The sequence below is a fragment of the Thamnophis elegans genome, chromosome 12, assembly GCF_009769535.1.
Source record: "Thamnophis elegans isolate rThaEle1 chromosome 12, rThaEle1.pri, whole genome shotgun sequence".
Taxonomy (NCBI): Eukaryota; Metazoa; Chordata; class Lepidosauria; order Squamata; family Colubridae; genus Thamnophis; species Thamnophis elegans.
Genome location: NC_045552.1, coordinates 44648327 through 44720415, shown reverse-complemented (window position 1 = coordinate 44720415; position 72089 = coordinate 44648327). Strand labels below are relative to the sequence as shown.

The following is a 72089-nucleotide window of genomic DNA, read 5'->3' as shown; positions in this document are numbered from 1 at the left end:
ATATATAGAACCAAGACCACCTATAAATTGTTGAGCACTCCCTGCTATTGCAAATGAAGACACCTCGCATGTTTCCTTAGCCACAATCTCTTTACTCTTAGCAGCTCTGCTGGGATCTTGGACAGACTCAATGCCTGTAGCCCTGTTCCTTATCATATATTCTTGCCATTCTGTTTTCCTTCTCTGTTTCCCATTGATGCTAAGTTTCCTTGCTTTCCTGCCAATGGCTCCGCTTATCAACATCCAGCACCTGGTCTCACTTCTTTTTTTTTTCTAGACTTACCATATTTGGGCTGAGAAAATCCACTGGATGCCAATAAAGATACAGAAAACTATGCTGCCCGCTAGTGGGTATTCAGATTTCTGCACCCTAAGTATGATTTCTCTACCTTTATTTATCAAGTGCCTGTTCTGACCTAGGCTTCCCAAGAGCATGAAGCAAACTCCTGGACAAAAAAACACTTTTATTAATTGACTGTGAATTCTGCTCATTTACATCCAGCAAAGTCTTTCAAGGGAGGATTTACAGTCACAGACCTTATCTGGCTTGGAGAACTGCCAGGCCAAGATCTGCAAAACTTGACAAAGTGTCTTGGGGAGTGAGGAACCAATTAAGTGAACTAATTATCTCCTGCAAACTCCACTCCCCTTTCCCTCCTCTTTTACTTCCTCTGGGAGGGGCCATTCATCGTCCAACTGTGGCCTTACTCACAAGTTGACCCCTGTTCCTTAGGTATTCCCTTCATCTGTCAGCTCTGCGCATGCGCACACTGGGAACAGGCTCCAGCTGTTTGTCTGCCTCACAGATGTCTGACTCCGAAGGCAGCTGATAACTGGCATATGGCTCTGGCCTCCTCTCTGCCTCCAACACAGAGCCCTCATCAGAGCCTTCCCCAGACTCCAGAACTGGCCCATGTTCCTCCCCAACCTCCTCACTATCCGAATCTGCTGCCAGCTCTGCTGGCTGCTGGCGGGCCAAAACATTGCTCATCTCCCTCACAGAGGGACTCCGGGTTGCATACCAATAAAATATTAAAAACAATATTTAAAATGTAAAAGAGGTGAGCAGTGTTAAAAATTAATTAAAAAGCAGTGGGGGGGGAGGGCTTTCAGAGTGTTAATCAACCCCATGGCTGTGTACTCCTCGGTATCTACTCCTCGGTATAAAACAAGGGTGCAGAGGCATGTTTTCATGTAACAGTGTTTCATGCACCTTCAGTGCTTAGTCATGCTAGCCACGTGACCACGGAGACGTCTTCGGACAGCGCTGGCTCTTTGGCTTTGAAACGGAGATGAGCACCGGCCCCTAGAGTTGGGAACGACTAACACATACATGGAAATCTTTACCTTTACCCTTTTAATGGTTTTTATTCATAGAAATAGGTTTTTGAAATAGTGACTTACTATTGAAATAGAAATGCATCTCCAATGCTGGATGAGATAATGACCAGGTGTACTAACAGCTTAGTTCGCTGCTGTCCTGGTTCTAACTTTGGTGAGAACATTGAGTAATGTTAAGGTATCTGCTTTCTCTCTTTTTCCTCCCCCTCCCTTTGCTTCCTTCTATCTTTAAACTGGCCTAGTTTTCTTGTTACTTCAAATAGAACAGCGTCTTCTGTTAAGTAAGAGGCATGACCATACAACCAAAGGCTGAGGATTTCATTCCTCTTTGATCAGCGAAGAAAAACAAGTAAGGTGGAAATCTAAAAGAAAGGTCTATGCTTCATGAAAGAAGTTCGATTCTCAGCATCATGCCATTGGGCAATGTAAGTGCTGTGGTGGTGCGGTGGTTAGGATGCAGTACTGCAGGCTACTTCTGCTAACTGCCAGCTGGCTGCCTGCAATTTGGCAGTTCAGTCCTCACCAGGCTCAAGGTTGACTCAGCCTTCCATCAGTGGTGGGTTTCAATTTATTTTAGCACCGGTTCGCACGGATGTGCGTGATGCTTCTGCGCATGTGCAGAATGTCTGGGTGGGTGGGTGGAGCCTACCACCGTCACTATCGGTTCGCCTGATCCAGGGCGAACCAGCAGAAGCCCACCTCTGCCTTCCATCCTTCCAAGGTTGGTAAAATGTGTCAGATTGTTTGGGGGCAAGAGGCTGACTCTGTAAACCGCTTAGAGAGAGCTGTAAAGCACTGTAAAGCGGTATATAAGTCTAAGTGCTATTGCTGTTTTCCTTCCTTCCTTCCTTCCTTCCTTCCTTCCCAGTGATTACAATGTAGTATTGCAGGCTAACTCTGCCCACTTGAAGCAGTTCGATCCTGATTGGCTCAAGGTTGACACAGACTTCCATCTTTACCACATTAATAAGGATCAGATTTGGGGAGAATCACAATACATCCTGAGCAGCTTTAGATTTTCTCTAAAATAAAGTCTCCTCTTGAGTAAGGATTGATTTTTTTCGGGATGCTAGGGACATATCCATGTAGATTTTTCAACAGTATTAGGAAAGCTTGCCGTTTTTCAACTTCCCAGTCTGATCCATGGTCCTGAAATTTCCAGATGGCCTCTCATTCATGTAACCAACTTCGTTGTATTTATTTTGAACAATGACAATAAAGGCTATGTACCAATGAAGTCTTTTCGTGCTGAGATTTTAAAAAACAATTCAAAGAGACACACCACCCACCATCATGTGGACATTTTCGTAGCTCACAAATAGGTAACAGATGTATATGTTAGGCCTTAAAGTCATCTTGGGCATTGGATCTTCAGGCCTGCCACATTTATTGATGTGGGGAACTAGGAGGGGGGATTGTATTGAGCTGGGGAGATGTATAGAGATAATAACATTCCGTTCTCCGAGAGTCAAGGACATCTTGCCCTGCACCTGGAGGGGTGTGACTGGGGGGCATCTCCAGTTGGGATGGTGCCTGATTGGATCATGTGATGGACATGTGGGTGCTGGGCAGGGACTTTCATTTGGGTGGGGAAATCTGGAAGCTTTCAGATTCAGGTTTTCCCAGATGTGCCAATATGACATTTCTAATAAAGCGGAACTTTGAGGAAACTCAAGCCTCGGAGTCTTCTTTTGTTGGGTGTGTTACTTGGAACCCTGAAAAGACACTTAATCATTCCCCTGGCTCAGCTGATAAGGGAGGAGAGCTTGTGGCTTAGAGGTTAATATAACTGCCTAATATGTAAAAAGAGCCCAAGTCTGAATCCCAGCAAGGGTATGGCTAGCTGATGAGAGCTAAATAGCTTGAAATAGATCTATACTAGTCTCCCTTCATTTATTTATCAGCAAAAATGCAACATCCACACACACACACACAAAGAATGTTACACTCACAAGCACACACACTCTTCTGTTTGTGTGAGTGTGTAACATTGCACACACAGGAGTGCCTTTGGCTTTATAAATGAAAAGTATCATAATTTATAAAACCAAATATTCTCTCTCTCTCTCTCTCTCTCTGTGTGTGTGTGTGTGTGTGTGTGTGTGTGTGTGTAATGGTATACACACAGGAGTGCCTTTGGCTTTATAAATGAAAAGTAACATAATTTGTACAACCAAAGGTATTGCTTTTGAATATTTGATGTGCTAAAATCGTACTGAAGTCAGAAAATCAGCCCTTATTTATAGCAATAGCAATAGCAGTAGACTTATATACCGCTTCATAGGCCTTTCAGGCCTCTCTAAGCGGTTTACAGAGAGTCAGCATATTGCCCCCAACAATCTGGGTCCTCATTTTACCCACCTCGGAAGGATGGAAGGCTGAGTCAACCCTGAGCCGGTGAGATTTGAACCGCTGACCTGCTGATCTAGCAGTAGCCTGCAGTGCTGCATTTAACCACTGCGCCACCTTGGCTCTTTATTTAAATCAAATCCCTATATTTTACTGTATCTATGACGTTTGCTGTATATTCTCATGAGCGCTAACCCTGAAGGTTGAAATTCAAAATAATGGGGTTTATTGCCAGAGGATTTCAACTTTAGGTGCAAATGTTCCTCATTTCTGATTAAAGCCCACGGGAATATTACAGAGCAATCTAAATATAAAAAAAGCTGAATCCACATTCTCTACCTTCTACCACAAATATTTGCAGGTGTGTTGTCCCCCCCCCCCCCCAGAAAAGGCACTTTCCCTGGTTGTGGATTGTGTTGCTTTGGTGCAGCAAAATATGTCACATTATACTTCAGATGGTCTCCAATTTTCCATCAGCTGTTTTAGATGTAGACTACAATGGATTATGTCTAGTGACAAGGACATGTGTCCTCGCAACCAAAAATACCCACATCCTTTTCCGCTATAGCTTACAAGGCCCTAATAAATGCAGTGTTTATTTATATTTTGTTTCTATTTAAAGGTCAGTTCTGCTTTGCTTTCCCTCATAAACAGACTGGAACTAATTAACCAAGTATGAAAAAGCCGCCCACCCTAAAACAATGAAAATAACAACCATTAAGAGGCCAGAATAAATATCAACATCAAATATCAATTTAAAATCGGGAGTCCCAGGCCTGTGTGTGAACAACCTTAAAGGTAAAGGTTCCCCTTGCACATATGTGCTAGTTGTTCCCGACTCTAGGGGGGCGGTACTCATCTCCGTTTCAAAGCCGAAGAGCCAGCGCTATCCGAAGACATCTCCATGGTCATGTGGCCGGAATGACTAAATGCCGAAGGCGCACAGAATACTGTTACCTTCCCACCAAAGGTGGTTCCTATTTTTTTACTTGCATTTTTGCATGCTTTTGAACTGCTAGGTTGGCAGAAGCTGGGACAAGTAATGGGAGCTCACTCCGTTACGCGGCGCTAGGGATTCGAACTGCTGAACTGCCGACTTTTCTGATCAACAAGCCACTGAGCCACCGCATCCCGAAAAAAACCCTTAAGAGGCAGAAATTGTTACCTCCTTGTAAGCTTTAATGTGACAGAACGGAAAATGCTTAAATATATGACTGGAGTAATCCCCTTAACGGCATTTAATGTTAATTAAATGAAATGAAGTGTAGTGTTGGCTGTTGTCCCATCTTCTTTTTATTTGAGGCAGAGACTTTGACATGTTCTCCATGACCAAGAGAGGATGTTTAGCTTAGGGGAAAAGGCACATCCTTGACCTGAAAGCCAAATGAACAAATATCCATCATCCAAGGAACAGAAACTCAGTTTTAAAAGTATCGAGCATAAATCTAGCATAAGGTCTAGCATAACAAACGCTCTGTCTTACACCTTAGCAACAAAAATCAGAACACCAAATACAAGCTGGGCGGATACGACCTCGTAGACAACCCTCACTCTGCCAAGGACCTAGGAGTATTCATCTCAAACGATCTAAGCCCCAGAGCTCACTGCACCAGCATTGCCAAAAAAAGGCATTAAGAGTTGTTAACCTAATCTTGCGAAGCTTCTTCTCCGGTAACATTGTACTGAAAACCAGGGCATACAAAACCTTTGCTAGACCAATCCTCAAATATAGTTCGTCTGCCTGGAATCCACATTGTATATCAGACATTAATACAATCAAGTGGGTTCAGAGGTATTTCACGAGAAGAGTCCTCCACTCCTCTACTCACAATAGAATCCCTTAAGCCACCAGGCTCAAAATGTTGGGCTTGGACAACCTGGAACTACGCCGCCTGTGGTATGATCTAATCACAGTACACAAAATTGTCTGCTACAACATCCTACCTGTCAACAACTATTTCAGCTTCAACCGCAATAATACACGGGCAAACCATAGATATAAACTCAAGGTTAACCGCTTCAAACTTGATTGCGGAATATACGACTTCAGCAACAGAGTGGTCAACGCCTGGAATGCTCTACCCAACTCCATTGTTACATCTTCAAACCTTCACAGCTTCAACCTTAAACTGTCTCCCGTGGACCTTACCCCATTCCTAAGAGGTCTGTAAATGGGGCGTGCATAGGTGCACCAGCGTGCCTACTGTCCCTGTCCTACTGTCCTGATTTATTTGTACTCATTTCATGTGCTCATGTCCATGTTTATACTTAGACCTGTTGCCTTGTACATGTTTGACAAATGAAATAAAATAAATAATGAATGAATGAAGCCATCAGAGAAGGGGTATATTCTTTCTTAATGCACAGCTTCCTTCATCTCCAATATAAATACAGGATGTTGCTTCATTCAATATTAACCGTGTCATATTTTTTTTCCGGAAATGCTCTCTGTAAATGATGGAGAGTGTGCTTTTAATCAACATTTCATGAAACACGCCATTTTTATTTATGCTTATTTTTTGTTACTTGGAAACCCAGCAGGGAATATTGGGGGGAAAAAATGTTTGTGGGATTAAAGACTGAAGGCTCTTATTTTCACCGAAACTCTTGTGGGGACCTGGATCACAAAACTCACTAAATGTACCATTGTTTATTTGACTTTAGAAAGCTTTATGGAATGATCATTTTAAATGAGGCATATAGTTATGCGCAGTAGGATAAAATATGCAGTATAAGTAGTCTCTCAACTTGGACTGGGTCCCATTCAAAGTTATGACAGATCTACTCTGCAGCTATTTATGACCCAGTCCTGAAGTTCTAATGGTCGGCTCCCACATCCATGGTCACATGACTCAGGGGTGAAATCCACTTACTTTTGCTACCGGTTCAATAGCAATGTGAGCACCTCCCACACATGCGCAGAGCATCAAAAAGGTAAGGTAAGCAAACAACGAGGGGGGGGGGAATCCGCTGTGCCGCACAATTTATATTAGCCATAAATCACGTGGGACAGCAGATTGTCGGAAAAACCAGTTCGCCCAAACCAGTTTCATTTATTTTACTAACAGTCTGGGAGAACCAGTAGCATTTTTACTACCGGTTCAAGCGAACTGGTTCGAACCAGTAGTATTTCACCCCCGACATGATTGGATTTTGGTTGCTTAGCAACACAGTCACATTTACAGCAGTTTGCAGCATCCCATGTTCAGGTGACTGCAATTTACAAGAGATTTGTCCAAAACTGGCACTTACTATATTTTTCAGACTATAAGATGCACCAGAGTATAAGATACATGATTTTGAAGGGGTAAATTTTTTAAAAAAAGTTTTTGCCCTCTGCAGGGCTCCCAAACCCTCTGCAAGCCTCATTTTTTGTAAAAAAAAAAAAAAAGAGAGAGAGAGAGAAAGAGAGAGAGAGAGAGAGAGAGAGGGAGAGAGAGAGAGAGGCATGCAGAAGCTTTGGGAGGCTTGCAGAGTGCTCCTGGGGGATGGGGGGGTAAAAACAGCCCGAATTCTGCTCATTTTTGCCCCCCCCAGCCGCCAGGAGCACTTTGCAAGCCTCCCAAACCCTCTGCATGTCCATTTTTGCAAAGGGGGCGGGATTTCAGGAGGCCAAAAATGCCGTATTCAGTGTATAAGATGCACCCAGATTTTCACCCTCTTTTTGGGGGGGAAAGGTGCGTCTTATACTCTGAAAAATACAGTACATCCAGTTTTCAGCAAAACCGTGCAATAGCGAACCAGTGGTTTGTTGAACCACCAGTTTGCTTTACAACTGCCATAAAACAAGTCATAAAATGGAGTCCATCATGTGACTGACCCAATTTACAACCATTACGACTTACGACCATTAATAACCATACTCCATTACAGTCATAGGTTAAGAAGTATCAGTAATATATCAAGATACAGATTAAAATATGGTACATTTGCACGCTTCAAGAGGTAGATATTTAAAGCAGTGAAAAAGCAGATGCATTTCCCAAATACCAAGACGCGATACCATGTTTAAAAAGAATGAATTTATCTTTGCTGTAAATGTTATTGCTGCAGGATCAAATTGCATTTTTAAATTATTTTATATGGTGTGGCTTTTAGTGTTACAGATAATTATGATAGTATAATAGCCATTACCAGCATTCTTGGGAATATTTTTCTTTTGTAACTTCAAGGTTGATGCAATCAGAGTTGATGGCCGGAGCAGAGGCAGAGGGACAGCAAAGGTTTAAATCAATACACTTCACTAGTCTTCATTAATTCTAAAGCCCAGACAATTATACTAATGCAGGCAGCAAGAAAGCAAATTCATCAGTTACTAGGAAGCTTGGCTGATGAAATGCATTAGATATCGAAGGAGGATGTTTTCTGCTCCTTACCCTGTTCATTTTGCTTTTTCTGGTCAGCTTCTTCCCAAACATATTGTATTTTTAACATAGGATAATTGTATGTTTATATACTTACAATTCAAAAAGTTTATGCCATGTATATAGAATAACAGAGTTGGAAGGAACCTTGGAGGTCTTCTAGCCAACCCCCTGCTTAGGCAGGAAACCCTACACCACTTCAGACAAATGGTTATCCAACATCTTCTTAAAAATATCCAGTGCTGGAGCATTCACAACTTCTGGAGGCAAGTTGTTCCATTGATTAATTGTTCTAACTGTCAGGAAATTTCTCCTTAGTTCTAAGTTGCTTCTCTCCTTGATTAGTTTCCACCCATTGCTTCTTGTCCTACCCTCAGGTGCTTTGGAGAATAGCTTGACTCCCTCTTCTTTGTGGCAGCCACTGAGATATTGGAACACTGCTATCATGTCTCCCCTAGTCCTTCTTTTCATTAAACTAGATATACCCAGTTCCTGCAACCATTCTTCATATGTTTTAGCCTTCAGTCCCCTAATCCTTTGTTGCTCTTCTCGGCACTCTTTCTAAAGTCTCAACATGTGTTTTACATCATGGCAACCAAAACTGGATGCCTAGTGTGGCCTTACCAAGGCCTTATAAAGTGGTATTAACACTTCACATGATCTTGATTCTATCCCTCTGTTTATGTAGCCTAGAATTGTGTTGGCTTTTTTGGCAGCTGCAGCACATGGCTGGCTCATGTCTTTGTATACACAGAGGACACAGTTTGCATCACAGAATGATGTCCAAGTTGCTCTCAAAGCTGCACAAAGGATTTTGGAAGGTGGGGTTCTTGATGCTCTCTGAATGGTGATTTTCTTGCAGATGTTTCCTTATGAAACTAGGTGACATCATAAGTCCTAGGACAAATGAGCCAGCACTGGTGATGTTACCTAGTTTGATAATAAAACATCTGCAAGAAAAGCACCATGCTCAGAGAGCACCAAGGACCCCACAGTTCAACTCTGAGCCTACCTTCTGTTGGTTTTGAAAATGATGAGTGCTTCACATGTACTAACACCATCTCCTTGAAGTGTGACAGCAGTTACACATCAGCTTGAAAGGTGGCCTTGGTGTTTGCGATGGCCATATCGATTCATCCACTTCTCACCTTCTAAGGATGATCTTGCCAATTTTCTTCACTCTTCCTTCATATTATGCATTTTGCAATTCAATTCTCTTAACAATCCTGTTAAGAGGCTCAGTAGCTAAGATGCTGAGATTGTCAATCAGAAAGGTTGGCAGTTTGGTGGTTCAAAACCCCAGCCAAGAAACGGAGTGAGCTCCTATTACTTGTCCCAGCTTCTGCCAACCTAGCAGTTCGAAAGCATGTAAAGAATGCAAGTAGAAAAATAGGAACTAGCATTCCGTGCACCTTCGGCATTTAGTCATGCCGGCCACATGACCACGGAGACCTCTTCGGACAGTGCTGGCTCTTCAGCTTTGAAACGAAGATGAGCACCGCCCCCTAGAGTCAGGAACGACTAGCACATATGTGCGAGGGGAACCTTTATCTTTAAATCAATTCTCATTTATTTCCTTTTTGTAACCAAATCAACACACATGATGTCTTAAAAGAGATGTTTTTGTTCATTCCACATTCATTCAGCATGTATTTGCTCTTGCATAAGACATGTACCTAGTAGGGACCATATATCTTGGGAAAAAATAAAAAAAAATTCTTGTTAATAATAAAGGAGAAACCTCAAAAGGGTCAAACCTGAAAGGTTCATAAGGATTAAAAATGGTCGGTGTTTTACAAGGTTGATGTTTATGGCTTTAGTTTGCAAATGAAAATTCAAGAGCAAAACCAAGAAAATAATTAAAATAAATAAATCTCAAGGACAGCAAGATTGATGTCAACCTCACAGGGCAAAGCAGATAGGAATCACAACTAGGTGAGCTAATTCTAAAGGTAAAGTTCCCCTCGTACATATATGCTAGTCATTCCCGACTCTAGGGGGCACTGCTCATCTCCAAAGAGTCAGTGTTGTCTGAAAACATCTCTGTGGTTATGTGGCCGGCGTGACTAAATGCCGAAGGCGCACGGAACACTGTTACCTTCCCACCAAAGGTGGATCCTATTTTTCTACTTGCATTTTTACATGCTTTCGAACTGCTAGGTTCATATCTGTATGAGTATTCATATACTCTTCTTTTAGGATCAAGAACAGACACTAGCCATTTGCAGCAGGAGCAGACGATTTTGTCTGGTCAAAAAAAAAATTCTGATTGTCCAACTTTTTGAAGTGGAGAAGTTGTCTAATAATTGCATCCTAATTGGAGATCAAGAAAGGCAACTGCAATTGTATCATTTTTGGCAAAGTTCAAAATTCTTCCCCTTAGCCCAAGATGTCATCTCATTTTAAGGCAAACCAAAATATACCCAAAGGAAAAGGAGACACCGAACAACGTACTGATTATAAAATATGTGGCTGCACATGGGGCATGAACCTGGAAAAGTGCAGCCAAACAGCTCCTTTACATAAAAAAAGATAAAAATGTCTCAGCATGAATCGAGTCTGCTGAACACATTTTTAAAAAGAGGAAAAAAATGACATGGTTATTACCAGAGGAAAACAATGCGATAACGCATTGTCAAAAGCTCCTCTTTATGGCTATTGCAAAGATACTAATGGCACTTCAGAGAAGAACACCAATATTGTATTGCAATGAGCTTCGAACAATGGAAAGAGCAGATTCTGATAATGAGCAATCTTCTTTTGGCAAACTCTTTTTCTCTGTTTTATTAAGCAGCCCTAAGACTCCTGGTTTAAAAGATGTGAGTATTTTCCTCCAGCCAAGCAATTATCAATTACCTCCATAAATATTCTCAAGAAATCGCCCATAGACTGTCTTCACCTAACAATATATTTAATAAATTAAACATATGCATTGATTTTCCCCCCCTTCCTGTCGGCTAGATTTTTTTTCCAATGGGTCTATATTAGGATAGGTGTTCTAACCTAGGCTCTCCAAGAGCATGAAGCAAACTCCTTGTTCCGACAAAAACGCCTTTTATTAATTTACTGTGAATTCTGCTCATTCACATCCAGCAAAGTCTTTCAAAGGAGGATTTACAGTCACAGACCTTCTCTGGCTGGGAGAGCTGAAACTTGACAAGGAGTCTTGGAGAGTCACGAGCCAATTAAGCAAATTAATTGTCTCCTGAAAACTCCATTCCCCTTTCGCTCCTCTTTTATTTCCTCTGGGAGGGGCCATTCACCGTCCACCTGTGGCCTTATTCCCAAGTTGACCACTGTTCTTTAGCTGTTCTCTTTGTCTGGCAACTCTGTGCATGCACACACTGGGAACAGGTTCCAGCTGTTCATCTGCCTCACTGATGTCTGACTCTAAAAGCAGCTGATAACTGGCATACGGCCCTGGCCCCCTCTCTGCCTCTGACACAGAGGCCTCATCAGAGCCTTCCCCAGACTCCAGGATTGGCCCATGTCCCTCCCCAACATCCTCACTGTCTGAATCTGCTGCCAGCTCTATTGGCTGCTGGCGGGCCACAACAATAGGCTACATTTTAATAGAGCTGAAAATCACTCACCAAGAGAAGCATATTGGAAGACTCTGGTTTACCCCTGTTATCTGTTGAAGTAGAACAAATCCAACCCCTTAAAGGGTTACATCTTGCTCCTGTGTGAAAACAGCCGCTTGTCACCATTTCTACACACCTGTAGACCACACCAGGAATTCTGCATCCAGTTTTGGCCACCACGTTGTAAAAAGGATGTTGAGACTTTGGAAAGAGTGCGGAGAAGAGCAAAAAAAGAGGCTAAAACCTATGAAGAACGGTTGCAGGAGTTGGGTATGGCTAGTGGAAAAGGGACAAGGAATGACATGAGAGCAGTGTTCCAATATTTGAGGGGCTGCCACAAATGGCCAACCTATTCTCCAAAGCACCTCCAAAGGGAAGACAAGAAAAAATGGATGGAAACTAATCAAGGCAAGAACCTACCTAGAACTAAAGAGAAATTTCCTGATAATGAGAACATTAAACCAGTGGGACAGCTTGCCTTCAGAAGTTGTGGGTGCTCCATCACTGGAGGCTTTTAAAAAGAGACAGGACAGCGACTTGTCTGGAATGGTGGATGGTGCAATGAAAAGTGAATCTACCTTTTAAGCTGAGGTTGAAGAACTTTAGCCAAGAGTTTTCCAAATTCAGGAAAAGTTGTCCCATAAATCCTTTTGTATCACAGAGTGCTTAAGCAAGGGTTTGGATTAGAAGCACTTCAAGGTCCTTTCCAACTCTGTTATTCTAGGATCGAGCTTCCTTGCCACTTGACTTTTAGATCTAATTCCACTCTGTGATACAAAAGGATTTATGGGACAACTTTTCCTGAATTTGGAAAACTCTTGGCTAAAGTTCTTCAACCTCAGCTTAAAAGGTAGAGATTCACTTTTTCATTGCACTATCCAACTCTACAGCTCTCAACAACTTCTGATACTACAGTATTTCAATCTGGGTAAAAGGCGTTCTCATTACACCTCATTTCAAATGCCAAACCATTTCCCCTAAAATTGTAACCAAACTCCTACCTACAGTATCTATGTACAGTAGATTCTCAGTCATCCAGGTCATGGTTGCCCCAAAGCTGCTTTTTCAAAAGGCAACTGGACTTTGTTTTTTTCCTTGAAGACATTTTGCTTCTCATCCAAAAAGTTTCTTCAGTTCTGTTCAGCTCCGAACTGAAGAAGCTTCTTGGATGATAAGTGAAATGTCTTCACAAGGGGGGAAAAAAAACAAAGTCCAGTTGCCTGAAAAGCAGCTTTCGAACAAGCTCCTACAGGAAATCTAAAGCTATTTTCTATAGGAAAATGGATCAGATATTGGATATATTAGCCTGTAAAGAAATGGATATACTCCAAAATCTAAACTACCTATTGAATCAGAACAATATAATCATAGAGTAGGAACCGTAATGGTCGACATTGAAGGAAATCAACAAATTCTTTATTCCTTCGTGAGGAAGCATTTAGAAATGTTCTCAACATGTTAAATTGTTAAACAAAACAAAACCTTCTCCCTCCCACATTATTTACTGCATAATCTTCATCAAAGGTTCTCTCAGTAATTGGGCTATGCAAAATTGATTTTATGTAAGAGAAGATTTGCATATATATATATATATATATATATATTTAAAAAGGTTTCGCTGAAATTCTGGTATGCAGAGAAATCCACTGAATCAAATGAGACGTATGCAAATTCCCTCTGCCTTCCTTCCCATCTTTGCAAAAGTAAGCCTTGCCAATTTTAGTAACAAGCAATAGATTTTAAAAGTATTTAACACAGAATGTTTAAAAAAAGGAAAAAGAAAAGCAATCAGGAAGATCAAACGCTACAGCAGGAAAATGAAAGTTATATTGTTTTAAATACTTGATAATGCCCACTTTACCAGTAGATGGCATGCTATTTTATACAGATCTCGTTTGTTTCCACTCAGAAAAGCTATTTAGGAAATAAGACCTTTCAAACTGTATTGTTTGTGAAGTGTTATACTATTCGGTTCCTAAAGATATTTGTAGTTATAGGTTAATAATTTCAAAGTAGTGAGAAAACTGGTCAACTGACATTCAACAGTGCTACAGCTAGCATTGCAGTTACTCGCAATACTGTAAATAAAAAATAACAATACTATACTGAGATTATTGTCTCTAATCACAATGCAAGCACCTTGTCTTCTGGACTCTTTATACCTTAGGAATTCATTACCAACATGTCCCAGTGGTTAAGCTTGAATTCTGGGCTATTGACAGCTGCTCAAAAATTATTAAACAGTAAGATTATTGCTTAACAAAAAAATATGCAATTATGTACTTAAAAATAATGATAGTTTTGACAGTAAAAGCATCAAGTCACTTCCACACACAAACATAAATCCCTAAATATGCTGATTAAAAACACTCTTTTCAATTACTCTCCAAAGCTGATAATTTACAGGTTTGAGTGATCCCGTTATTCAACCTAGTATACTTTGTTTAATGGACTCTATCACCATAATCAGTATGTTTAAATAATGCCTGTTAACCCTCTGAACTTTTAAAGAGTGGAACATGATGGATTTATGCAATTTGTGATGTGACTCCATTCTTTGTTTTTCAGATTTCTTGATCATAAGGAAGCCCTGTCTGATATCTTTTAAGAAGAGATTGGAGAACCATTTGTCTGGAATGCTATGGGGTTTCCTGATTGAGCAAGGGCTAGAAGAACTACAAGGTCCCTTCCAACTCTGTTATTTTGTTATCCTTTGCCACTTCTCAAAGTTCCTGCTTTGGAGTTCCTCATCTTGAATCGCATTCTGGACCACCAACCCTTTTTCGCTCCTATGAGATCCTTATTTCTATTCTTCTATCATCCCACTTTCTATCCTAGGATGATGGCTGTTAAGACAAATGTCTCCTCAAACATATGTGCTCCACAAAACTTTTGACCCTTCGTTGTTTTCCAACACATTTGAAGCTCTCTCAAGATCATGTTGCTTCAGTTTACTTTTGCCTCCACTTCCTTGTGAAATCTTTGTCGTCTCTTTGTTGTTTCCTTGTTTCTAAACATTTTCATTCTTTGCTAAACTAGCCAGAGTTTCTGAAAGTTGGGTGTCGTGTAAAATCAATCAATCAATCTGTGATTATTTTTGGCAACTTGTCCTCTTTTATGTTCTGCAAAACAATTTATATGCTCTCATTTTTGGAGTTAGAATTCCAGGAATTTCGAAAGGCACCAGACTAGGGAAAAACATTCTTGCCGTATTGCTGGAGGTTTTCCTAGTTTTCAAGCTTCTCTACTGGTTATGTCAGTCCTTTCAATAAAATGTTTCCCATTTCTCAGAGATGTTTATTATTAATCTCAACGTATTTCAAATGGTTATGATGGTTCCATTTTACAGTGGTATAATCTGCAATGCATATGTATGGCTATCCATGCAAGCGTTTGACGATAAGCATAACTCAGATTTTAACTATTTTCTTGCTTAATAAATTCTCCCTGGATATTACATTTGCATATTATATTCCCAACAAGGGAACGTGCATAGTTGAATTCACTTTTGTTTTAGTGAAATCCGGAAGAAAGAAACAGCTGCCCTTTTACTTTTGATCTTGCTGGAGAAAAAGTTGACCCCGTTTCCTAAAGATTGCATTCTTGCACTAGATTATAATTTTAAATGACCTAATTTTGTTAGGCAAAGAACTTGCATGCTTTTAAAGCTACAGAAAATTTTACTGACAAGTCAAAAATAATAATTAAAACCTTCCTGAATTATCTTAAAATATTACACGTTGCAATACACTTGGTGGGGAAAATGTTATCAGCAATCTACAACTCTCACCGTCTTGACTCAACTTCAAATTTGTGAGAATTGGAGATGCATGGGAAATATATTGGGGTTTAGCTTCATGCATTGAATGAAGTAATTTCTTTTGGTTATGGTGCTGATTACTTTTCACCTTCTCTTAAACCAAAAGCTTTTATTTTAAAAATATTTTTCCCCCAGATGAACTTGCTTTATGGGTCAGAATTGCGGTAATGACAAAGAAAAAGAAATGCTTTCTCAGTTCTATGCTATTTGTTTTCCGAAAATGAATGCTCTTAAGATTCCTAATTTTTGCTTCTGAATGCACATTCAGGGAACAATACCTCCTGCATTTTCCTTTTTCTCCCTCTTGATTTTTGGCCAACTTGATAGTTTGCACACTGAATTTCCTGAGCAACTGAGTACATTTTAGATATGACTGTTCTTTAATTTGATTTATTTAGGTATGTTTTACAGCATTTCCGGTCTTGCTAGCATTCTGAGGACTTTAAATGCTTTTATGGATAGAAATAAATACTTCAAAAAAGAATAATAATAAATAAACAGAAGACATAGTTATGCCATAGGGACAATTCCAATTCATTTCACACAAAAATATATGTGCATAAACACAAAACAATTTTCTTAGCAATAACTAAAATTATATTTAAAATACGTTCCATCTCAAACATTTGTAATTACTGTGTAATTTATTGGAGAAAATTCCTCATACATTTCAAGAGTAGTCCAAGCTCTTTGCTGTATTTTAGATTCATGTAAATATACGTAGATTTGATTTCATCTCAAGGCAAGAACCTTTTATAAAAGTTGGGATAAAAGTGCTTAAATACTGTACAATGCTGATTAGGAATCACCACTTTTAACACCATCACGCAGTTGGTATTTAACTGAATTTATTAGTTGACCAATTACAATGGAGCTGATCCTCCAGATCTTATTATGAGGACAAATTAAGAGCATCCGAATCATGAGGAAAGCTATGAAATAAAATATGTCATATAGCTTGTTCAGTCACCCAGGAACCAAGATTGACTTGACGGTCCAGAATTGTTATTCTGATTATTATACCTTTTTCAAGAGGCAACTGGTGGGGAATGGAAGAATGTCTGCAAGAAATCCTTCCATTCCTCACCATGCAGTCAGTGCTGAAGAAGCTTCTTGGAGAAATGTCTTCAAAGAAAAACCAGAAAGTCCAGTTGCCTCTTGGAAAAAAAAGCACCTTTGGGACCCGTTTTTAACGCTGCAGCCATTCACCTTGAATGGCAAACAAAAGATGGGACTTGGAGGGAGTCTCACTCACAGATAAACTTGCATAACCAAGCTCTCTTATGTCTTCTCCCGCACCCACTCCCCAACACCCCGTTTCTAAATCCTGCACGAGTCCAGCTCCTGCATATGCAACGGAAGAATGAAGCAGTGGATGCAGATTAGCAGAGCTGGAAGGGACCTTGTAGGTCATCTAGTCCAACTCCCCTTCCCCCATACACACTCAGGCAGGAGACCCTACACCGTTTCTGACAAATGGCTATCCAATCTCTTCTTAGAAGACTCCAGTGATGAAGCTCCCACAACTTCTGAAGGCAACTTCTGTCCCATGGGTTGATTGTTCTCACTGTCAGAAAGTTCCTCCTTATTTCTAGGTTGAATCTTTCCTCGATCAGTTTCCATCCATTATGCCTTGTCTGGCCCTTGGGTGCCTTGGAAAATAGCTTGATCCCCTCCTCTGTGGCAGCTCCTCAAATATTATCAAAGACACTCTCCTGTCCCCCCTGGTCCTTCTCTTCACTAGACTAGCCATGCCCAGTTGCTGCAACCGTTCAGTGTATGTTTTAGCCTCCAGTCCCCTAATCATTCTGGTTGCTCTTCTCTGCACTTTTTGTAAAATCTCAACATCTTTTTTATTGTGTGGGGACCAAAACTTTGGTTTTGATGCTTTGGAAAATATTTGGAAAGCAAATGCAATTCAGGAGCGCTCAATTCAGGCTTTTTCTTCTTCTGTGGGACGGTTAGCCGGGAAAGCCCCCCCCCCGGCTAATTTTAGCAGCCCAACGAAGGGGAAACCCACTCACCCCAATCCAATCCGCACCCTCCCCAGCTCCCAAGTCGTTGCATGGCCGTTTGGGCTTTTTTCTTTGCAAAGAGGTTCCATCCCGGTCCTTCCAACAGGCACAGGTGGAAAGCCCCTCCCTCCCTTGCACACACCCCTGGAGACCCACCCCCCCTTCCCTCTCCCCCTTTGCAAATCCCAGGAAAAGCCTGGCATAGTCGAGCCCCGCGCCGCCGTTCCCGGAACGCGCCACTCCTCCGTGCCGCCCTCCGACCAAGCTGGCTGACTTGGCTGGCTGTTGCCGGCCGAGCATCGACCCCCTCCGCAGAAGCCGCCGCCGCCGCTGTTCCTTCGAAGCGGGCGCGCGGGACACCCCCCCCCCCAATCTGCCTTCCCGCCGCGCGCGCACGCGCCACCCTTCCAAGCCGGGGCTGTTCCTCGCAAGAGCCTCTCTCCCCCCCGAGGCTGAGAGGCGGGGGCAGCGACTGTCCCGGCCGGCGCTGATCTCGAGCGGCGATTGGCCGCTGTCTACGCTGACGTCACGATCATGATGAGAATTAATGATCGGAGGCGCTGATTTCATTGTGTGACGCCGGGACCGACCCAGCCGAAACCGGCTGAATTCGGAGCCCTGGGGCCCCCCGTGGCCGCCCCGCCCGCCCCACAGAGCACGGTGGGTCCGGTAGAAGGGGGTTGGGCTGACGAACGGGGAGGGGGGAGGGGCGGGGAGGGGAGGGCGCGCGGCCCCGTAGGGGGGGAGGGGCGACTGTGGGGGAGGGGGCGGCCTTCCCGCCAGGCCTTCCTGAGGGTGGGTGGCTTCGAGAACGGCCCTTCCTCGCTTTATGGCTTGGCCGGCAAGAGGCCGACGGAGAAAGGGGGGAAAAATAAAAAGGAGAAAGAATTGGCGAGTTTCGGGGCTTCAGTCCGGAGCTCGCGGATCAGAACTCGGGACGCGCATGCGTGCCGCTCGCCTCGCTCGATCTGCGGCAAGAGACGGCTGGAGCGCGAGGGAAGGCTGCGCCTGCGCAGAAGAGCGCCCTGTCGCCGGACTGCCCTCGCTTTACGTAGCTTCGCCTCTCTTTTTTTGTACGTAAAGTCGATTTGGGCAGGAGTTGGGGGAGAGATGGCAGCCGGCGAGGTCCAAAATACCTTTACTGTCGGTCCGGCGCTTGCTTTTCATGTAGACAGCCGGTTCTTTTACTTAAAAAAAAAGTAGTTTGCAAACGTATCTTATGGAATCTGTCAAAAGAATGAGTTGGAGTAGGAGAGAAGCAACGAAGTAGTTTTTTGAGTCATCTGCCTGGAGTTTGCTTAAAATAATACCGAAATAGGCTTTGTCTATTTTTAAAAGTTATTTCTGTCTCTGCATCAGTGCTTCTCATACTATAAAATGCCATAAGAAAAAATATATATAACAGTTTATTGACTCAGTTGTGTGAACCCAATCAAAAGGTTTTCCATATAAGTGTTGTACATAGGAAGTCAGACAGCTGATTTCATTCAACCAAACATTGTTTTTTAAGCTAGGGATTAGTGCAGTTTTTTCCAACCTTGGAGACCCCAAATTCTGTAGACCTCAACTCCCAAATTCCTCAACCAGCAATTTGACTGGGGGATTCTGAGAGTTGAAATCCACAACATCTTAAAGCATGCTGGCCGAGAAATTTCTGGGAGTAGTTGCCAAGGTTGAGAAAGACTGGATTAAAATATTATGCCGGTGGCAATTAATATGTGTCAGAAGGTTACATCTAGAATTAAGGGATTAAGCAACACCTCTTGTAAGGACAAACATTATTCCATCCATGCTAGTCTTCTGCAACCATAGTAACTGATTAGTGCTTTGAACATGGGAGCATTGCAGGGTTCTGGTATTTCAGAAAACAGTTCTGTTTAGTTCAATTTAATTTAAATGTAAAGATGAGTTTGCATTTCCCTCTAGGGGAATGCATGAAATAGGCCCTATTTATTTATTCATGATTCCTATTCTATTCTATTCCTTATTCCATTCCTTATTCCATTTCATATTCTATTCTATTCTCTATTCTCTATTCCATTCCATATTCTATTCTATTCCTTATTCCATTTCATATTTCATTTCATATTCTATTCTCCTATTCTATTCTATTTAATTTGACTTTGAAACAAAATCTGTATTGTATTAGTCAGCTCAGCATAGTAAGAAAATTATAAGTTTTCCTATAGTTAACATATTGCATATGTCTAAAGTAAAGACACGGCAGAACAAAGGAAGCTTAAAAAAAATCAAGCATAAAAGTTGGCAGCAGTTAGGCAAACAGGTGTCTGTGGGAATAAAATAAAATGGTTGAGTTAATGTCCTGCCTCAACTGCAAAAGCATGAATGGTTGTGTGAGCTTTGTGGAATATACCAAGACAAGGTGTCACATTGAGACAAGCCTTGTGGCCAGTCTGTGAGAACAGTGGAACAGCAATTATGCTTTTGGGGAAAGGAGCAGGTTCTTCTACATATATGCACGAGTCTTTTGTGGTTTCATTCATCAAAAAACTGTTTGAATAGTGACCAGAAACATGCCAAAGGTTCAATGTAAGGTCCTTCAGTTGGGGTAAAGATACTTTTATGATGATGAACTCTTGGTGCCATATTTAATGACCGTCAACTGGATTGGGATGGGTGGCTATCGAAATATGAATGAATGACTAAATGAACGAATCGATAAACAAAAATAAATAAATGATTTAGCTGATACTGGTATTCTGTAGATTTGTGCTTTGAATTACAGCGTTGCTTAATAATTTCAGGGAGTGAGATGTGGCTTCAGAGCAGTACCCACCCATGATCTACAATATGGAGGTAATAGTGAGGGGTTCCTTATGTGGTTATATATATAAAGTGCTTTGAAGTCATGACACGAAGTTATGTAATTTGTCTAGTCTAATTTTAAGCTGGAGTCAAGCTGAGAGTGCTTTGGTCAATCCCGGAGCTGGCAGCTGTAAGGGAGAATGCATTCCTGTGGGTTCCAATCAATCTCTCAGCCACATTTCTTTTATTATTATCAAGCCTTATACCCTTCCTGGCCTCCTGACATGAGAGATGCCCATTTGCAGGGTCTCTAATCCATGTTTAGAAACTGATATCTGAAACTGGGGATGGGGGGGGGGGGCTGTTCTGTAATGGTTAGGTTTCAAATCTATCCCTGTGTATGTTTGCCCAATTTCTTTTTCATATTGCCCAACGTTTACTTAAAATACCGCAAGATACAATAAAACCTCTGGTCACGAAAGCTTCTGACAGTGACCAAATCAGGTTCCGACCCAAAAAATTCACATTGTTTTTCTGTGGCTGATTTTCCCCTTCCGCGCCATTTTTTTTTGTTTTTTGTTTTGTAAGTGCCAAATTTCCAAAATTCAGGTCACTACCAAATTGGTTTGCGACCAAAGTCATGGGAAGAATTATGGTTGTGACGGAGGTTCTACTGTAATTGGGAATTGTACTATTGCAACCATTGTTGGTTGCCAGTTTTACATATAATTCAATGTGGTAAAAATACTCCTGGTTCTCCTGCCATGTCCTCTTTTTGCTACCCCAACCCTGTGAGTTAGATTGGGCAGAGAGAGAAAGAGAGAGAGCGACTGGACCAGTCATCCCATTGGCTTTCATGCCCAAGGGAGACCTAGAATTCACCATCTCCAGGCATATTGACCATCATTACATCAAACTGGCTCTCGTATTATTATATTGCAGCATAACAGAGTTGGGAGGGACCTTGGAAGTCTTCTAGTCCAACCCCCTTCTCAAGCAGGAGACCCTAGACCATTCCAGACAAATGGCCGTCCAATCTCTTCTTAAAAGCCTCCTACCAAGGTAGTTTTTGTTATTTTTTTTCAATCAATGTTTGGCACAATAATAGAGTGGATATATGATAGTAAACTGATACGTTCAGTTAAATCAAAGGTCCTTTTCATTAGGGAAAAAAGGCTGGTTTACCTTCTCAGCTGGAGTTTGATCCAACCCTGGGGTTTTGTGAGTTGCAACTAATTGCATTTTGGTTGCAAACAAGCATTTCTTCTATTAGCTTTCATACACTGGGCTTACTATATAGTAAATTTGGTATAATTTTCTTGATTTTTCTGTTCATGCCTTCCTCAAATAAACATGGACAGTAGATTAATATACTTAAGGAGAAAGCATGGTATGGGCAGCATCAATTTCTGTTGACTTTAGGTGGCAGTCTTTGATTAAAAGTTAGCTTATACAAATTTCTGGGGAGAAACAATACAGAAGCATTCATTGCTCCAGAAGCAGTATTTGCATCTTCTTTGCAACTTGCCAGCAAGGAACAAAAATTGTATTTTATAAAATACAATATGAGTATGAATGGTTCTAATATGCTGCATTGCTTTGATTATTTGTGTCTTCATTCATTCAGTCAGTCATTCATTTCCCACCTATTATTTTCACCAATAATTCAAGGCAGCGATCACATCCAATACATCTTCCTTCCTTCTCCTCTTATTTTCCCCACAACAACCCTGTGAGGTGGATTGGGTTGAGAGAGAGAGAGAGAGTGACTGGTCCAAGGTCGCCCAGTCGGCTTCATTCCTAAAGTGAGATTAGAGGTCACCATCTGCTGGTGATTGGCCCTCATTGGTTTTGGCACTCATCTGGTTTTCCTGGCTAAGGCAAGACTTGAACTCACGATCTCTTGCTTTCTAGCCTGGTGACTTAACCACTAGACCAAACTGGCTCTCTCAATTATGGCAGTAAAGAATAACATCTACTCCACCTTATACCTTATTCATACCTTTTTATCATTTGCTATGTGGCTATAGTAGTAGAAGGCTCTATTTATTTGTTGTTTTGTGGCGTGAAAATTACCAGCGGTTATATACATTTCTATGGTTTTCCAATTAAGCTTGTGTTTTAGAGAGGCACTAGTGTTGATGTGCCAATACTTGTGTTTTTGGCATCATAATTAAGGGGGGGGGGATCCTCAGAGTACATCTGGCCAGTTTAAGCCTTCTCTGGAAACTGAGCATATTCCGTCACAATAGAGCTACAGAAGAACAAATGGGCAATTGAATTTTTGGTAGTACCGTACATAAAACACACATCTTGTGTCACCTTAAAAATAAAGAAACGTATTATGTCATTATTTTATATGTATCAGAAGCTACTTCTGATTAATGAATGGAATGGCTTGCCTCCAGAAGTTGTGGGTGCTCCAACACAGAGGTTTTTAAGAAGAGATTGGACAACCATTTATCTGAAATAGTCTAGGGTTTCCCACTTCAGAGGGTTGGACTAGAAGACCTCCAAAGTCCCTTGTTCTGATATAAAGTGATCAGTTGGCTTAGGTATAAGTCATTTAGATAATCCTGTCAACTTTTCTGCAATAGAAAAGCAAGCAAAGCACTTTAATAATCTGTTATCGGTGCATCTGACCTGATCACATTTATTTTAACATACAGGCAGTCCTCGACTTACGACCGTGATTGAGTCCATCATTTCTGTTGCTAAGCGAGATAAGTGAGTTTTGCCCCATTTTGCAGCCTTTATTGCCACTGTTGTTAAGTGAATCTCTGCAGTTGTTAAGTTAGTAACATGGTTGTTAAGTGGATCTGGCTTCCCCATTGACTTTGCTTGTTGGAAGGTGGCAAATGGGGATCTTATGACCCCAAGACACTGTGACTGTCATAAATGCGAACCGGATGTCAATTTTGGTCAAATGACCATGGGGATGCTGCAAGGGTTTTAAGTGTGAAAAACAGTAATAAGTCACCTTTTTCAGTGCTGTTGTAACTTCGAACAGTCACTAAACAAATTGTTGTAAGTCAAGGACTACCTGTAAGTTAATAACGATAAGGATGAGTGTTATCACTCAGCATTAAAAGAAATTGAGTCTCAGTGTAATTTGTCCCTAATATCTACATTCTTAAGAGCTGTGGTGGTGCAATGGTTAGAATGCAGTATTGCAGGGCTAATTCACTGCTCACTGTCAGCTGTTCGATCCTGACCAGCTCAAGGTTGACTTAGCCTTCCATTCTTCTGAGGTCAGTAAAATGATGACCCAAACTGTTGGGGGTCATAGACTGACTCTGTAAACCGCTTAGAGAGTGCTGTAAAAGCACTGTGAAGTGATATATAAGTCTAAGTAGTATTGCCCTTCCTTCCTTCCTTCCTACCTACCTACCTGTCTACCTGTCTACCTACCTACGCAGTATTTCAAGCTAAATCTGCCCACTGACAAGAGTTTGATCCTGACCGGCTCAAGGTGGACTCAGCCTTCCATTCTTCCGAGGTCGGTAAAATGAGGACCCAAACTGTTGGGGGCTATATGCTGACTCTGTAAACCGCTTAGAGATTGCTGTAAAGCACTGTGAAGTGATATTGCTTTACAGCCCTCAGCCCTTTACAGAGTCAGCCTCTTGCCCCCAACAATCTGGATCCTCATTTTACTGACCTAGGAAGGACAGAAGGCTGAGTCAAACTTGAGCCTGGTGAGATTCGATCTACCAAACTGCTGGCAGCTGGTGATCAGCAGAAGTAGCCTTCAGTATTGCACTCTAACAACTGCCCCATCACGGTATATAGGTCTAAGGACTATTGCTAATACTATTGCCCTTCCTTCCTTCCTTCCTTCCTTCCTTCCTTCCTTCCTTCCTTCCTTTCTTTCTTCCTTGTGGTTAGAATGCAGTATTGTAGGATAATTCTACCCACTGCCAAGAGTTCGATCCTGACAAGCTCAAAGTTGTCTCAGTCTTCCAATCTTCCGAGATCGGTAAATGAAGACCCAGATTATTGGGGACCTTATGTTGACTCTGTAAACCTCTTAGAGAGGGCTATAAAGAACCTTGAAGTGGTATATAAGTCTAGGTGCTATTGCTATAGCACGCATTCTAGAAATAACAGCTAACTAGCAATCTTGAAATGGCTTCAGCAGAAGTGATTTTAGCATTGATTTGTACCATTTCTTTGTTCACTGACTTCTATCGGAAGTCGTTTTCATTAGTGTTTGCTTCATTTCAGCTATCGGCTTTTCAATCAAACTTGATGTCTCTCTGTTTAAAGAATGGAATCCATAGGCCCCTTTGAGAACCTGATTGATAATCCCAATGTATTGAAGCAAAGTTATCTAAAGAGGGAACAACTTTCAATCATGGTATAGATCAGCATCTTGCTCGTCTCTGTTATTAAGGAAGTGAGCGCACAACAGGAGCAGAAAACAGGAGAAGCACCTGCTTTAGCCGTGTCCATATTGTTCCTCGGATTATGCTATGTTCTGGTGTAGCCCAAGTCCTTTGAATATCCAACAAAATCAAACTATGTCGTTGCCAAAATCAACAACAATGTTAAGTAAAACATGTTTGCTTGAAAGAATCTGTTTGATATAACTTACGTTTGGCATTAACATAACAACGTTAATAGCACTTAGACTTGTATACCGCTTCACAGTGCTTTTACAGCCCTCTCTAAGCGGATTACAGTGTCAGCATATTACCCCCAACAATCTGGGTCCTCATTTTACCCACCTCAGAAGGATAGAAGGCTGAGTCAATCTTCAGCCAGTCAGAATCGAACTGCTGGCAGTCAGCAGAAGTAGCCTACAATACAGCATTCTAACTACTACAGCTTTTATGTAGTAACAGCAATAGCACTTAGACTTATATACCACTTCATAGTGCTCTATAGCTTCCTCTAAGCAGCTTACAGAGTCAGCCTCTTTCCCCCAACAATCTGGGTCCTCATTTTATCGACCTAGAAAGGATGGATTTGGATTTGGATTTATTACATTTATATGCCGCCCTTTTCCCCGAAGGGGACGCAAGGGATGGAAGGCTGAGTCAACTTTGAGCCAGTCAGGATCGAACTCCTGGCAGTCGACAGAATTAGCTTGCAATACTGCATTCTAACCACTGTAATATAACAAGTCACATTTGCCATGGTTGAATAAACTCATCACTCTAAGCCGTGATGATAACCTCATTATAGATTAGTGGACAAATCATATCTGGCTCATTTCATGCCTCATTTCCAATTAAAGTGTTAAGTAATGTTTACAAACTGCAGTAACTAATACAAAGCCCATTTTTTTTTTGCTGCTAAGTGAAATGTTTGTTAACGGAATGTTGCCCCATTTTACGGCTTTTCAGGCCACCATTGTTAAGTGAATCACTGCAGTTGTTAAGCTAGTAACACCATTGTTAAGTGAATCTGGCTTCCCCATTGACTTTGTCAGACAATCACAAAAGGGGATCACATGACCCCCATCTGCAACCATCATAACTATGAGTCAGTTGCCAAGCATCTGAATTTTGATCATGTGACCATGGAGGTGCTACAACGGTCGTGAGGGTGAAAACATGGTCATAAGACACTTTTTTCAGTGCCGTTGTAACTTTGGACGGTCACTAAGTGAACTGTGGCAAATCAAGAGCTACCTGGGAAAGCTTTCAGCTCGATGATAACAGGCCGCTATACCAGAGGTGGTATTCAGCAGGTTCTGACAGGTTCTGGAGAACCAGTAGCGGAAATTTTGAGTAGTTTGGAGAACCGGCAAATACCACCTCTGGCTGGCCCCGCCCCATCTCTTCTCTGCCTCCCAAGTCCTAGGTGATCGGGAGGGAATGGGGATTTTGCAGTAACCTTCCCCTGGAGTGGAAAGGGAATGGGGATTTTACAGTATCCTTCTCCTGCCATGCCCACCAAGCCACGCCCCTCAAGCCACGCCCACAAAACCGGTAGTAAAAAAAAATGAATCCCACTATTGCACTATTCCCGTCACCTCTGCAACTAAAGATATCTAAGACTACAAATCATGTTAGTCTGAGCCTGCTTAGCATTCATCAGGGGCAATAAAAGAGGTCAGGAAAAACTGAATTAGGTTTCACTATTGTGTCTCTGGGATCAATAGAGAACCAAGACCTCTCTGTCTGCAACTTCACCCAGTATCCCTTTTCTCGTTTATTTGCTTGTTTTCTTTGTTACAAACCCGTTTTTTCCTCTTGTAAACAAACCTTTTAATCATTTTAATAGTATCGGAGTTCTATTTGTGTTGAGCTACCCTTAATTCCTGAATGTAAATAGCTACTGCTTCGTTTTGTTTTTGAGTGTTTGTAAACTATATTTAAGAATATTCACAGGGGAACTGAAATCAATTAGACTCAGCCTGCTGTAGTTTTTCTATTTCTTTACATAAATGGTACCTTTTTTTTAAATGCCCTGTAAGTATTACATTATTCCTCTTTTCAGAGTATCTTCTTTTATTTTTAGATGAATCTGCGTTCTGTATTTACTGCAGAACAACAGAGGATATTGCAGCGTTACTATGAAAATGGAATGACAAATCAGAGTAAAAATTGCTTTCAGCTCATATTACAGTGTGCACAAGAAACTAAGCTGGACTTCAGTGTAGTCAGGGTAAGTACTGAGGTTTCCATGCTCAAATTTACATAACAGTCTTAACAGACACAGGTGTTTGCTTACCTTATCTACAGGGCATGGAGCTGTGAAAGAAAAAGAAATCATTAGCTATATGCTTCAATAGAATGTGTGTTTGGAAATTTCTGTCGAAAACCTGAGTTCTACTTTATTTATTAAATTTATTAAACTTATATGCCACCCATCTCACTGTTGCACATTACAAAAGGATTAAAAGGTAAAGAAAGATAATACAAAATGATTAAATTTAAGAAGAGTGCATTTATTTGTTTATTATTTATTTATTTTTGTTTCTTTATTTATTTATTGCAGTGGGCATAAACGCAAAGGTGCTTTTTTTTCAGGAGGCAACCAGACTTGCTTGTCTTTTTCTGTTGAAGTCGTTTCGCTTCTCATCCAAGGAGCTTCTTCAACTCTGACAGGATAGTGAGGAATGGAAGGATTGCCTTGTCAGAGCTGAAGAAGTTTCTTGGATGAAAAGCGAAACATCTTCAACAGAAAAAAAAAGCAAGAAAATCCAGTTGCCTCCTGAAAAAAAAGCACCTTTGGGACAACCATGACCAGGATGACTGAGAACCTCTGCAGACTTTCAGTGGGTATAAAGTGCACAAAGCCCCTCTGGGTATGATAATTTGGGACATTTATTGTATGTGTGCAACTGTAAGATTAAAGCATTCATACAACAAATGGCGTTTGTGGAGGGGAAAAACCCGTATTAGGCAAGTCGGGTTGTTATAATTGGCTTTGTAACACTTTTACTAGTTTCCAGTTGAATGGCTGCTTGGTGGCAAAATTTTATTTGCCTTTATGAAATGAGTGAGAAATGCCTCGCTCCTAAAAGCGATTGTGTGGGCGCCAGCCCTAGTTAAATGTTAAGATTTAGTTTAGTTATTATTTTAACAGTAGGTTAAAGCAGAACAGCTCATGTGACACCTCTGCTCCGTGAGCTGCATTGGTTGCCAGTTTGCGTCTTGTTGCTGTTAGTTGCAAAGTCGTGTCCGACCCATCGCAACCCCATGGACAATGTTCCTCCAGGCCTTCCTGTCCTCTACCATCCTCTGGAGTCCATTGAAGCTCATGCCTACTGCTTGGGTGACTCCATCCAGCCACCTCATTCTCTGTCGTCCCCTTCTCTTTTTGCCCTCAGTCGTTCCCAGCATGAGGCTCTTCTCCAGTGAGTCCTTCCTTCTCATTAGGTGGCCAGAGTATTCGAGTTTCATCTTCAGGATCTGGCCTTCTAAAGAGCCGTCAGGGTTGATCTCCTCTAGGACTGACCAGTTTGATCGCCTTGCAGTCCAAGGGACTTGCAGGAGTCTTCTCCAGCACCATAGTTCAAAGAGTTTGTGTCTAGTCCCAATTAAAGATGCTGGTTTTAACCTTTAATGGCCTTCATGGCATGGGACTGGGCTACCTGAGGGACTGCCTGTTTCCGGTGACACCTTCCCATTCCATTCGATCTGGCAGAGAAGACCTGCTACAGGTACCATCAGCTAGGAACCTACATTTGGTGGACCTCAGGAGATATGCCTTCTCTTCCTTGGGCCCACCTTATGGAACATGCTTCTTCCCAAAATTAAATTAGCTTTTGACATCATGGATGTCCCTCAAGGCCTGGCTATGTTATTTGGCTTGATGCTCCCCAAGAACCAGATCCAGTACATGCTTAGCTGGCTCCATTGTTGAGGTGTCCAATCTTCTTCTCTCTCTGCCCAGGGGTTTGTATGTTTATTTTTATTTATATGATTATTTTTTTAATGGGGATTTGTTTATTTTTAGATCTATTGCTTCTAAAACCATTATGTTGCTCAATTTTTATATGCTGTCCAGAGTCGCTTTTGGTGAGATGGGCGACCATACAAATTTGATTAATAAATAAAAGTAGATGAAATTGAGTGGCAAGCATTACCCTCTTTGATAGGGCAGTTGTTTTCAGAGAGTGTTCTTGTCACAGAACCTGGCTATTTCTCTTTTCTTTTAAGGTTAAAGGATGTAGGTGTTGTGGCCCACCAGCGGCCAGCAGAGCTGGCAGCAGATTCGGACAGTGAGGAGGTTGGGGAGGAACATGGGCCAGTCCTTGAGTCTGGGGAAGGCTCTGATGAGGGCTCTGTGTTGGAGACAGAGAGGGGGCCAGAACCGTATGCCAGTTATCGGCTGCCTTCAGAGTCAGACTTCAGTGAGGCAGAGGAACAACTGGAGCCTGTTCCCAGTTGCGTAGAGTTGCCAGATGAAGGGAACAGCTAAAGAACAATTGTCGACTTGGGGTAAGGTCACAGGTGGACGATGAATGGCCCCTCCCAGAGGAAATAAAAGAGGAGCAAAAGGGGAGTGGAGTTTGCAGGAGACAATTTGTTCAATTAATTGGCTCGTGACTCTCTGAGACTCCTTGCCAAGTTTTGCAGATCTTGGCCTGGCAGCTCTCCAAGCCAGATGAGGACTGTGACTGTAAATCCTCCCTTGAAAAACTTTGCTGGATGTGAATGAGCAGAATTCACAGTAAATTAATAAAGGGTTTTTTTGTCGGGACAAAATAATAAAAAAATGAATTAATAAAATGGTTTTTTCCTGACAGAACAATTTGTGGAACGGCTTGCCTCCAGAAGTTGTGAATGCCCCAACACTGGAAGTCTTTAAGATGTTGGGTAGCCATTTGTCTGAAATGGTATAGGGTTTCCTGCCTAGGCAGGGGGTTGGACTAGAAGACCTCCAAGGTCCCTTCCAACTCTGCTATTGTATGTATGTACAAGGAGTTTGCTTCATGCTCTTGGGAAGCCTCGGTCAGAACAGTAGGGGAACATTTTAGGATTGAGATTTGGATAGGAGTTTTTAGGTTGAGGTGGCATTTTTTTGTAGGTGGCAACAAAACTAACTGGTTTGTCTTTTTTTAAAAAAAAAATTTTGTTTTTTTAAAATATGAACATTCCATCTTTCCTTAAACAGTATGTCGTCTGGTACAAATATCTCTTTACAATAACTATCAAGATGTACAGCATCATTCACATTGATATTAATTCTCTAATCTTAGAATTATAGTATATTAAACAGTTGAACATAATAATCTTATTCGTTTTTTCCTCTTAACATATCTTCTAGTAAAATGTAATTATAACATTAAGCATAATAATCATCATCATAATACCAACAACTATCATATTGTTTATATCTCTATCTTAACATAGTTTCTACTTTCTTTAATCTCCTTTTATTTCCAACTTCCATTTTTATTCTATAACCATTGCTAAAATAATTCCCATATTATATAATATTCAGGTTGTTCTTTCTCCTTAATTGCCAGCATTGGTCCTCAGTCTAAAGGGCACCAGATTGATGGCGTGCAGCCTAAATTACGCTGGGTTGAAATACCTAAAACTCTGATATTATGGGTGGAATACAATGATCGTAACGCTTCTGTTTGGCATACTCCGTGAATTGCAGGTTTCCTTTGTTATCACTTACCTATACAAGAAGGGACCAAATATCGCAGGGAAAATATCTTGTGTGGTAGTGAAGTTTCACCTGAAAATCCATGATCGAGAGAATGAAAGTATTTCCAGAAAGTATTACCTCTAAACTAATAATAAAAAGAGAATGTGTAATTATCTCACTCCTTCCCTCTCTTTTAATCAACAGGGAAACAATTCTTGTACATCTACACAAAACTTTATGAGTGAGGCAGGATGCGTGATAAGATTGGGGTCACTCTTGCGCTTTGCTTTTTTCTTTTTCTTTTTTGGTCCTACCGATTTGGCGGAAGAATTTTACAGTTCTTACAAGTTATTCGACACTTGATTTTTTTTCTCTTATCTGTTCCATAGAAAAATTATAAATGCTTGATCATTGGTTGCTTAGACAATGCTACATTATATATTGTTTCCTTGGTTTTTTTCTCGTGGGCTTTTAGGACAAAAACTTCTTCTTTCCTTTAAATGGCAGGTGTGGGCTGCTATAGCAGAGCAGTATTGTTGTGTCTCCATTGAACGGCTAGAACGTGTCATTTTGTGGTGACGCTTTTGGGCAAAACAAAGGCTTAGAAATCAGAATTGATTTCCACTAGAAAATGAGCCACGTGGCTGGGAAGCAAAACAAAAGAGCTTCCTGCTCTCTTTTTCTCTTTCCAATATTTTTTTTACACTGGTCTATGAAGATACTGAAGTTGATTTGATTTGACTTGGTGGGTTTTCTCCTTGTGCCTCCAGAACCCCCCTCTATACTTAATAGGACTCTCAGTCAATTCTCGTTCACAGTCTTCTTTGTGCAACATATGGTCTGAATCATGCGTAATACATTAGTTATCCCTTATTCATCATACGTAGACAGTTTAATATACTACCATTAAGGCTCCTTTCATGTGTTTGCTAGGTGTGGGGAGTGAGGGTGCCATGTTTTTCATTACCTATTTTGGCTTTATCTTTGAAACGTACATTGTGGCTGAAAATGCTTTTGCATTTGAAATGTTTGCAGCACTGGAAGAGACACTTATCATGAACATCCTATGCTATACAAAAGGGGTCCCCAGCCCTGGGCTGCAGCCCACTACAGGGGTGGCCTATGTGGAACTGGGCTGCACGAGTGGCTAGTGTGCCCAACAAGCAGGCCAGCACGTACACGCCCACAGCAGGACCACGGCAAGCCAACGGGCACTCGCGCCAGCGAAGGTGTGCACTGGCCCACCACTTGCACAAGTGAGCTTGTGCCATCCCGCTTCTGGCATGGCCCAGTTCCCTCTCCCTTCCTCCAGCTGGGCCACCAAAGCCGCAAAGGTTGAGGTCCATTGGTATAAAAAAAAAAGTCTTCGTATGAGAACAAAAATGAGGATTTCTGAGGAAATAGTGGCACCTTCTCTCTTAAACCAGATGTGCAAAATAAACATAATTTTATTCAGTTAGTAAATCTCTGCTCACTTATAGTAGAAGAAACTGATATCCAATCCAATCATAAACTGACCTGAATTTGTAATACAAATACACACACAAACACACACACACCCTTTATAGTAGTACTAGCTGATAACCCAGCGTTGCCTGGGTATTTATTTATGCTTACCAATTCCTCTTACTAAAGATTGCCCCGTTGTGGAGTACTGTGAAGCTGTTACCATGGCAACTCCATTGTGCTTTACAGTAGAAGCCATTTTAAGGCACAACAGGTTGTATCTTAACAGAACTTGAATCCAAAATACACACTATCACTGTAAAAAGTACTGTGATTTGACACTATAGATATAATTCATTCCTTTTCATTTCATTTTAAATGCATTTTTAGCAAAGCATTTAAAAACATATTTTATGTAAAGAAATAATAAAATAGAACTTCAGTGACATTTCTAAACATGAAACAGTTAAAATTCGAGGAATTGAATGGTGTCATTAATGTCTTTGTAAAGATTGTTTTTTTTTCCACTTTTTAAAATAATTGTAGCATTTAACATAAAATTAAACATGTAAAATAATCCTGGATATTGTAACTTCTCAAATGGGCAGGTTCCTGGTCACAAAGTTACTGTGTATTGAGTCAGTGTTGAGTCAGTGTTGATTCCTGGGGATTGCCTGGATAAGTCCCTGCAATTTTCTTGGCACCATTTCAGAAGTGGCTTTCCATTGCCTTCTTCCTACATTTGAGAGACACTGGCTCATCCAAGATCCCCCTTTGGCTTCATAGTAATAGCATTTAGACTTACATACCGCTTCATAGTGCTTTTACAGCCCTCTCTAAGCGGTTTACAGAGTCAGCATCTTGCCCCCAACAATCTGGATCCTCATTTTACCCACTTCAGAAGGATGGAAGGCCGAGTCAACCTTGAGCCTGGTGAGATTCGATCTGCCAAATTGCAGTCAGCTGCCAGTCAGCTGGAATAGCCTGCAGTACTGCACTTTAACCACTGCGGCACCTCATGCCTTAAGGCAGGACTAGAACTCGCAATCTCCCAGTTTCTAGCTGGTGTCTTAACCACTATAATGAACTGGCTTTTTGCAGCCTTAATTACTTAACTGTCTCTCGTTCCCATATGTATATCGGTCAGGTGTTGAAAATGTTTATTATTTTCTCAGAACTTTAAACAAAGTTTTAGTTTGGGAATAAAGCATTTGACATAATGATGGAAACACCACCTTGAAGTCTAGCTGAAAATTATAGCTGAGGCCTGGAAAACCATCTAGCTTAGAATTATAGGTGAGGCGTGGAAAGCCATCTCAAAAACTCGGTGAAAATTATAGCTGAGGCCTGGAAAACTACCTACTTTGAGAATAATAGTTAAGCCACCAAAGGCCACCTTGAAAGCTAGCGGAAAATTACAAATCCTCTTTGCTTACAAATTCCTTTTCGTTTTTGCAGACGTGGGTTGGAAACAAAAGAAGAAAGATGAGTAGTAAGAACACCATGGATTCTGGAGGAAGCCCATCTGCCACAGCCAGCAGCACATTGACAGTGCCTCCGGAAGTGGCTGTTCAAAACGTGGTCAGCATCGCCCGTTCCCAGAGCCAGCAGTCCTCGTGGACGTCCTCCAACAACGACGTCATAGTCACTGGCATCTATAACCCAGCTACTTCATCCAGCCGACTGGTCTCCAGTAAACAGACTAACTCCCTGATGAGCGATATGCATAAAAACTCCCTGTCAAGGTCCGCTGGGAAGAGTGATCCCGAATTCCAGCGGCAACACATCGCGGTGACCCGCCAAGCTCCCCACTGTAAAAACGCTTCGCTGTTCCTGGGTGAGAAACCATCATCCTCTCCAGGCAAACCAGCGTGCTGAATTCAGGGAATTCTATTTATAACCACACGAAGAAAAGTTATGGCGGCTCGTCGTTCAGACGGCGGAATTAGTGTTACCTCAGAAGCCCGTCTTGTGCCACCGGCCGTACAAAATGGACCAGGTGGGCTGCCAACGGTTGCAAAAACCAGAGCACCCCATCCTCGCTTCCTCCGTTCCATCCGGGCAGAGATCGAACATTAGAGATCCTTCCTGCAGCACCCACAATTTGGAAATCCGAGAGGTTTTTTCATTGGCTGTGACCGACCAGTCCCTGGTAGGAAGCCGTGAGAAGGCCCTGTCAACTTCTGGAGAAGGCAGTTGCCTGTCTATCGCGATGGAAACCGGGGATGTGGACGACGAATATGCCAGAGAGGAAGAGTTGGCCTCCATGGGTGCCCAATACAAAACTACTCCCGGTTAACCAGCACGCCCCTCCGCGTCGAGAATCCGGGATCCGTTTTTTGGGCTCGGGCAGGAGCATGGGTTGCAATTCGCATGTGCTGAATGCGAGGAACTTGCACAACAATATCTTGTATCACAACAGAGACTATCGTTTACCTTCACGGACTTCGTTGCATAGCACATCCAGTACGCTCTATAGCAGTTCCCATCCATCAAGAAGTAACCTTTCTTCTCATTTTGCAGCATCCAATCAACTAAGGCTATCTCAGAACCAAAATAATTATCAGGTAATTGTCTTCCTAAGTTTTCTTCCCATGTTTAGGAAAGGTGCCACTTCATTTGAAAAAATTGTAAATCACGAATTCCAGCTCATGAGCGACGGTAAAGGGAATTGCTATCTTCTTTTCTGCTACCAGGAAATAAGAACAGTTTTCTATTTCAAACCCCCCCCCCTTTATTTATTTCATTTATTCATTTCTTTATACATGCCCATTTTCCTCTTACGTCCCTGGCATTTCGAAACTTTATTCCTGCATTACAATTCTAATGATATCTGAATTTGGAACATCGTTCTGAAACATCTTCAGAACCATATGAAGCGAAAAGTCCATCTTGATTCATATTCTGGATTAGATAAACATTTAAATCAACTAAAAAAAAACCCTTAGCTGAATTTACAAGAATTCAGAACCATTCATAAGTTTCGAGATCCAGTAAATGATGATTTATTCCGTTGGGTCTCAGCCAGAGGCGTATTCTGCCTCTGGTTGACAGGAGTGGCGGCAGGCTTCACCCACCTGCCCAGACGTCATCACGGACGCGAGCTCCCAGTTCTGAAATGATAGCGAAGGTAAGCAGATTTCATGCCTGGTCTCAACCTGTGATCCGTGACTCCTTGTGGGGGCGGGTGGGGAGCGTGATATCGTCACAGGTAGAGGTGGTATGCAGCCAGTTCTGACAGGTTCTGGAGAACCGGTAGCAGAAATTTTGAGAGCGGGGAAGGAATGGGGATTTGCAGTATCCTTCCCCCTGCCACGTGCCAAAACCACACCCACAGAACCGGTAGTAAGAAATTCTGAATCCCACCACTGGTCACAGGGAATGTGTCAAGGCTTGAAGAAATATTATGATTTAAATGTTAAGTCTTGGGGGTCACGAAAGGTATTTAAAATGGGATCCATGGTGAAGAAAAGGTTAAGAATCACTGGTTTATTGTTTCTAATCAGGTTTTGTTAGAGAAAGAAGAATGGTTTAGGTTCATCTCAAAAGAATGCATTCCAATACACTTACAGTAACTGTTCTTCAGATGATTATGTGTCTATGAGCATGCAAAGGTACCTTTGTGCTATTTTTTTTATTTTTATTTTCCACAGATTTCAGGAAACCTTACTGTGCCTTGGATTACTGGGTGCTCCAGGAAAAGAGCAGTAAGTACATCCTGTGGAACTGGACCAACTTTCAGCTTTAGATTGTATGTTTATTTGTTACATATATTCAGATCAGCACAGTTCTGAGTAGGTTATATGAATTTTAGCCAACAATGAGAAGCATTTGTTATTTTTCCAAGAAACATTGCATGTAATAATTCTGATTCGAGTTGTTTTTCTTTTGCAGCCCTGTAAATTTTGGGGCATTGTCACCAATGCAGGCAGTAATCAATTAAAGTTGTTATAGTCAAAAATCCTGTCCATTACTGTTACGAATTGGTTAATATTAATTATATCCATCAACAGTTTTCGTTGTTGCGTTTCAGTGACAGCATCGCAATGGATAAAAACGGCTGGAAAATAATTGTACTAATGGAGCAGTATTTTAAAAGCAACTGGAAAACCTAGTGTGGGTTAAAACAACGTGGCAATCTTTTTGGAAAACAAAATAAATCTTTTGAAAGATGAGCCTTGCTGATCCAGAGTAATGAAGACAGTTTCAATTGTGGCCAATCAAAGTAAAACCTTCATAGTCCCAATTTATAGTCCATTTCAACTGAACATTAGTCCTCAACTTAAATTCTGTCTGCTTCCAAATAGTTTTGTCTTTCTTTCTTTCTTTCTTTCTTTCTTTTCTTTCTGTTTAATTTCAAGCCAGTGAAATCAAAGCTGTGGGGCACAAAGAAAAAAGTAGAGTAGAACAGAAAGGCTGTGAATCTTTTAATTCTGCAATAACTCTAAATCTATCCTTAAAAAAAAAAAGTTTTGCGCGGATTCCTCTTTAATGTTGTTGGTTAACTATCTTATATTAATTTGTGTTGGCATTAAATAGCCTGAATCTGTGCAATTAAAAATGCTTTCAAGGCCATTTTAAACCTGTTTGCAGAAGCTGCAGTCTAACAAATGGCACCAATTTCTAGACTTTTACATAATCTTCATTTGCACAGGGAAATTGTATTCAAATGAGGTTTGCAAATGAAATAAAGTCATTTGTCTGTCTCCAGTTATAGTAGGATAACAAAGTATTAGCAAAGTTGGGTTTTGTGACCAGAATAATCTTAGGTGCCATTTTTAAATGACACATCCTAAAAAACTGATCTGGAGCAAAGTTTCTTAATGTTTTAAGCCATGTCTGTAAATGGCTTCTTAATAAATATAGATATCTATTAATAAAGGGGTGAGCTTTTCTCTAATCTAATTTTGTGTGAGTTGGATTATGACACACTAATCTCTCCACTTCTTGCAACCAAAATACTAGTGTGAATCAAGCCCCTTGGGTCCCATTTGGACATTATAGCTTAAGGTTGTACTCACTTTGTTGCCAACAGATTAGACATTAATGGTTGTGGTTATTTTGAGGGGACAGCACATTTACAATTTACACTGTTATACAAGATGTATACTCACTACTTTACATTGTAGCCAGTGTCATTTCTTCAGTGTTGTCACATGAAAAGATATACTTAAATATTTACAAAATGTGAGGGGGGTGTATTCATTTCTGTGATATACTGTGTGTGTTTACGGGGGTATTCAATTGTTGTTTCTGGGTTTTTCTTTTTTTTTTAACCTTGCTGATCACTGACTGTACTTTAAAAAGATTTAATTTGACCATGGCAACTTTCTGGAACATTGCTATCTCCAAGTTTTGGACTTTTAATAAGATGTTCTAAGAAAAAAGAACATTCTTTTTCCAAGTTTCTGGACTTTTAATAAGCTGCATTAAGTAATCTTTGCATATTTGTGTGCGCAAGCCCATGTCCTTGTAGGTTTTTCAAGGTAAAAGAAGATTGCAAAATTCTGCAGCTAAAGGCAGCCATTTTAATTTGGTGCAAGTGACTAAGCTTTGTGCTAATTTGTAACAAGTCTCCTCGATTTTACACCTATTTCTTTGGAGTAATTTGTTTTAAACCGATGTTATAAATAAACCAATAATTTTGACTCGACAATATAATTTAAAGTAGGACTTGATGTTGAGTAGAGGTCTACAACACTTGCCACCGGACAATTCACCATGAGATGACAAGAGTTACATTAATATCGAAGTAATAAATCCAGTTAAAGAAAGGATGCTAAAGGGGGGGAGGGGCACAATATTAAACGTGAATGACAAAATTAAAATAAATTTTAATTATTTTAATAATTAAATTGAATTGTCCCGCTGGGAGTTGTCCCATGGCCATGGCAAGTTTTCCCATGAGTTGGACGTGGTGAATTGACCATGGTGAGTTGGCTGGAGCAAATTGTCCCATTCCGGTTGAATGCCCCATTCCCTGTCTGCCCTTGTCTGTCTTTTGCACTCTTCATTGAGGGGGCAAAAAAAAGGATATGTGCTTTTTTCACAGTTACAGGACCGTACGCAATTCAGCGACCGAGATTTAGCCACCCTTAAGAAATACTGGGATAAAGGTATGACCAGCCTTGGGTCGGTTTGCAGAGAGAAATTGAAGCCGTGGCTGCGGAATTAAACGTTGACTGTGAAATAGTAAGGGTAAGAAAGTCACATTTGTAGAAACCAAAATAGCCTTGATGAAAGTTTTCTTTTTTTCTTTTTTCTGAATTGCAAGAGTGAGATCGAAATAGATTGCACGTGTTATTGAATGGTTACATTAGGAAGTGCTCTGTTTCCTGTCTATTTATAGATATCATGCCTTAGGTGAGACATTTATTGATAGCTACTATATGTTAGATGTCTGATACTTCAGTTGTACTGAGATTTATATCCCTTTTTAAAAAAAAAAAAAACCTGAGAGCTGAAAAGGATAACAGTTGTATTTCAGTTCTCCGTATTGTGGAAGGAAGCTGAGTTTTGTTTTGATCTCAATCAACCCACCCATCCCCAAAAAAGAGGAAAAGATAAGAGCTATGCTTTGTATGTATGGCGTTCCAAGTATATTACCTGATAGCAATAGCACTTTGACTTATATACTGCTTCATAGTGGTTTACAGCCCTCTCTAAGTGGTTTACACAGTCAGCATCTTGCCCCAACAATCTGGGTCTTCATTTTAACCCACCTCAGAAGGATGGAAGGCTGAGTCGAGCTTGAGCCTGGTGAGATTCGAACTGCCAAATTGCAGGCAGCCAGAACTCAGCAGAAGTAGCCTGCAGTATTGCACTCTAACCATTGTGCCAGCATGGTTCTGATCCTTCTTCCCAATTTCCCAAGCTCTGCTTGAATACCTGGGTACTTGAGAATGCAATACATGCAATACAGGAGAACAGCAGTCAGAACTGGGAGGTGGAGTAAAATGTGTCATCAGCTTAGAATCCTTCTGTTGCCACAAACAAGCCAAGGCCAGTCCCCCTTGAATTCCATTGGCCCTTATCCAGGGGTGGGTTTCGACCGTTCGCACCGGTCCCTGCGATCCGTTTGGTCGCCGAACCCGGAAGTAAGTAACTTCCAGGAACGGCGAAGCCCCCCCCCGCGCGCTCGCGCGCCCGCACACCCGCGCCCGCTCCTTACCCGTTTTTACGAATTCTGCGCTTCCACGCATGCGCAGAACGCATACAGCGCCTGCGCGATCCTCCAGGAGCAGCTGGAGCATCGCGCAGATGCTAGTACGCATGCGTGCGCCGCGCGCGTGTGCGAGGACGCCGCATGCATGCGCGAGGACGCCGCTGGCCTCGTTCCAACCGAACCGGTTGGAACGGGGCGAGAAACCCACCCCTGCCCTTATCTGATCCCAATTTAGTGCTAACTATTACTTGACCAGATTCTTGTGCCATAAGCTTCAATAAATCATTCCTGCTTCAACCTACATGAATGATCCTGATTTCTTCTTTCTTTCTTTTTGAGCCTGATATGCATTGTGCTCAATGATGAAGCGAAGAAAGGCTGGGAATTCAGGAGAATAGAGATAGTCCTCGATTTACAATTATAATTGAGCCCAGAATTATGGTCATAAGTTGTCCCAAACATTAAACTGGTCACCATGTGATTGCTCTCAATTTTACAACCTTTTTTGAAACATCATTAAATGGTATAAAACCCCAAGCATTTGTTAAATATTCTGTGTGTCTTATATCTGTAACAGAACTCTTTATTAGCATTGAGTGTCCCAAAGGTGCATTTTTTTCAAGAGTCAACTAGACTTTCTGGGTTTTGAAGACGTTTCACTTCTCATCCAAGAGGCTTTTCAGCTCTGACTGGATGGTGGGGAATGAAAGGATTGATACTCTTTGCAGACATTCTTCCATTCCACCCCATCCAGTCAGAGCTGAAGAAGCTTCTTGGATGAGAAGCGAAACGTCTTCAGAGAAAATCCAGAAAGTCCAGTTGCCTCTTGGAAAAGCACCTTTGGGACAACCATGACCTGGGTAAATCTCCATAGACATTTAGCACTGATGATATTACCTAGTTAGGGTAATGAAACATCTGCAAGAAACCAAGGAAGCTCAGAGAGTACCAAGGACCCCTCATGTCCTGTATCCGTGATGGCGAACCAATGTCACACGTGCTACAGGTGGCACACCAAGCCATATCTGAGGGCACGTGAGGTGTTGCCCTGTGTCAGCTCCAGCGCGCATGCTGGAAGTTCCGGTAGGCCTGTTGTGCTTGTTTTTCACCATCCACAGGCTTCGGAGACTTCATTGAGGCCTGTGAGCATTGCAGGAGGGAGCATGGAGGGGTAGTGCGCGCATGCGTGGGGGGAGGGCATTGCATTATGAGCGTGCACCCTTTTGGCACCCGAACAGAAAAACATTCTTCATCACTGTCCTATATCTTCCTGTCCCCCTCTTCTCTCTATATAATACTGCCTCAAGACCATTTTTTAGAATAAATAATCCTGTGCACATCCTCTCACTTGTGCTTTTAAGTGTTTCAATTTAGAAATCAGGTATAATTAGGGCAGCCCTCGCCATCCGATTCTTTCTAAATGTATTTTCTCTGTATTTCTTTCCTTAGCCAAATCTGATAATTGCCATTAAGGTGCCTCTAATTCTAAAACTTCAGTACGATACATTTTAGACATTCATTAATTGATAATCAATACGTAAACAGCTTTTCATCCAAAGCTAATTGGATTGGAGGTGATAAAATTAGAAAAGAAGAAATGAGAACATATGTTGAAATTTCATTAAGTTTCCCTTGGATTCTAAATCTTATGTGGAATTTGCCATCCATGCATTTCCAAAGAAGCTTCAATAATGCAAATGTGTTCCTTCTTGAATGATTGCAGTTGTGATTGTGGCTTCCTTAATATTAAGGAATATTAATATTAAGATAACGTCTTAATTTCCCCCCCCCCTCCCGTTTCCTCACCCAAGACTTGGATCGGAAATAGGAGACGGAAGTATCGTTTGATGGGCATTGAAGTCCCTCCCCCGCGAGGTGGCCCTGCCGTTTTTTCGAGTCAGTCTGATTCCAGTGATAAATCGATACCCATTCCAGGCGATGATCCCCTGACTGATATAGGAGAGGATAATGACAGGAATGATGAAGTGTCCATCTGCTTATCGGAAGGAAGCTCCCAAGGTGGGTCTATGACAACTTGCCATGGCCAACTCGCCATGGCCAACAAAGAAAGAGGCTTCCATGGATCAACTTTAGACAATGTTCCGCACATGTGGGATTATGTTGAGAGTTTTCTACCTTTTGACTTTAACAAATCCTAGTTAAAAAGTCAATCTGGGCCAGGATGTATGTCCAACATATATATATCTTGTCTGAATATTTCATTGTTCATTTGGACAGTCCAAGTCTAGATAAAATTTTAATTTAAAAGTAAAGTTAATTTTTCAGGAGAAGAGAGGCACAGACTCATAGGTTGGCACCAAATCTTTAATACGGCTGAAATGAACTTTTAGAGTTAGACCCCATTCTTAGCAACCCAACAAGTGTCAGAGGCAGGCTGTTACGATGCCAGAAGTGTGTTTTAAAATGCAACAGTAACTGTGTTGGTTAAAATGAACAGGGGTTCACATTTTACTGGCTTCACAGTTCAGCTAATTGCTCCTTGTGCGTTTGACTGGAACAAATTGCCAAGGTTTTGCCTTGGGTACTTCAAAAATAGCCTGTTTCTGGGCACATTAATGGATAGATAGATAGATAGATATGCCAAGCTTGATCTCATCATTTTGTTTAAACCAATTTGGAGAAGGCAAGGGTAATGTATATGTGTGTGTGTGTGTATGTGTATATGTATGTGTATATGTATATATATATATATATATATATATATATATGTATGTGTGTGTGTGTGTGTGTGTATATGTGTATGTATATATGTGTGTGTGTGTGTGTGTGTATATGTATGTATGTATGTATGTATGTATGTATGTATGTATGTATGTCTCTAGTTGTTCGGGTTTTCTCCCGCGTAAAATTGGAGATGTCTTGGCGACGTTTCGACGAAGTCTCATTCGTCATCTTCAGGCTTGGTGCTTCCAGGAGCAATGTGAGATCTCGGCTGTTTCTTCCTTTAACTGCCAGTGGGGGTTTGAACTGATTGGGTGGGAGCTTGGCTGTGTCCTGATTGGATGGAGGTGTGTCCTGATTGGATGGAGGTGTGTTCTGATTGGTTGGGGGTTTGTGTTTCATGTAAGGATAGGAGGGGTTTAAAGAGGCTAATTGTGCATTTGCAGTCTGGCTTCTGGTCCTTGGTCGTGCCTCCTCATCAGTGTGGGTTTTTGTCTGCTTTCTTTGTGGATGTTTGGTAGTGATATTCTGTGTGGCTCTTGTGAGTGTGGGCCTGGTGTCATTCATCATGTTCGGGACTCATTTATCAATAAGGGCAGGCTTCCAAATGGCTGGCAGGCGGGAGGTATCATCCCGCCTGTTCAGGCTGTGTGGGCGTTTTTCTATCTCAATGGCTTCTCTGATTATTCGGTTGTTACTATCAAAGAGAGGCACCAAAAAAATCACTCTGATCAATGCAGAGACATTCAATTTTGCAGCTATTAAGATTGTTGGACGAGCAGGCACAAAAACAGCCTTGGAAGTGACTGAAGCCTGGGAAACAGGCCCTTCGTCAGTCAACAGCAGTGCTGATTTATCACCAACTTATCAAGTGCTTAGAAGGTGAGGTTCTGGCAGCACAAGCAAACAATAGCCAATGACTTAAAAGCCAGCCCGCAATTTACCCTAATCCAGGAGTCACCAACCTTTCGGACCGCAGGGACCACTAATTCATAATTTTTAATCCGACAGACCACTAATATGATTAATGATAGGATTGGGTCCTTCAGGCACTTAGCTTGGCCGCCTGTTAGCGGAGAAGAGTGCCCGGGTCAACCCTAACTTTGCTGTCCATTGCAGCTAGGAATCTCAAATATGGCCAAGAATGAATGTTTGTCTTGCAGCCAGCCCGGATGCCGGATCAGTCCCCTGCAAACTCCATCCCTCAAGGAGCCTGGCCGAAGTTTCACACGCCGCTCCCTGAAGTGCCTGGACACCCAGGGAGGGAGGGAAGGACTGGAGCTACTAAACAGGCGGCCAAGTTAAGTGCCTGAAGGACCCCATCCATTCAGCGAGTGAGATTAATTGCTTCGCCAGGCCGTATCCGGCCCAAGGGCCATAGTTTGAGGATCACTGATTTAGTGCAATATAAAAAAAATGCAAAGATGTTTCTGCAGGCTACCAAAATGTTCTTGCAGACCACCAGTGGTCCCAGACCACTAGTTGGTGACCGCTGCCCTAATCAACATCTAGAAGGCCACATACAACAGGCACTATAAATACCACACACACAACGGCTCACACTCTGCTAGAGAGAAGTTCCCTGAAGATGGGCCCTAGCACGAGTACCAAAGCTCGGATACAAAATTGATTATATTATTAGTTTTGACAATGGATCTCTCTCTCAGTTCTTCTCCTTGTTTGGCCATTGCAAGATTTGAAATCCAGCTCCACACCAGTAACAGTGGATGGATTAGAGCTCTCCAGAGTATTCCTAGTCACTCATGTTGCTTCTCAGTTTATATCCTTTTTTCATGAACACTGATCATATGTTGGCTGGACTAGAAATACCATTGTAAGGTTCCCCTTGCACATATGTACTAGTTGTTCCCGACTCTAGGGGGCAGTGCTCATCTCCATTTCAAAGCTAAAGAGCCAATGCTGTCCGAAGCCATCTCCATGGTCATGTGCCCACATGACTAACGCCGAAGGCACATGGAACGCTGTTACCTTCCCACCCAAGGTGGTCCCTATTTTTCGAACTGCTAGGTTGGCAGAAGCTGGGACAGCAACGGGAGCTCACTCTGTTATTCGACGCTAGGGATTTGAACCACTGAACTGTTTTCTGATCGACCAGCACAGTGTCTTAGCCACTGAGCCAAGGCGTCCCTGCCATTAGATAAGATAACCTTTATGGCCTTTTTTTTTTAACTGTGAGTACACTGGCACACAAAAATAAAATGTGTGTGTGTGTGTGTGTACATATACCCATGTATGTTGCATTTGTGCTGATAATAAATAAAGCACAAATGCACACAAATGTACAAAGGCAACATTAAAAATAATGGCTTTCTGTCCTGATGGTCTTCTGGGGTGAGCTGATAGACAGAGAAAGGAAGCAGTATGCTTCCTCCCATATTTGGGCATACCAGGGGTTGTGACACAATATATACCTAGATGATAGATAGATAGATAGATAGATAGATAGATAGATAGATAGATAGATAGATAGATAGATAGATAGATAGATGATAGATGGATGGATGGATGGATGGATGGATGGATGGATGGATGGGGATAGATGGATAGATAAGATAGATAAGATAGAGATAGATATAGAGATACACACATGCGCAGACACATACATTAATCACTGTCCATTTTGAATACATAATGGAAAGAAGAGTTGAGAGTTCACAAAGTTGATCCTATATGGAACAACACTGGCGGATGAATCTGATGCTCTGCTTCGGATACCATGAAGCCCCCTCCCAGAAGGTAACAAGGGAAACAGGTTGTGATGAAGAGGTATAGCGTCCCAGACCAAACCTGCAGACCCTGCTCAAGCATCACTTATATTCTATGACTTGGATAGAAATAAAACAAAGAGGTGCTCAGTATTGAGTCCGCATAATGATTCATTATTTTTGTCACTATCAGGTAGAGTTAATTCTAGCATTACAATGTCAGAAGAAAAGCAAGATGATTTAAGAGGATGATTTATCCTTTTTTTAAATTCATTTTGTTATTAACTCTTAATTACAGGATATAGACAAATTTGATTTTACTTAACCTTTTCATAAGTCTCTGTGAAGTGGACACACTTTCTTTCTTTCTGGGAATTTCTGACAGTCTTTAGATCAGCAATTTGCTTAGAATTACATCATTGTTTATTTCTGCAGAAGAACACAATGAAGTTCTTCCAAATGAAGGCATGGGCCACAAAGAAGAGGACCACACTACTGTATCTTCAGATAATGTGGTGAGAACGCTTCCTAAAATCAACTCCCTAAATTAAAACCACAAAGCTTGATGAACTGATATCTGAAGGGCTCAGTGTTGTGCTGTGGAATTGGGAGGGAGGAAAAAAAATCAAAACTCAGAATATCCAAACTTGGAAAGCTTTTGTGGAGGATGAAATCCTGACCGTGTCAAAATGTTTGCTTTCAAAAATGAAATACATTTTTTTTCAGAAAATAGAAATAATAGACGATGAAGAAAGCGATATGATAAGTAATTCTGAAGTGGATCAGATGAGCTCTCTTCTGGATTACAAAGTAAGTGCCCTGCATTTTTGTTTAAACAGAAAAAAACGTTATCCTCTAAATCAGAGGTGGGTAACCATGGCCCCTTTATGACTTGCGGACTTCAACTCCCAGAATTCCTGAGCCACTTCTAGTCGTAGTAGAAGCCTCAGTGCTCTAAAGTCTCGAGTATAAATTAGGGACCGTGAGAACACAGCTCCAGGCAGATGGTGCTGAAGCAAACATTTTTAAAAGTAGGATGAATGATTTTATTTTTTTCAGGCAGAATGTTCCAATTTCACCAGCTTGTAGATTACAGGCGATAATGTTTGCTTTGATGCCATATAAGCAACAGCAGTTGGGAATACGATAAGGGCAGCTTTTTGCCAAATTTGCAAAGGTTACATATGTACATAAGAATTGGAGGTGGATCACTTCTAACTTAGGTTTCACTTGGTGTAACAATATAGAACACATGTTATCCTAGAACATTGCCAGGTTTAAAGTAAATGGAGGGTTTTGGAAAAAAAAACACAATATGTGTGCAACTGAGCTTCACATAGTTACTTCATGATCCCTGCTTTAAGATAAAGAACAGTGGCAGATGAATATAAATGTGAAGAAGTGATTTCTTTAATATCACTTGCCACCAATCTGAATAGTGTGATAAGATAACTTCAAGACGTGTTATCGTGAATTTTGATAAACAGCTGCCCGTTTTCCCCCAAAATAAGACCTCCCTGTATAATAAGCCCAATCAGGCTTTTGAGCGCATGCGCTAAAATAAGTCCTCTCCTGAAAATAAGACCTCCCCAAAAATAAGGCCAAGCGCTTATTTCGGGGAAACACCGTATTTTTTGTTAAATGAGCAATATTTGAGAAAAATAGGTTATCCATATACATTTTGTTGTTGAAATAAATAGGAAGAGTGTTTCCTAATTACAAAACATAGGACAGAGAGAGAGATAGTAGATAGGTAGATTTTGAGATAGATGGATGGATGTGCGGTGGGCTAGAGGTGGAGCTCTCGCTCACAATCAGAGGCTGTGAGTTTGATCCTAGTAGAGACAGATATTTCTCTCTCTGGGCACACTGAGAATATATCTGCTGGGAAAAAACTCTGCATTGACAACAGGAAGGGCATCTGGCCAGTTAACACTCTGCTACCTCCATTCAGTTGCTTAGACTCCATCCCACAAGGGATTATGGAGTGATAGATAGATAAGATATGGATTAAGAAAGGGGCATTTTGATTCTGCATTTTAATGTTTAATTGGGATTATGCTGCTATACTTTAATCTATTATTTAGTATTTCTCATTTGGGGAAAATACTTTGTAAATTTATTATAAATATCATAACGTAATGTTTTGCATCTCAAAACTATGAGAAAGTGATCCATTTTTATATTAACTGACTTTTCTCAAAGCATAAAACTCTAGATATTTGTACCACATATTTGCAAATATTGCTCCTCTTTAAACAGCCAAAGGGGGTGGGGGGGATGACCACATTTGAGAAGAACAATTTAACACCCTTACAAATGAAACATTATACTGTAAGTTATATGGAACCTTTTTCCTCCCTCCAGAACGAGGAAGTAAGGTTCATTGAGAGTGAACTGGAGCATCAAAAACAGAAGTATTTTGAACTCCAGACTTTCACAAGAAGTTTGATACTTGCTGTGAAAACAGATGATAAAGATCAGCAGCAGGTAAGACTAAAGAAAAAGGAAACAACCTTTTGTCATCTTTTGCCTCTGCTGTGAAGATACAAGCAAATTTCAGTGGATCTCCCGGTTAGAACAATTCTCTGCCACTAACGATACACATGTAAATATATACACAGTGAGGATGTTGCCTCTGAATATTTCTCTAATATAGAGGTTGTTAATGTGGATTACAGAGATTGGGATGGGTTTATTTTATCTATTAAATATTTATGCCACCCATCTCCCTTAGAAGGTGACTTTACAAGTCATAAAAACAAGCCAAAATTGGTTAAACTATTGAAAGATTAAAATGACAAATATTATTAAAATACTAGCTGGATACCTGTGCTTCGGGACGAAACTATGTGATCGGGCTGTGCAGGAAAAATCTGATTCACTCCAGTTCAATTCGTTGGCTCAGTGGTGGTTGGTGATTGAAACAAATAAGGGAAACAGTTCCAGAGGTGGAAGGCATATACATTTGGTGAGGTATCGACGTTTAATACTGTAAGGAGCCCCAGACCGCTCCTGGGTGAAGGAGTGGAACGTCTGCCAGTTTGAACTGACAGACGGAATGTGAGACAACTGGCAGTTGGAACAGAGTTCTTTCAGGTGGGAGGGGGAGTAGAACTCCTTAGCTTCAGAGCATGTTAAATACTGTATAAAAAAATACTAATGATCTGATGGTCATTTCGAAAAAATCCTTTCTTAGCGAACACCTAGAAGCCAAGAGGAACATACCTGCCAAATTTCAAGTTTGTAAGCTTTACAGTTCTGGAGATTGCATGATAAGTGAGTGGTATATATATATATATATAAACATGATGTGTGAAATAAATGAATGAAGTGAATTTCACTGAATGAAGAACTTCAGAAATGCAACTCTTGACCTAGCATCAACAGAATCATCCTATCATTCAATCACTTCCCAATTTATCTTCCTGGGCTGAGTCCCTTTCTCTTGATGGGGGACACACACACACACATTAGTTGGTTGTTGTTTTTTTGCCTAGTTTGGATCTTGGAGCAGTTGAGACATGAACAGGTAATGCCAAGAATGAAAACAGAACAGAATAACAGAATTGGAAAGAACCTTAGATGTCTTCTAGTACAGTCCCCTGCTCAAGAAGGAGACCCTATAGCACTTCAGACAAGTGGCGGTCCAGTCTCTTCTTAAAAGCCTCCAATGACAAAGCACCCACAATTTCTGAAGGAAGCCTTCCACTGGTTAATGGTTGATGTGATAGGACCCCGAACTGACAAGAATAAATAGCAACTTTTCATGGGTTTTCATGTTCTTTGTCATGCAGGCACTTCTAGCCGATTTACCTCCAGAATTGGAAGAGATGGATTTCACCATACATCTCCAGAACCCGACGATACCTCATTCAGCTTGTCATCTTCATCCGAAAAAAATGCCTTGGACAGTTATGTTGATTTTTTTTTTTTTTTTTTGACAAAAGGAAAACCACACACAGTATAGTTTGTCTAATGTGTACGTTTTGAACCGATTACATTGGGTTAGCCCAATATCCTTAAATATGAAGGAAGACGTAGGGTGGGAAGGCCAATGAGTCAATTGTACATTGAGGGCATTTTGACAGTTTCTGCAAATTCAGAGTTTTGTTGTTGACAAATGTGAAAGCTACTTGAAGGCTGCTTCCGGCAGCTCTCCCTTGATGATGGTACCTTCATAATAACATGAACTTAATAATAAACCCTTGACCTAGGAGGGCACTGAGAATGGAAGAATAGTCGTGAATTCTGTTAATAACTTCCAAATGTTAATCCGTCAGTCCTGCAGTGTGATATTTTGCCTTTTCCTTGTTCTTTCCTCCTTCTCAGGTAGATGGACTGATCACTGGAAATTATAGGTTTCAGGAGATGAGTGGGGATAACTTGGGCCTTCATTCAAATGATGATCATTCTAACCAGGGATCAAACAAAGAAGTGTTGGTCTTTTTTTTTTTCTTTGTTCTGTATATAGCAGCAAATATCTTCTCTTCATTTTGGGATGATGAAATATCCTGGAATATTTTCATTACTGAAAAAAAAAAAGCAAATCTATTTATCTTAGCTCTAATAAATTATTTTGTGTATATCAGCAGGTGGAAATTCCAAACAAGCAAGGAAAAACACTTGACTCTTTTTATGTGCACAATTCAGAAAATACAAATTTCCAGTTGCACAGCCTTCCCCTTTAGTACACTGTAGAGATTGGTAGTAGTAATCCCGTCAAGCTGCGAAGATCCAGCATATATCCATGTCCGAAGTCTGGCAGATGATTGCGGCTTACTTACAAGTGACTGGTCCATGAGCCTCATTAAAAAAAAGATGAAAATGCGGAAATTGTTACTCAAGAGAAAGAAAAAAAAGCTTCATAAGTGGTGTGGGAAATGTTGATGAGAATTCCCTCGAAGGGGAAATATATTTCTGGACTTTTAATGAGGAGCAGTTACTTAGTCCATATACTTATTAAGATAATTGTGTTTTTTTAAACAAACAAACCAACCAGCTAGCTAACAAGCAAACACTAATTTATGGATTAGCTCCGAATAGGATTTAGCAAATGTACAACACATTTAGCAGCCAGGCTTAAAAGTTATTTTGATCAATTTGTTAGGCAATTAGTAGGCTGTGTAGACCTGAACTCGGTGAGAATATATTGGCGTTCTCCATCTTTGCTGTGTGCATCAAAATCCTCAGAATAACCTCTTAAGAGTCCAACGCATAATTTGACCATGGTCCTCTTTTTTCAACTACTGCTGGAAAGTTAAGATTAATGTTTTTAATCTTAAACTTTTTTTTTAGAATTTTGATCTAAAGTTATGTATGTTGTGTCTTAAATAGGATAATGAAAATGTTATTTACCGATTTGTATGCTTTGTTCTTTGGGATAGTATTTAACCGATCGATTAGGTGCTTGTCAAGTCCACGTTGATTTGATTCCTAGCGACCATGTAGGTAGGCTTTCTCCAGGCTGAGACGTCCTTGGTGTGTGGCCTTGAAGACACCTCAGTGGTGCAGTCACAAAAATGTAAGGTAGATAGAGATGCTCCATTGATGCCCCATAGCACTAACCTGGAAGGCACTGTTTTTACATTCAATGGAACTGCTGTGTAAGAAAATTGTCCTCCCTCTTGTAAAGTCCCCTTGTACGTTATTCTTAAATTCCAGCTCACAGCTTCACCCTAGCTGCCACCACCTCTCAGCCCTCTTCGTTCCTTTGCGTTTATCTCCCTGCTCTTTCTAGTCGCTCTTAAGAACGAAAAAGCACAGGAGAAGCAGGATCGCAACTCCTTTTAGCCAGAGGTGGTATTCAGTCGGTTTGGACTGGTTCGTCCAAACCGGTAGTAGAAATCGCGGATGGGCCCCTCGGTTCTATGCCGTCCTATTTAGGCAAGTTTTCAAGCCGTGTGTGTGTGTGTGCAAGCCGCACACATGATCCAAGCACGTACAGAAGGCCGAGTGCACATGTGAACGGGGTGCGGGTGAGCGAAGCACTCACGTTTGCGAAGCGGTAGGGAAAGTAAGTGGATGCCACCACTGCTTTTAGTGTTAGTAATTAGGGCATCTCTCGGAAACCTGACATTTAGCCTAAGAAGATCTTGCCACAGAGGAAAGGGTTTTTGTACATGTTTCAGAGGAGGAATTAAGAGATTTCTTCCCCCACCCTGTTTAATCGCACCTCTGGAGGCAAGTGAATGTACTCAACTATGAGCAAGGATGTGTTTCCTCTTTAATAAGGTAACAAGGGCGGTGGCATTGGGCACTGCTCTGCATCGAAATCCAATGCCAAAGAAGGCTGTATTCTTTTGGCCCACCGGAATTATGCAAATTGAGTTGACGGGATAATTGCGGCTTCTTGGGATTTTTTTCTTAATGCTACCCTCGTTTGCTTTCTCGGAAAGGAGTCAGGCCGATTCTGATGTTCCCCTACCTCCGAACACTGGGAAGCTCACGAAGCCACACCCCTCTCACGCTTCTGAGTTTTCAGCAAGCATTCCTTTAAAAAAAAAAAGTCCGTATAGCACAAATTAGCAGCAATAAAACTTAACTACCCGAGATTCTCAAGAAGCTGTTCTAGACTCGCTGTCACGTCACGTCTGCATGACCTGGCTTGCTTGTGGCTTGTTTCCGGAGTCCTAAAATGCAGCTTGAAGTGCTTGTTGTCCATATGAACAGTTGGCACTACATGCATTTTTTTTTAAAAAATGAATGTAAAAGATAGGAAGCAAACTAAGGGCATGCATGATAAAGCCAGCTTAATAGAGGAGGAAGGTTGTGATAGAGAGCTTGAAAGATCTGCAGATCTGAACTGCATGTGCTTAGAGTCAGAACCTGTTGTTTCAAATGCCATTTCTGTTTGCATTTGCTTAGTCAAACGCACTGCAACTGATGGTCATTGGGAGGAAAGGGGATGTCCTTAAAGCAGGGGTCTCCAACCTTGGCAACTTTAAGACTGGTGGACTTCAACTCCTAGAATTCCTCAGCCAGCTTTGCTGGCTGAGGAATTCTGGGAGTTGAAGTCCACCAGTCTTAAAGTTGCCAAGGTTGGAGATTCCCATCTTAAAGACCTCCATGATTATCTCAGGCAGTGTTTCTCAAGATGTGCGGATTGCTGTGCTGGCTGGGGAATTCTGGGTTGTTCATTTTGCAGCCCCCAAGGTTGAGAAACATTGATCTAAGCCAGGTGTGTCCAACCTATAGTTCACGGGCTACATGCGGCCCAGGACAGCTAGTAATGAGGCTCCCTCAGACTGTAAACTTTTAACATCGTTGTAAACTAGGTAACATCATCAATAGCACTGATGATTCATCAGATTAGGTTAACAGAGTTGGAAGGGACCTTGTAGGTCATTTAGTCCAACCTCTTCCGCCCCCCCCCTCCTGCCCAAGCAGGAGACCCTAGACCATGTTACCTAGTTTGGGTAATGAAACATCTTCAAGAAAACCAGTAAGAACCCCTCTTGGTCAACTTTGAACATTATTATGTGATTTATATATATTAACTACCGTATTTTTCAGAGTAGAAGATACACTTTTCCCCCTCCCCTAAGAGTGTGGGAGTATTGGTGCATCTTATACACCAAATACAGACATTTTTGGTCTCCTGAAGCCCTGTGCCCGCATCCCATTTTGGCAACAAATGGGCCTTATTTCACAAAAATGAAGGCGTTTTTGCCTCCCCCCGCCCATCCCTGCTGAAGCCTGCAGAATGCTCCAGGGGGCCAGGAAGGACAAAAACTTTTTTTTTCCTTACCTCTTCAAAATCTTGGTGCGTCTTATATACCGGTGTGTCTTATAGTCCTAAAAATACGGTATATTCTATATTTTCCTTGTGACCCAAGACAATTCGTCTTCACTCAATGTGGCCTCGGCAAGCCAATAGGCTGGACACCCGTGATTTAGGCACTTCCTGCGTTGCTTAGTCAAAGAGCAGCAATCCAGACATCATAAATGTTGGGTTTTAGTGGGAAATGCAAGCTGAACAGAGTTTTGGAAGAACTGAAAAGCTTATTTCATACAAAAGGATTGGGATTTTTTATTTTTTTTTTTTGTATTTTGTATTTAGCTACCTCGGATGTAGATGCCCATATTCCTAAGCTATAAAGATGCCTCTCAGCTTTGCAACAATTCCAGAAATTCTAACGGAAGGCTTATATGCTGTTTAGGCAAATTTTTGTGTGATTTTTACGTTATTTTTACCAGTAATTTGTGTAGCACTTTGGTTTGCATACACCTAGTTCCAACTTCATAGAGGGACACGGTGGCTCAGTGGCTAAGACACTGAACTTATTGATCAGAAAGATTGGCGGTTCGAATCCCTAGCGTTGCGTAACGGAGTGAGCTCCCGTTACTTGTCCCAGCTTCTGCCAACCTAGCAGTTTGAAAGCTGTAAAAATGCAAGTAGAAAAAATAGGAACCACCTTTGGTGGGAAAGTAACAGCGTTCCGTGCACCTTCACCATTTAGTCATGCCAGCCACATGACCATGGAGATGTCTTCAGACAGCGCTGGCTCTTCAGCTTTGAAACGGAGATGAGCACTGTCCCCTAAAGTTGGGAACGACCAGCACATATGTGCAAGGGGAACCTTTACCTTTTTAGTTCCAACTTCAAGACACTTATTTTGATTTTAAAGGCAGGACTCCGGCTAGTAAACACCTGGCCTCCAGAATACAATTCTGCAAATGATATCTTTTTTGTTTGTTTGTTTGTTTTAATAGCTTGCAGTTCCTTCCTGCTTGTGCATCCTTTGAGGCTGAATGTATGATCTGAGTCGACAGTGAAAATACTTGTCTTTTTAAAATGGATTTGTTGGAGAATGCGGCGCCTTTTGTCTCACGCTGAGATGTCTCACTGATGTGAGACTTCATTTGATGTTAAGGCTCATCAAATGATGAGAAGATGCGTTTTATTTATTGTCTGTAATTAAAATAATCCTTCCAGACCTCACAACGGTTCATAATAAAAATCACTGAACCTGTGTTTGAACTAGCTAGCCTGTATCCACTGGAACTGTAGCCTTTACAGGTTGTCCTTGACTTACGGCCATTTGTTTAGTGACCGCTCAAAGTTACGACAGCACTGAAACAAACTGAAAGTGACTTGTGACTACTTTTCACATTATGAATGTTGCCACCTCCCCCAAGGTCACGGGTTCCAAATTCAAACGTTTGGCCAACTGGTTCCTATTAATGACAGTTGCAGCGTCCCAGTGATCCCCTTTTGCGACCTTCAGCCAAGCAAAGTCAATGGGGAAGCCAGATTCACTTAACAACTGCGTGACTAGCTTCATAACCGCGGTGATTCGCTTAACAATTGTGGCTGGAAAGTTCAGAGAACGGGGCAAATCTCACTTAACAGCTGTCTCACACCTGAGAATAGCTGAGTTTGGATTCAATTGTCGTAAGTCAAGGACCGCCTGCATCATTTTCAAATCCAAAATGGGTCCGGTCCTTCGAGAAAGGTCTGGTCTGGCATTTTAAGCAGAAATTGTAAGGACCCCCCCCTTTTTTTTTTTTTTAACTTCACGATCTTTCATACCCCTTGTTTCTCTCCCTCTCTGAAGCTTTGGGACTTTATGGACACGAGGCTCTTGTGTATCTTTTAACAATTGCACTGAATGGAGATACCTTTCATAGAATCAGTTATTCCTCTGGGGGTAATGCAAGAAGTCTGCTTCCTTTTTCTCTGGTCGCTCGCTCATTGTTCTCCTTTTATTTAAAAAAAAAAAAGACAAAAGCAACAAAAGAAGACCGATGATACCTCTGCTTGGACCAGGAGGTTAAAACATTAAAAGTATATTGTACTTCATAATGTTCGTCTTGTATGTGTGTGAACATTGTTCAAGGTAATTTAACACTATTTTCAGGGAAAGGATTGAAACTGCATGTCGATGGAGATTCTCCATCTGCCAGGTCATGGTTGCCCCCAAAGGTGCTTTTTTCCAAAAGTCAAGTGGATTTTCTTGGTTTTGACAACGTTTCACTTCTCATCCAAGAAAATTCTTCAGTTCTTCAAATTCAATTCAAGGAGAGAAGCAGCCTAGAACTAAGGAGAAATTTCCCAACAGTGAAAACAATTAACCATTGGAACAACTTGCCTCCAGAAGTTGTGGGTGCTCCAACACTGGAGGTTTTTGAGAAGAGTTTGGACAACCATTTGTGTGAAATGGTATAGAGTTACTTGCCTAAGCAGGGGGATGGACTAGAAAACCTCTAAGATCCCTTCCAACAATTATTATCCTGTTATCTCTCTTTTGGAAAAAGCACCATTGGGACAGATTGAAACTTATGAATGGGTAAGTAATGGATTCCATTACTTACCTTTCTTTTAAAGCATGAATTCTGGTGTTGCCTTTTCATAGGAAAATCTTTATCATGGTTGCCAGGGGACATCAAACCTAAACCTTAATTACGTTTAAGTGTCATTTTGTTTGAAAAAAAAATGTGGGATGTCATAGACAAAAAGTAAATTCAGCAAATTCATTTTCTGGTATGTGACATATTTTACTGAATTATTTAATTTACATAACACTTAAAACACACATCTATACATACATTTTACAGGCTACCTCTGCTAAGTGATGCAACCTTGGGTGTGCACTAGATCAGGAATCTCCAAACTTGGCCATTTTAACATTTGTGGACTTCAGCACCCAGATTTCCCCAGGCAGCTAGCTAGGGTATTCTGGGAGTTGAAGTCCACACAAGTCTTTAAGTGGCCAATTTGGAGCCTCCTGCACTAGACTATAATGTGACCTCTTGGTACATTTGAAATGATCAAATAATTTCCAACTACTTGATAATTTCAGGTTTGGGAAGAAGGGAACGGGTCTTTTTTCTCCCAAATATTGTCGTCTTTTCCTTAAGTGGCTCTTTAATCTAATTTAACGTTAGCAATATTGATTGTAATATTGTTAGTAATTGATGGTTATACGAATGGGGAATTAGAAAGAAGCTTGGGAGCACTTTAGTTGTGTTGCCAAGTAAACATGGCGACATTGTGATGGAGCTCCCAGCTCAGTTCAGAAGAAAGCTGGGGTGTCGAAATGATTGGCAAACTTGCATTTCCATATAAAAGACTCTATGAAGGGGAAATATATTCTACAATAAAGGTACAGCTGACTGGGGGACGTTCCTTCAAGCGATCCATGAAGAGATGAATGAATGTTGTTGAGTTAGCCAAACCTTTTTAAACAAATGGACATAAGGCAATTGAAACATTCAATGTGGTTTTACAGAAATTCACATCAGATGTTCTTTGGGAAATAGAAATTTTCCCCCTGCATTAGAGATAACAAATTTAATATAATAATGAACCCAAACAATTAAAAATGTGTATATTAATAGCATTTCTATGTTCTGATTATCCTTTTAATTTCCCAGTATTTTATGGGGGGGGGATATTCAGGTGTTGAACAACCTCCAGAAACCAAATTAACTCTCCTTACTTCTTTAAAATATTAATATTTTAAATATTAAAATATTCGGGACATAGGTCTCAGGATAGATCATCCAAAAGGCACTTAGAAGGTAAACACGATACAATTTCCTGGAAAGAAACAGGAAAATGATTTACTTTCCCACTGAAAAAGCATTTGGCTTGGTCCTTTTGCTGCCTGAAATCATGCTTACATTGTGTTAACCCATCCACCATGATTTACAAATTGTGGGTTATGGTTTATTGGGTGAACCCATCACACATCTTGTCTTCAGTGAAGAGACTAAATAAGCTTAGAACGGAGTCAGCAACCTGCAACACTGGAGCCACATGTGGTTCTTTCATCCCTCTGCTGCAGCTCCCTGTCGCCAATCAGCTCCACAATTGATAGGTCTGTTGGTTAGGTTAGGTAGAGGAAAAAGGATGCCGCGCTAGGAGGAAACTCTATGGTGGGGGAACCGGACTTCCGGTTGGCAGAGAAAAATGATGCCGCGGTAGGACGAGACTCTATGGTGGGGGAACCGGACTTCTGTTCGGCTCCAGAATTGAACAGGGGGCTTCCGGTTAGGACCTTTGTAGGTGTTTGAGTATTTAAGGTTGGTTAACCCTGCCTTAGAATGAGTAGCTCACATTGGTGGAAATCACCAATTCAATTAGAAAAGAAGGCAGTTGAGTTCTTCTTTGACACGGCTGATCTAGGAACACAGTCCCTAAATCATTCCGATTTAAGTGGTTTTTGCAAGCACGGGTAAGGTTGTATCGTAGAACATTGCACAGAACGGTGGTTTGTTTTTCTCCATATATGCAAGCACTCAATTTAAGGCAAGTGTTTCTCAACCTTGAAAACTTTAAGATGGGTGGACTTCAACTTCCAGAGTCCTGGGAGTTGAAGCCCACCCATCTTAAAGTTGCCATGGTTGAGAAACACCAGTTTAAGACATTCCACTGCCCAGTGCATCCAGCACCCTATTCTTCTACTGTAACCTCATCAAACTGGCATGTTGAGTTTTTAAAGAGAACGATGTGTGGGGAAAATATGTATGTTCCTTGTTCCATTGGCAGAGTGCTGGCAACTGAACAGCTTTTTCAAAAAAATATTTGGCCAGTTGGATTAGTGGCAATTTACTGCATTTTCCACTTTTGTTTACAATAAAACGGAGATTATTATTTTTGTCCTCTTCTGCTTTTTTTTTGCTGCAATGCTGTTTTGTCAAAGGTTCTAGAATTCACCTGCTTCTAATCAGTGCATGGAAAGAGTGAAGCATGTAATATTTTAAAAAAAAACGTTTTAATGCTTTTGCGAGTGAACCTTTCACGAGGGACGTGGATTCTAAATTTCATAATTTCAAAGCAAGATGAATGCAAAATAAACAAAAGTTTTGGATCGAGTATGAATGCACTGTAAAATTTGCTGTGACTTGTAAGCTGGCAGCTCCATAAATGCTCCTAAACATTTGTCCGTCTGACCTTATCCGAAACCTCTCTTTAGAAGTTTCTCCGGCTTTTAGGGGATGGTAACATTTGGTTTAAAATTTTGTTTGATGCTTTGAAAATTTTTGAGTATCTTGTCTTTTTTTTATTAATATAAGCTGGTTTATTTAAAATGTGTCACTGAAATTGAAGGAATTAACAGAATGTACATTTGGCTAACTTGGGTGAATTTTGTGATTTAAAGCTGAATTTCTCTGTGAAACTCAGTGCTTATACTGCAGATTTAGAGTGTGTAAATGGCTACAGATTCTTATCTTGAGTACCTCCATTGTAACCCAGGATATGTGATCTTGGTTTATTGCTAAAAGGGACTCCACCCAATTGTACTGACCTTGTTTCTCTGTCTGTATGTGTCTGTGTGAATTGTACACACTCACATACACGCGTGCATACACAGACAACATATTTATAATCTTGTATAATTAAAATCCAGAACCACACAGAAAAAAAGATTGTTCACAAGAAACCGATTCAGCTATTTTTATATGAACTGTTGGTCTCTGCCTTAACTTTTTTTGTGAAAATTTTGTGCCATAGGATTTTTAACTTATCAACAGATAGCTTGAGAAGTTTGGTTTGAAAAAAAATAAAAATAAAAATGTGAATATTGGATTTGGGCTAATGGATACTTTCAAAGTTTCCTGTCTTCATTAAGGGTTCTGAAAATAAACACCCTGTAGAATTGCATGAGTTAATTTTCTTACTGTGTTTCTTCCCCCTCCCCATTTTTCAGGGAGGGATGGGTTGGGTGGGAGGGGAGAGATTGCATCCACACTGAAATGCATACTTTTAATAATTTCAGGAACTGTCAGTTTGTTTTCTGACTGCGTCAGTTATAGTTTGACAGACCCTTAATAAACTGAGTTGTAGTAGTACAACACTGTAAACTGTTAGGTCAACTTGGTTAAAGTGAAGGTATATCTCCCTTCGCTTAACTTTATCTACTCCATTCAATGATATTTGTCTACATCTACTAGATCTAAAACACTGGAGAAATTCAATAAAGGATAAGTAAGTTGATTTCCTATATTAAGTTTCCAGTTTCTGTTTTCGTAACCAACGATTTAGAAAGATTTACTCTTGTTACTCAAGCTTGATTTCATGTTATTGAAGTCAACTCTAAGGATAGTAACATATGCTCTCTCACTTTGCATTCAAACCCTACCATGTTTGGCCTTCTGCTTACCTGTTCTTACCTGATGCGGTGGCTCAGAGGATAAGACACTGATCTTGTCGATCAGAAAGGTTGGCATTTCAGCGGTTTGAATCCCTTGTGCTGCAGAACGGAGTGAGCTCCCGTTACTTGTCCCAGCTTCTGCCAACCTAGCCATTCGAAAGCACATAAAAATGCAAGTAGAAAAAAAGGGACCATCTTTGGTGGGACGGTAGCAGCGTTTGTGTGCCTTCGACATTTAGTCATGTTGACCACATGACCACAGAGACGTCTTCAGACAGTGCTGGCTCTTCGGCTTTGGAACGGAGATGAGTACTGCCCCCTAGAGTTGGGAACAACTAGCACATATGTGCGAGGGGAACCTTTACCTTACCTGTTCTATATATTAGCCCAAACTACCGGTAGTTACTAAATGTTAGCTCCATTCACATATTGCACTAGGGCAATTTTGTTTTGGGGTGAAAGACAGACAGAAACATTATTGTGGTCATTGATCAGTAAAAATACCTTCAATAAAATAAAGCAAAGGTAAATCCTAACATCAAAGACTGCAGGCAGCCTTTTGTGGGTGAAGCTTACACATAATGTGGTAAAATTGTGGAATTTATAGACAAAATAGATTTGTTCTGGTTGTTTTGGGGTGTTATGTGATTTTAAAACAATGGTTTATAGCTTATTGTAATGTATAAACTTTGGCATTGCAGCTCAAACAGGCAAAGTTAAAATAGAACATGGATTAATATGAATGTCCATTCTATTAATTATAATGATGTTTTCATTTAAAAAGAAGAAGTGATTGCAGTATTCATCACAGAAAGTGAATTTGTCATTTTTATACAAACACTTGCCTAGTCAACAGATACAGTAGATAATTAGGGGACTTGTCTAGCTCTGGCTGAGAATAATGTGTGAACCAAGCAATTATGCTTTAAGCATTTATGTGCAAGCCATATGATGCTGTTTTTTTCCTTTTAACTAAAGAGTAAGCAAAAATAACAACACCCAAACCTGGCTTAAAATCTCGTTTGAGTTCAGCCATCTTCCTCTAAAGGTTCCCCTCGCACATAAGTGCTTGTCGTTCCTGACTCTAGGGGGCGGTGCTCATCTCCTTTTCAAAGCCGAAGAGCCAGCGCTGTCCAAAGACGCTGTCTTTGGTCATGTGGCCAGGCTGACTAAACGCCAAAGGCGCATGGAACACTGTTACCTTCCCATCAAAGGTGGCTCCTATTTTTCTACTTGCGTTTTTTACATGCTTTCGAACCGCTAGGTTGGCAGAAGCTGGGACAAGTAACGGGAGCTCATTCTGTTACGCGGTGATGGGGATTTGAACCACCGAACTGCCGACCTTTCTGATCGACAAGCTGAGTGTCTTAGCCACTGAGCCACCACATCCTCTTGTAGAGTCTTCCTCTACAAGAATGAATTAACAACTTTGTTTAATTATTTGTTGTTGGGTATCAAAACTGTGACCCAGCAGCCTGTAAAAATGAACTTGGGTCCTGTCTATAGAGGAAAAGGTTGGAGAACAGCATATGTTGCCAGTTCACTTAAATAAAAATTGCTAATAGCTTTTTCTCTCGATGACTTCTATAATGGTTGTTATGTAGGCAGCAGAGAATTCGTTCTGTAGCTGAAGAAGGGTTATTGATCGCTCACTTCCAGACCACGGGTGTCCTATCCTGCTGATTCAATTACTCAAATGTCTTGCCAGTTAATGAGGATGCAAAAATGCAGCTATCCTGTGATGAGGGTGAATCGGGCATTGGGCTATAACAAAGCTGTAAAAACAAAATGACATTTTTTTTATTCAGTCATCCTGATTCAGTCCTTTAGAGTTGATTGTTATAAAATGAATTTATTCAGTCCTTCATTCCTCTGTTAATTTTTTTTTTATTCAGTCATCTTTATTCACAGGCACAAACACACACAAATTGAAGAATGATAACGAATCAGCAGGAAGCCAAAACCATCCTAATTTTGCCACCTTATGTGTAAGATTCAATATTTAAGATTGAGTTGATTTTGAGAATACTGTGTGCGTGTTCAGAGCTATTAACAGTCCGCTTGGTGAGGTAAATTGCAGCTCACAAGAGCTGATAATAATAGTAGTTCACCGAGAAAAGTGTCTTTAGATTCCGGTGTTTTAATCCTGGGCTGAGTCCTTTTACGAAGACCCAGAATTGGAGTCCTGAACTTTGAGAGATCTGAAAAGCTGTCCAAATGATGTTTGAACCCTAACGAGAGAGCTGCTATGTTTAATAAACCATGTTTAATGCTCTGAATTGAAGCTGAGTTTGGCTTCTTCCGTGTTCGCATATTTTTATTTCCATTTTCATAACATACAATCACATGTATACTATACAAAGCCAGTATCATATAGTATTAAATAATGATTACATCAGTTCCTCTTGTCCTATTTACTCATATTTGCATGCTTTCAAACTACTAGGTTAGCGGGAGCTGGGGCAAAGACGGGATCTCCCCCCATCACGTGGCATTCAGATCTCAAACCTGAACTGTCAGCTTTCCAGCCAGAAGCTCAGCATCTTAACCATTGAGCCACCATGCCGTCTGTACTTTGGACAGTGCTGAGAAGAACATAATACAACCTCATCAATTGTCTGTAAATTGAAGTCCAGCCAACTAAAGTTGCCGAAGTTGAAAAATCCTGCTTCCATCCTCAAAAGAGAGTGTGAGGGTTCCATCGGACGCCCTAATTAAATCATGAGCCTCAAGCTAAGCTTCAAAAGAAATCCAGTTATTTATTAGGAGCGCCATGTTGACACGTATCCAAGTGTAGCCAACTCTGACCCCACATAATTTATGGCGCAATTATGACCCTGTTTCCCCCTCCCCCCAGAGTGTCATCAGTCACATTTGCCAACGGAGCAATTTTGCGAGTTGTAATGATCACTCCCTTCCGGCCTCTGTGGGTAACCCTGGGAGACAGCCTTGGGAAAGATATATCTGGAAAGTGCTTCTGTTTATGGCTGCTTTGTCAGTTTCCCATCTCCCTTGCTTATGACAACTTGAGAGCAGGCCAGGGATGCTTTGTAAGTTGACAGAGAGTGCAAAAGGACTTTTCTTCAAAGGATGTTTTGTTTCAGATGAAAGGAGGTCCATCTTCTTTATCTCTCACCTCTTGAAGATCTACCGTATTCTCATTTGCCTCCTGGAAGCAAACCAGCCATGCCAGCATGGAAACGAGAATGTGCTATGACTGTCTTGATGCATCATATCTAAGGCAGGTTTGATCTAAACTACTTTCACATGAGCAGACAGGAACAAGATATAACCCCTCCCTGTTTCAAGAAGGTTAATAAAATCCATGCAAAAGAAGCCCTTGGCATCATTTTGAAAATCAGTTTTTTTTTCATATCTCTGCTTGCTTGCTTGCTCATCAATACAACAAGAAGGATCCTTTTAGCCTCACTGTATCTTTGCCAATTGTCGCTGCTTGTGTTGGGCCAAGTTGGAAACCTTAGCGCTGCAGTTGCAATTACTGGCACCCTCCAACTCTAGAAACTGTTAATTAGCAGTATCGACACCAGGGTGAATCAGGAAAGCTAGCTCGGAGTCCTTGCTACGTGAGATTTGCAATATTGATGGAGCTATTAGCAGCCTGCTAAAGGGGCATGAAAAGCTCCGAAACACTTGAGGACAGGGCAACAATCAATGGGTGGAAAGCTTGTTCAAGAGAAGTCCAGCCTGGAATAAGGAGAAATTTCCTGGCGGTAAGAATGATTAATCAATGGAACAACTTGCTTTCCAGAGAGGTGAATGGTCCATCATTAGAGGTTCTCAAGAAGTAAAATTGGACAATCATTTGTCGAGATGGTATAATGTTTCTTGCCTTGGGCAGTGGGGTTGTACTAGAAAACCTCCAAGATGTCTTCCAGCCGTATGTTCTAATACTGAGCTGAAATCTCAGTAAACCAGATAGTATCTACAAGGCCACACCAGTGGTGAAATTCAAACTTCTTTACTACTGGTTCTGTGGGCGTAGCTTGGTGGGCATGGCAGGGGAAGGATACTGCAAAATTTCCATTCCCACCCCACTCTGGGGCCAGCCAGAGGTGGTATTTGCCGGTTCGCTGAACTACTCAAAATTTCCACTACTGGTTCTCCAGAACCTGCTGAATTTCACCACTGGACCAAGTCATAAATGAGCCGTGGTGGCGCAGTGGTTAGAATGCAGTACTGCAGACTACTTCTGCTGCCTGACGGCTGCCTGTAGTTTGACAGTTCAAATCTCACCAGGCACAAGTTACTCAGCCTTCCATCCTTCCCAGGTGGGTAAAATGAGGGCCCAGATTGTTGGGGGCGATAGGCTGAGTCTGTAAATCGCTTACAGTGAGACATCAGTGAGACAGACGAACAGCTGGAGACTGTTTCCAATGTGCGCATGCACAGAGTTGCCAGACTCTAAAGAACAGGGAGTAAGGCCAGAGATGAACGACGAATGGCCTCTCCTAGAGGAAATAAAAGAACGAAATGGGAGTGGAGTTTGCAGGAGACAGTTAGTTCGCTTAATTGGTTCCTGACTCTCCGAGACTCCTTTCTAATTCTGCAGATATCGGCCTGGCAGCTCTCCAAGCCAGATAAGGTCTGTGACTGTAAATCCTCCCTTGAAAGACTTTGCTTGATGTGAATGAGCAGAATTCATAGTAAATTAACAAAAGGGGTTTATGTTGGGACAAGGAGTTTGCTTCATGCTCTTGGGAAGCCTCGGTCAAAACAACTTTAAGACTTGTGGACTTCCACAAGTCTTAAAGTTGTCAAGGTTGGAGAACCCTGATATAGTGGACTGCTGCTTGTCTCTTTTGTGCAATATGAACACAAAACCGGTTTGCCAATTCATTATCAGTAAATGGAAAAACCAACCATTCATGGCTGAGGATTTCTTTTGTAATCTTGCCTGCATCCTTTCTGAATCAATAGACTAAACACAAAGACAAAAAGATAAAAAGTGTGCTTTTAAAAAAAACAAAACAAAAATTCACAAAAATTAAAAGCAATAATTGGGCATTAAAACCCCAAATGAAATCTCTCATGATACTAAAATTCTATAATAATGGCATAAAGATTTTCGGGTCTCTGCTGCGCATGGGCAGGAGGGGGATACAGGAGACATGCACGCATGCAAGGCGGTTGCATGCACAGGTGTGGGTCGCATGTGCATGCATGGAGGATGGGGGGTCACATGCTCGTGTGCAGGGATTGTGGGGTCGCACGGGCATGTGTGGGTGGCGGGGCTGGGGGTGCATTGCATTATGCGTGCATTATGTTTTGGCACACGGAGACAAAAAGATTAGCCATCACTGACATAGGCTTTCCTGCCAAAGCAGGGGGTTGGACCAGAAGACCTCCAAGGTCCCTTCCAACTCTGTGATTCTGTGAATTTGTGGAGTATTGTTGTTAACGCCCTCGCAGAGAAGTGTGCTACGAAAAGGATCCCACTGTCAATGTTAGAAGATTGATCTGATTTGATAGAACTGCACCTCTTTGATCGACTCTCCTCTCAAGCCAGCATCTTCAACTTTGGAAGCCCTGGAGCTAGCTAGCCGTGTGAAGTTTAACCAAATAAAATGGGTTCTTACGAATTAAATGTTTTTTTAGAAATAGAGAATGTGTGAAAAGCCAGGAAAGGACTTTTCTTGGGGGTGGGGGAGTAGAAACGGAAGCATGACCTGTCTTTTTAAAAGGTGGAGAATTTTTTTTCCCTTGGAAGGAAAGATAATGTCTAAACTCATGCTTTGTGTAATACGTGCTATTGTACTGACATCTGGTGGCAAACAAAAAAAAGAACTAAGATGAAGAAGAAAAAATAGCTGGTTAAAAGGCGGCATTCCCATGTTTTCCCCACCTGGTTTTCATTTTCCTGGTTTATGCATTCAACCATGCTCATAACATAGCTTTGTGCATCATCTGATTTCACAAGGAAACAAATCGCCCCGGGATTTGGTCTTTCCATCTATTGAATGGACAGTAGAGCCTTCCTCAATTCCAAAATATCAAGAGAATAGAATAGAATGGAATGGAATGGAATAGGATAGAATAACAGAGTTGGAAGGGTCCTTGGAGGTCTTCTAGTCCAACCCTCTTCTTAGGCAGGAAACCCTTCACTACTTCAGACAAATGGTTATCCAACATCTTAAAAACTTCCCGTGTTGGAGCATTCACAACTTCTGGAGGAAATTTATTCCACTGATTAATTATTCTAACTGTGAGGAAATTTCTCCTTAGTTCTAAATTGCTTGTCCCCTTGGTTAGTTTCCACCCATTGCTTCTTGTCCTGCCCTCAGGTACCTTGGAGAATAGTTTGACTCCCTCTTCTTTGTGGCAACCCCTGAGATATTGGAACACTGCTATCATGTGTCCCCTAGTCCTTCTTTTCATTAAATTAGACATACCCAATTCCTACAACTGTTCTTTATATGTTTTAGCCTGCAGTCCCCTAATCATCTTTGTTGCTCTTCTCTGCACACTTTCTAAAGTCTCAACATCTTTTTTATATCGTGGTGGCCAAAACTAGATGCACTATTCCAAGCGTAGCCAAAGATGATCGCCCCAAAGATAATTTTTGGAAAGTCAGTCTCTCTCTCTCCCTCCCTCTCTCTCTCTCTCTCTCTCTCTCCCTCCCTCCCTCCCTCCCTCCCTCCCTCCCTCTCAGTCAGTCATAAGTCTTGGTTCCTGGTGATAGCCTGGACCAGGTTCTACATATTCAAAAGTGGATTTTCCTTGATTTTTTCTTCCTAGGGTTGAGAGAGGGGGATGGGCTCAGGTTCACCCAGTTGTCTTGGTGTCTAAGGTGAGACTAGAACTCTCATTCTCTCAGTTGCTGGCAGATGCCTAAACCACTACACCAAACTGGCTGGCACCCAAAAAACTTACTTTCAACCCTAATGATGGAAGGGTGTTCTTCTTGGCACCTGTTGAGGCAGGTTTTAAGAAGAATTAAACTCAATCTACGATCAAAGGGAATTTAGGAGGGATAACCAAGTAGCCTCCATTATATACCTTACTATTTGCTTACCTGCCGGAACACTTACTTAACCTTGGCTGACATAGGAAACCAGACTAAGATAGAACCTATAATTACCTGGGTGGGAAAATTCCAGGAAATTCCAGAGTTGTACATAGATCCTTTTTTAATCGTTGATAATGTACAGGACAAATTAAAGTAAGTCCATTGTCTCTTCTCATTCATTTAAAATGGTGGTCGTGCAGGGCCTTTTTTTCCCCCCCCATGGTTTTGATTTGATTGTCGGAAGGTTCAAGCAGCCACTTTATGAATAACTTGGTTTTTGTAAATGGAATAGGCCAGGGGTCATCAACCTTAAATACTCAAAGGGCCACAAAGGTCCTAACTGGAAGTCGTCCCCCCACTCAATTCTGGAGACGACCGGAAGTCCAGTTCCGCAACCATAGAGTCTCCTCCTAGTATGGCATCCTTTTTCCTCTACCTGTCCTAACTGAAAGCCCTATCAATTGTGGAGCTGACTGGCAACAGGGAGCCGCAGCAGAGGATGAAAGAGCCACATGCGGCTCCAGAGTTGCAGGTTGCTGACTCCGTTCTAAGCTTATTTAGTCTCTTCACTGAAGACAAGATGTGTGATGGGCTCACCCAATAAACCATAAACCACAATTTGTAAATCATGGTGGATGGGTTAACACAATGTAAGCATGATTTGAGGCAGCAAAAGGAGCAAGCCACATGCTTTTTCAGTGGGAAAGTAAATCGTTTTCCTGTTTCTTTGCAGGAAACGGTATTGTGTTCACCTTGCCAACTCCTGGAATAGGCTGAATTATCAGGTGTACAACTGGAAATACATAAGCTTGGAAGCTAAATGCCATAATGAAGAAAGTTAATTAATCCCTGGAGACTTTCAAGAAGAGGTTGGAGTGCCATTTGTCAGAAATGGTGTAGGGTCTCCTGCTTGGGTGAGGGGGGGGTTGGACTAGACGACCTTCACCATCCTATGATACCTCACCCTCACTATGTTTATGGGTCTGAAGATGAAATGCATGGACCAACATGTGAGATTAAAAATGGTGAGGGATAGTCATTTATCCATTGTGGACTCAGGAAAGTCAAAGGTATTGATGTTAATGTCAGGCAAAGTTGGTTTTCTAGGGAACCATCTTTGGGGAGAAGCATCAGAGAAGATGTGCCCTAGCGCAGAAAGAAGAAATGTGAGTGTAGATAATTTGTGTGAGAGTGTGCTGGCATGTCCAATGTGGGTGGCCCTGCTCAGTGCTGACACACAACGAAAGCCTGACTAGAACAAATGTGACACTCACACTACAAATGCTTGCATTGTTTAAGTTGTAGGCAGAGTAAAAACGATATTTGTAATGTGGGGGATACTGAATAAACCATTATACTTTCTATCATTAACCATTTGGAGTGCCTTCGTCAAGAGACGTGCACGGAAATGCATTCAAAAGGATAAAATAGCAAGTGTCACATTCTCAGTGTCTAATTTTAAGCCGTTCCAATCCATAATATTGATGACGACTTCCTCCTCCTCCTTATCTTCCTCCTCTTCCTCCTCTTCCTCCTCCTTCTTCCCCTCCTCCTCCTCCTCCTCCTCCTCCTCCTTCTTCTTCTCCTCCTCCTCCTCCTCTTCCTCCTCCTCCTCCTCCTGTTCTAAAAAGGAGCAAGAGCTGTGTGCAAAGCATGAATCATACACACATTCCCATCTGTACTATAAACATGTTGGGATAATTCTGCCAAATATTTCTTGTTGAATTTAGGCTTCTTTCCTGTGCACAAATCCCTCTGCTTGTTCTAATTCTGCCAACTGTTTCATTCAGCTAGTCCGCTCCTTTTTCCCCCTACAACCTACAGCTAAAATAACTTACCTTTGTTTCCATGACGGATGTCATCTTGTAATAAACCTTGCTTCTAAAGATCTGAAAGATAATCATCTGGTGGATTATCCAATTTTCCTTCATAATCCTCCTCTAAAATAAACCTATCCACCCATGTATATGATGTAGTGGAACTAAGCAACCTTTATAATGGAAGGTGTGCAGAGACAATTAAAGTAAGATGGATAGTCCATTATCTCCCAGAACTCTAAACCCACCAGAGATCACTGTCCTATGATTGCCCCATGAGGAGTAGCTGTCCAGAGCAGAGATGTTAAAATCAAGGCCCTGGGCCCAGATCCGGCCCATGGGATGCTTAGATCCAGGGCTGAAATTCAGCAGGTTCTGACAGGTTCTGGGGAACCGGTAGTGGAAATTTTGAGTAGTTCAGAGAACCAGCAAATACTACCTCTGGCTGGCCCCAGAGTCAAGTGGGAATGGGGATTTTGCAATATCCTTCCCCCAGGAATGGTGAGGGAATGGGGATTTTGCAGTATCCTTCCCCTAGAGTGGGGAGGGAATGTAGATTTTGCAGTATCCTTCCCCTAGAGTGGGGAGGGAATGTAGATTTTGCAGTATACTTCCCCTAGAGTGGGGAGGGAATAGAGATTTTGCAGTATCCTTCCCCTAGAGTGGGGAGGGAATGGAGATTTTGCAGTATCCTCCTAATATGGAATCCTTTTTCCCCTACCCGTCCTAACTGAAAGCCCTATGAATTTTGGAGCCGACCAGCAACAGGGAGCCGCAGCAGAGGGATGAAAGACCCACATGCAGCTCCAGAGCCATGGATTGCCAACTCCTGGAATAGGCTGAATTATCAGGTGTGCAATTGGAAATGCATAAGCTTGGAAGCTAAATGCCATAATGAAGGAAGTTAATCCCTGGAGGCTTCCAAGAAGAGATTGGACTGCCATTTGTCAGAAATGGTATAGGGTGCTTGGACAGCGGGGTTGGAGTAGATGACCTTCACCATCCTATGATATCGCACTACAGAAACCAGGAGCACCACTCAGGTGACCCTGAGGACACCAATAAACCTCCAAGTGCTTCAAAGACTCTCTAAAAGGTTGCAAATGACAGCTGTCTGCAAGGAATATAAATCCTTCCATTCCCCACTATCCTGTCAGAACTGAAGAAGCTTCTTGGATGACAAGCGAAATGTCTTCAAAAGAAAAAACAAAGTCCAGTTGCCTCCTGAAAAAAGCACCTTTGGGGACAACCATGACCTGGATGACTGAGAATCTCTGAAGACTTTTAGCTAAACGATTTGGAATGAACACTTTGGAATGGTGCGAGAATAGGGATTTTGCAGTATCCTTCCCCTAGAGTGGGGAGGGACTGGAGATTTTGCAGTATCCTCCTAGTATGGAATCCTTTTTCCTCTACCCGTCCTAACTGAAAGCCCTATGAATTGTGGAGTCAACCAGCAACAGGGAGCTGCAGCAGAGGGATGAAAGAGCCACATGCAGCTCCAGAGCCATGGATCATCCTATGATATCGCACTATAGGAACCATTTGCACCACTCAGGTGACCCTGAGGACACAGATAAACCTCCAAGTGCTTCAAAGACCCTCTAAAAGGATGCAAATGACCAGATGTCTGCAAGGAATATGAATCCTTCCATTCCCCACCATCCAGTCAGAGCTAAAAGTCTTCACAAGGAAAGAGAAAGTAAGTTGCCTCCTGAAAAAGCACTTTTGGGACAACCATGACCTGGATGACTGAGAATCTCTACAGACTTTTAGAGGACCCTACTCCCTGCTTAAGTACTAGATACTAATAGTTTTCTCATCATCACGGCTTGTCCAGATCATATTTTTCTATCACTGCTCTTATGTCCTTCGGGATTGGGCGGCCTATAAATTTATTATTATTATTATTATTATTATTATTATTATTATTATTGTTGTTGTTGTTGTTGTTGTTGTACAATTGTATCACAGCGGCCAGTTGTTTCGCCGGATTTGGCATTGGTTACTAGTCGGGCCCCACCCAGGGGCCTAGGACGTCGTAACGTATTTTCGTAATATGCGTGCAGATCCAAGCAGTGCGGCTTTTTGCATTTGACTGATGGTGATTTTGTCAATTTTTAACTGTTTTAAATGTAATTCCAGTGCTTTTGGAATAGTACCCAGTGTGCCAATTACCACTGGAATTACCACTGCTGGTTTGTGCCATAGTCATTGAATTTCGATTTTTAAGTCCTGGTATCTTGCGATTTTTTCATGTTCCTTCTCGGCGACCCTGCTATCACCTGGTATTGCGATGTCTATGATTGTGACCTTATTTTTCTCAACCAGTGTGATGTCTGGTGTATTATGCGCCAGTATTTTGTCGGTTTGTATACGGAAATCCCACAAGATCTTGACCATCTGATTTTCGGTGACTTTTTCAGGCTGATGTTCCCACCAGTTTGTTGCTGTTTTAATATTATAATTTTTGCACAAATTCCAATGGATCATTTGTGCTACTGAATTGTGCCGCAATTTATAATCAGTCTGCGCGATTTTTTTACAGCAGCTGAGTATGTGATCAACAGTTTCATCAGCTTCTTTGCAAAGTCTGCATTTGGCATCATCAGAGGATTTTTCGATTTTGGCCTTAATGGCATTTGTGCGGATAGCTTGTTCTTGCGCAGCCAGGATTAGTGACTCTGTTTCTTTCTTTAATGTACCTGTTTTTAACCATAACCAAGTTTGTTCACTGTCCACTTTATCTTTTATTTTTTCCAGAAATTGACCATGCAGTGCTTTGTTCTGCCAACTCTCCATTCTTGATTTTATCACATCTTTTCTGTATTCTTGTTTTGTCTGTTGGGCCTTCAGTAGATTTTTGTTCTTTACTTCGATTAATAGATGTTCTTGAGTGTCTTTTAAATAATCAGCCAGTGCGGACTTCCTGGGAGGAGCTTACTGGTGGAAGCAGCAAAAAATCAGCTGCCTCCGAATTCCTGGCTACGTACCTGATTAGAGGATCTTCCATCTGACGTCTTATCAGGTTTTCTTATCCTTCAGGCAAGAGGGAAAGAAGAAACTGTTTTGCTGGCAAATGCTCTTCGATTTTTGCAGCTTTTGTGCTTGCAAGGAAAGGGGGACTAGCCCAAGGCAGAACGGCTGTCCGTGCTGGGAACTTCAAACTGCCTTGTGCAGGACAAAGTAGGTCTCTCCCACTCTGCTCTAAGTTTTGTTTGATTTAATCTTATCACGAGCTGAATCCGTTTACTGCGAGGACAATAATTGCTTATCAACATTTTAGCTTCTTCTCTTTTTCTCCTCCGAAAAATTATTTACTCAGAGGCTTTTAAAATGGCGCCGAGCAGGCTGGTTTCTCCGGTAATAACGAACACTTTTTGCTAATTCTCACAAGACTTCAAAAGAATTCAAAACAAAAGAGATAGCTTATCACATGTTTTGGTTTCACAATAGAAGAATTTTACTCCTTCATTAACTTTGCTTATTTGGAAGTTAAATGGTGATGAATCTGTTGAACGGTCTTGTTACAATGTTTACTCACTGAAACTTTTGCCAAGCCTTAAACTTCAAAATAAAAGCCTCTTTACTTAAAGCTGCATATTTAGGCAATAGAGTTTTATTAACTGCAGGCAGACAAATTTTGAAATGGCCTCAAAACCAAATATTAACTTGAAGTCGTCACCCTCTACTTCCAGGGGCACATCCTCAGTGCCTGGTACAAAGCTGCAGCCTCCGCTTCCTACGCCCCCTGCTGGGGATGTGTTAACGAAAGAATTTTTTCTGAGTAATCTAAGCGAGGCTCTTAATGCACAGACAATTAAAATGGAAGATAAATTTAGAGATAATAGAGAGGAGAGAAAAGAGGAAATAAAAGAAATGAAAGAAGAAATTAAAAGTGAAATTAAAAGTGAAATAAAAGGACTTAAACAGGAGTTGTATGAGAAATTTGAGGCTAAGGTTGATAAAATTAGAGACGACATGCTGAGTCTTGTAACTGTATTAACAGAACATATTTCTGGAGTGGAAGATACTCTAGAGGTTCTTAATGATGCCAATGCTAACTTGACATTGAAAACAGAGGTGGTGGAACAAAAAGTGGAAAATGCTGAAAAAGAAATTATTATGATACAGTACCGACAAATGGAGTTCGCATTAAGAGTAAGGGGGCTGCGTGAGGAGAAACAGGAGAACCTGAAACAGATCCTATCGGAAGCTTTTGACCGCCTGATGGGAAGACCAGGGACCAACCAAGGCTGGCAAATTGACAAAGCTTACCGCGTTAACTCCTGGCTGGCAAAGCAGAAGCAGCTTCCTCGAGACATCGTTATATATTTTACTACAAGAGAGTTCAGAAATATGGTACTGCAAGCGTCTTATAACACTAAGCTTCAAATTGGCGGTCAAGACCTGGCTGTTTTGAAAGAGATACCACCTCAAATGTTAAGAGCCAGAAGAGACTACGCTTTTTTGGTCGAAGAACTCAGAAATCGTCAGATACAGTATAGATGGGATGCACCATTTGGCATCATATTTACATTTGATAAGCAAAGGTACCGCCTCAACTCTGTATGGAAAGCCCGAGATTTTTATTATAATATATTGAAGGCCGGACACCCTGCACCATCTGGACCTAGAGAAAGACCACAAGAAGGACAGGATAGACAGCAAACTACACAACCACCAGACAAGATGGAGCATCTCTCTTCTCTAGAAGTGCAAGGTGCTATGGAACCAAGACCTAGCCGCATGACTACTAGACGTATGGAGAAACAAGCTAAGAGGCAACAGCATCAACAATCATCGGCCATCGATCAAGGAAC

At 41.4% G+C, this 72089-nt stretch overlaps 1 protein-coding gene across 1 annotated transcript; it reads left to right on the top strand.

Annotated features, from left to right (window-relative positions):
* The first annotated feature begins 17899 nt into the window (after positions 1 to 17899).
* LOC116516133 (highly divergent homeobox-like) lies at positions 17900 to 50002 on the top strand. The gene is given in 18 exon segments (XM_032228538.1): positions 17900 to 18133; positions 26711 to 26857; positions 33206 to 33587; positions 33590 to 33673; positions 33676 to 34023; positions 34026 to 34085; positions 34088 to 34314; positions 35401 to 35454; positions 37800 to 37896; positions 37899 to 37945; positions 40724 to 40931; positions 44756 to 44835; positions 45047 to 45130; positions 46688 to 46810; positions 48118 to 48160; positions 48163 to 48239; positions 48653 to 48763; positions 49985 to 50002. Coding segments are annotated over 17 exon segments (2190 nt in total). The 5' UTR covers positions 17900 to 18133.
* The last annotated feature ends 22087 nt before the right edge of the window (positions 50003 to 72089 follow it).